This window comes from Megalobrama amblycephala, unplaced genomic scaffold (genome assembly GCF_018812025.1).
Source record: "Megalobrama amblycephala isolate DHTTF-2021 unplaced genomic scaffold, ASM1881202v1 scaffold775, whole genome shotgun sequence".
Taxonomy (NCBI): Eukaryota; Metazoa; Chordata; class Actinopteri; order Cypriniformes; family Xenocyprididae; genus Megalobrama; species Megalobrama amblycephala.
Window position 1 is genome coordinate 59,410 of NW_025953553.1, and position 72,089 is coordinate 131,498.

General features: G+C 39.4%; 1 protein-coding gene across 2 annotated transcripts; it reads left to right on the plus strand.

Moving 5' to 3' along the window:
• Nucleotides 1-13,509: 13,509 nt before the first annotated feature.
• On the plus strand, nucleotides 13,510-16,394 carry LOC125262169. 2 transcript variants are annotated; one of them, XM_048180720.1, is made up of 4 exons: nucleotides 13,510-14,091; nucleotides 14,720-14,800; nucleotides 15,023-15,103; nucleotides 15,848-16,394. In XM_048180720.1, the coding sequence occupies exons 1-4, from the start codon at nucleotides 13,973-13,975 to the stop codon at nucleotides 16,182-16,184; spliced, it is 618 nt and encodes a 205-aa protein (XP_048036677.1). In that variant the 5' UTR covers nucleotides 13,510-13,972; the 3' UTR covers nucleotides 16,185-16,394. The 2 variants fall into 2 exon arrangements, with proteins under 2 accessions (XP_048036677.1, XP_048036678.1); XM_048180721.1 differs by lacking the exon at nucleotides 15,023-15,103.
• The last annotated feature ends 55,695 nt before the right edge of the window (nucleotides 16,395-72,089 follow it).

A 72,089-nucleotide genomic window follows, 5' to 3' on the forward strand; every position in this document is an offset into this window, starting at 1 on the left:
TGTGAATCATTTGTCTTGCATTAGTGATTCGGAGTGTGTGTCAAACTGCTAAAGTCACGTGATTTCAGAAAACGAGGCTTCATGATGCGTCATAGCTGTTTCAAAGTGATCTGAAATGTCAATGGTTCATCTCTAAGTCCCATGAACCCATGTCTATACCTGATTTGTATATGAAATGTGTATAACACATTTAAATGATGCATTTGATAAAGGGAAGATACATATTGTCATGTTTGGCTGATATAGCCCAGTTTTCATAAACAAGCTCTACAGTTTACTGAAATATCATGTCTTAACAGAAGCCTCATGTTTAAGGATATTAGATGATTCGTTGATCACTTTTAATTGATTACAACTTCAATAAAACATTTGTGAATGGTTTATTAAAGATGTCTCGTCGAGTCTTCGCTACGCTTACTGTTCTGACCCGCAAGGGGTGCTTTGAGCGGTTCGAAACAGTGAATCGTTTGACTCAATTGATTCGTTTGATTCTGAGCTTCACAATGCTTTGTGTCCCCCATCAACAGTTTAACACTCTGGGGTCGGCGGTCACGCCGGCGTGATCACCGCGTTTTTATTCTAACCAGTGTGAAAGAGACTCAAAATACTTAAAACAATTAAGAGTTATACACCATTTTAATCTGTGGAATATTTTATTTTATTTGTGTACACTCAGAGTAAAAACAAAATGTTGTGCTTTTTATAAAATAAAGAAAACAAACATGATGCGTGATCTCTCGTCTCCCTCTGAATGAAGTCCAATCTGATAGTTCTCAGAAAATGAACTGTAACTTAGTGAATACTAATCACAAAAAAATTATACTTGTGTCTAAAGAAACGCTGAAATGTCAGGTTTTAAATCGTATAAGTCAAATCGAAAACAAATATTCTCTGTTTATGTAATCTGTATGAAAAGAGAGCCATGTCAGAAGTCCGAGATTCAGCTCATTATCCGCTAATGCGGCCACGCCCACGGAGGGAGCGCTATTCAGAGGCAAATTCAGTCAATACATGCATACGTTGTCTCAATCGTGTATTTATTGTCTTGAAAAGTGTTTTGAATAGCCATAGTTAGCGATCTCTGGCCTCTGTTAGTTCAGTTATTTCCTGGATTGCCTATTCTTCTTTAGCATTGGCATTTGTGGACTAAAAGTGCACAGAGCACCCTCCAGCTGTAAGTATGAATTGTAAACACAGTATCCAGCATTCACAGTGACGACAATAAATAATGAATAAATACCATAGAGGTAACATAACTGTTCAGACACTTTGTATCATAGAAATGCATTATATTTTAATAATAGGTGTAACACAGTTCATGTTCGTTTATGGGAAGGAAGAGGACAGGGACGGCGAACAACTGCTGACTGAGCTTTTATTAAAACGAATGTTCAACAGAAAGGCCGTGCAGACGCACGATAACAGCAACACAAATAATCCACAAAGGGCTTCACTCCAGGTTCGGTAAACACAATCCACAAAGGGCTTCACTCCAAGTAGTTCGTTGGGTCTCAGTCAGCAGTTCCCCTCTCTCTCACACACTCCTGCTTCTCACGGCGTCTTATCCTGTCTCCGCGCCAATCACTAGAACGAGAAACAGGTGTTCGTGATTTGCATCCAACCCACTCACTTACCAAGCTTCTCCCGCTATTCTCTCCAGTTGCAGACCTCGCTGAACCACTCCCCCCTCGCCACAATAGAATACCATTATTTTAAATAGTAATATTTCACAGTATTTCTGTTTTTTCTGTATGTTTGATTTACATTATGATGAGCTTGAGACATGATCAACAGAGGGTTTTTTCACAGCCTATCTGACTGAAAGGCCTCATTATTTATGCAGGTCATTAGAGCTCTTTTATGCGATTCTTTTGTATTCTCAGGTGAGAATCACCCATTATTCATGATTATCCACGCATACTGTGTTTCTTGACCAAAGATGTTTTAGAAAATTTAAATCTCTCTATTGTTTTATATGAAGAAGTAGGAATGATAATTTTGACATAATTTTGAAGCAAAAACTCTAGTCTACAACCTCCAATACCCAGAAGTCTTGTGAACACAGATTTAATATATATTTTTTGGCTTTATTTCAGTGACTTAAGTTTTTTGTTTTTTCAATAACCACGCATAAACGTTATTCCTTCAAAAATACAAACATGTACATACATGTTCCTTACATATTATTGTAGCCTAGTTTGTGCTGAATACAGTGTAATGACACTTTTTCCATTAATATGTTTATGAACAACTGAAAAAAGCACAAATGTCAGGGCATGTCAAAACTTCTCCAGGCCCCAAATCAGCCTCAGACCCTTAAATCAAAATCCCTCCTAAAAAGGATCCCAAAGTCTATAAAGTCTCTGGTTTGAATGTTACACTTCACGCTCACACATTTCTAGGTGCTAGCAGGGTGCTAGCAGCTTTTAGTTGAGGTGAAGGGTTTTAATTTGTAGGGTATACGTGTAGGGTTGCTATAGAGCTAGATTTGGCTACACGCGGTTTGTTGTTTGCACAACAGTCTGTGATGTGGGTGCAGCTATCAGACTTTTAGAGGTGTCTGCTCTAACACGCTCTGTTGTCATGTGTTGCCAGGAGACCAATGCCAGCCTGCAACACAATCAGAATAGAGCAGAATTCTAACCGTGCTGCAAGTCCGCATTGAGAACTCCAGTGTGGTCACGCATTACTCACAAATCACAAGAGCACATCACTTTACAGACGGTGGTGAATTGCTTGGTAGCTAAGCTAGAATTTACACTACAAATTCGTTGTGAGTGTTTCATATGTGCGGCCCAGCGCATTAATATGAATACAGTGACGTAACAAATAGTAAAAAGGCCTTAATCAGTGACTCAGGAGCATCGCCTAGAACACCATTACAAATGCTGTAGTGAGATTTCTTCGTCACACAGGTAAATTTATGCTGCTTAATCTGGGATTCCGTCATCAGAAAAAGGCTTATGCATTTACAGCTGAAAGTGAGGATTTCTTCGCCCAAGATCAGGTTAGTTTATTTGTCCGTGCTGCTAATCTGAGATTCCATCGTCAGAAAAAAAACATATGCATTTAAAGCTGAAAGTGGGGGTTTCTTCGCCCAAGTTCAGGTTAGTTTATTCTAATACCTTTTGTATGCGCTGTTCATCTGAGATTCTGTCATCAGAAAAAGTCTTACGCTCGTTTAGCAACTGAAATTATGATTTCTTCGATAATTTCAGGCTAGCTTCTTTGTACAATGTATTCTTCTTTGTAAATGATGCATTTTGTTCTCCATGTAGATGTAGCAAATTAACTCAAAGGGGAAATATTAATAATTATTCATAACTCCTTATGATTATTAATTATGATTATTTATGAATATGTAAATCAGTTAATCGAATTAACTTAATGTTGCTACATTTAGATTAATGTTACAATCAATTAACCTGTTCGTCCAATGGACACTCAGTGTTGATTGTTTATTAATTCTAAGAAATGTTCATTTCCAGGTTATGGAAAATCAACGTCCTTATTGTACAGTACTACTCAGAGCATATAGTCAGGATCTAAATCACTTTAGAGGCAATTTATTAGCAGACAGAGTCAGAACCAAACATGTATTGTGCACAATTCTTTATTAACTAACTCACAAACACATAACTAAACTAACACATAACATACACAAAGGTGACACACATACATAGGTAAGAATGAGTAATGATAGAGTTGAACTGGAAGAGGTACTGTTACTAGAGCTATGGGAAAAAGTCAAAGGAAATCTGGAAAAGAATCATCAGTTTCTTCGGTAATAAAAACACCTTTGCTGACAAAGGTAAGTTTTACACATCAATACCAAATCGCTGTTTAGTGTTCAAATGTACGATACTTGCAAGATGCCTTTAGGCTGAGGAGCATCGCTTCTGCAGGCTGAGGAGTCTTGATGATTCAGTCCGAAGTTGTTGTCAGTATCTTCTGCGTTAGATGAAGTACTATGAAATAGGGCTGGGCGATATATCGCATGCGATTCTCACGCGCATTTCGTCAGTAAAGCCGGTTCCCTGATTACCGCTAAATCGCCATCACCTGCTTTCAAATGAAGCGCCATTTAACAGACAGAGCCGTAGTTCACTGATAAGCCACGCAAATATCGCGTTCATTATCGAAGGCGATTCATCTGCGATATGAACGTGATATTGCGTGGCTTATCAGTGAACTACGGCTCTGTCTGTTAAATGGCGCTCCGTTTGAAAGCAGGTGATGGCGATTTAGCGGTAATCAGGGAACCGGCTTTACTGACGAAATGCGCGTGAGAATCGCATGCGATATATCGCCCAGCCCTACTATGAAACAACTTATAGATGAGCATGTGGCTGGGTTGTAGGCGAGGCCTACAGGCCTTGGCCTGAAAAGCCCTGCAGCAAGCAGGGGGTCTCTTCAGTCGTCCAAGAAACAAGGAAAAAAAGAGAAGGAGTGGCATTTTTCGCTGGTCAAAGTCACACCTCTTAGTTGCTGACCGGACCAATGAAGATGTTGTAATTCCGGGTGACAACACGCCTCCTGTCAGGGCTTTTACGACCAAGCAAGATTAACTGGCTGAGTTTTTTGAAGAAGAAGAACTATTAAAGATTCTTGTAATACTTATGTATTGCGCAGGTATGGACATACTGCATATACAAGCATTTAAATCTTCCCGATACGAACCCATAGACACTAAACATGGCATAATTGACGTTACCTTGAATGTCATAAAACTTAAAAATCATAAAAACGTGAATGCAATGAGTGCAATACAACAACAGTAATAATGTATACCATTTCCTGGGGATATGCATTTTCATTTATAGAACAGTCTGTCTATAAATTAATGCAGGAACGTCTGTGTTCTGTGTGGAAAATGCAGGGAAGGTGCAGATTTTGTGTGTCTCTTCTCTGCTCTCAATGTGGCAACCACATTCTTTAGCGCAATAAACTTGTAACTGAGAACTTCTCAGGGGATGGGGACAGACCCCAGAGTGAGCTTTAAACAATTATTGGTTAACTATAACAAATAACTGTGTCTGATTTGTCTTAGTCGTTACTAAATCACTTCTCATATCAATTTACTTAATGAGTTAGTGACTCTTTTCTCATATAATATGATAATATTACTTAGGATGTGACTCATCGAGGCAATAACTTCACATATACTCAAATAAGCTCATTCGCAACACTCTGATTCTCTGTTGGATTGCATCAGCTTTTACTCCACAAATCCTTGCCTCGTCGTCTTCTCACCCCGATGAAAGCTCAATGTGGTCGCATCCATTCAGAAATATGATCCTTTTACTATATTTTTTCTCTTTTCTCTCTATATCAAAGCTTTTACGGAGGGTCTCTGAATACCGCTCTGTGCAGCTGCTCCGTCTGACTCGTTCTCTCTCTCTGCCTCTCACACTGGCAGTGCAGCAGCGCCGGCGCAGCCTGTGGGCGGGACTTATAAAAGTGCTGCTAACATTGGCTCTTAGTACATATTAAATTTCTTTTTTACTTTGCGAAGGTCCTTCCTCCCAAGTTTCTCTCAGGACGTCTAAAACCCCTCGGGGCTGACGTCCATAAAGAAGCTCAAAGGGGGAAAACCCCGTGAAGGCTTGCGGGACCTCGCACACAGCAAACAAAAGGGGTTCCAACCATTTATCCCAATTTTTGGCGTCTTTGTGAACAAACTTACGAATCATGGTTTTTAAAGTGTGATTAAAACGTTTGACCAGCCTGTCAGTCTGTGGGTGATAGACGCTGGTACGAATCGATTTAATTCCCAACAATTTGTATAGCTCGCGTAACGTTCGTGACATAAATGCTGTGCCCTGATCAGTGAGGATCTTTTTCGGAATCCCCACTCGGGAGATCAAACAAAACAGCGCATCTGCAACACTCTTAGCGGATATGCTGCAGAGTGCCATTGCCTCAGGATATCGTGTTGCATAGTCCACCAGCACTAATGTAAAACGATGCCCTCTTGCTGATCATTCCAATGGCCTGATGAGGTCCATTCCAATTCTTTCAAATGGGACCTGCATTAATGGAAGAGGTTGCAACGATGCTTTTGGGGAGGCCGGTGGATTTACCAGCTGGCATTCACGACAAGACGTGCACCACCTGCGCACGTTCTCGTGAATGCCCGGCCAAAAAAATTGGGTCATGAGACGATTTAGTGTTGTTGTTTGCCCTAAATGTCCAGCCATAGGATTACAATGAGCTGCCTGAAAAATAATTTCCAGATGGCTTTTTGGTACCAACAACTGTGTTGTATCTTCCTTTGTCTGAGTGTCTTGTGTCACTTGATAGAACCAGTCTTTTATAATTGCAAAATAGGGATAGGAAAGCGCACGAGCGGGCTGGAGAGGTTGAAAATCGATATAATGGACCTGTTCAAAAGCATGTTTTAATGACTCATCCTGAGACCGTTCCAGAGGAAAATCATCGCGCTCCGAGAGGATTAGCCTCTCGATGTCACTCGCTTCCACTGGATCAGATCTCAGTGGTCCCCGTTCAGCCTCTCCCAACTGCACGAGCGCCCTCCTTTCCGGCTTCTTTGTTTCACAAGAGACATCCACACATAAGCACCCCAATAATTCATTAAAAGCAGGCCAATTAGTTCCCAGAATTAGCGGATGTCGGAAGTGCGGGTTAACTGCAACCTCTACACTATGCTTTTTCCCCTTAAATTGGATAACAGCCGACATTAGAGGATATTTCACCACGTCCCCGTGCACACACCATACCTGAACCATGTGGCTTCTATCCAATGCCCCGGGCTGAATCAGGCTTTGATGGATAGAGGTTTAGTTACATCCTGAATCCACCAGAGCATAATAGGTACCCCCCTTAATACTCACAGATATTTGGTACCGGCCAGTCTGATCGGGGGCAGCCTGTGGGACGTCCGGGACCCGGATCAATGTCCCCACCTCCATCATGGAACACCTGTCAATAAAGTGGTCCGGGTCCCCACAACGCCAACAGGCTGGCCCAGGCCTCCCCGCCACCCTAGTGGCAGGAAGTGGGTTAAACGATTGGCGTGGAGAGAGCGGGGAAGCGGACGCAGCATCGGCCCCCATCATGGTCAGCCCCGCCCCCCTGGGCAGAGCTCTGTTAGCGGCAGCATAGTCCTGACCTGAGCCACCCTGCTCTCGGGGCGGGACTCGCGGAGAACCTGGCAGACGGGACCTAGGTAAAGGGACAGGTCTAGAAGGAGAGGGAGAGGGAGAAAAAAAAAGGGGAAGAGAGAGAGACTGCTGGAAGAGTTCCGCCGACCCCAGGGCATGCCACCATCTGATCCTCCGCCAGTTGGATGGCTGAGTCCAGCAACGTCGGCCGGTGGCACTGGACCCACTCTGCCGTCTTCCTTGCCAGACGAGTTACGAACTGCTACAGCACCACACGGTCAATGATGGTGTTGACGTCGCCTCCCTCAGCCAGTAGCCATTTGCGGCATGAGTCCCGGAGCTGTTGTGCCATCAGAAAGGGTCGACCGCTCTTGCCCAGTTCCAGCGATCGGAACCGCTGCCGATCACTTGGAAGCGATGCTCCTGGTCACTCCGCAGGTCCAGCAATGCCTGGTGTTGTTCTTGGTGAAGGACCACGAGGGATGAGATAACATCCGCAAATGGCGTACTTGGTGGAGTTTGCATGACAGCGGTGGCTCTCCTGCTTCCTTCCCGGGTTTCGGCACCAGTGTAACAAAGTTCAATGTTTTAGGAAGGAAGAGGACAGGGTCAGCTTGACTGACTCATGTTTTATTTGACAATCCAAAAACAAACAGAAAATCGGGCTATACGCATTTGGCAACAATAAACAGCTTTCACAAATGTCGTGACTTCTCTCCAGTGTACACACACACATGCACGAGTCCTCAGTCTGTCCCTCTCTCTCTGCGTCTCACTTCCAGATGGCTTTTATGCGGTCTCTCCACGCCAATTACTGAAACAAGACACAGGTGTTTGTCATTTGAACTTGACCCACTTACTCACCGCTTGTTTCCCAACTTGCGGAACCATGCCCTCCTCGCCACACACCTATTTTTTTTTTAGTATAAAGTATATTTAGTATGGAAGTGATTAGCATGCGTAACAGTTACACGTAACTCTATAATTACTATATTTCTTCTGCATTCTGTTATCTAAGTTGGATGTTAGGCTATTTCACTTGCTGGTGTTTCCAGCTCAAGAACGTCACAATTAATCACTCAGATGTGTGTAACATAGCAGGTGCGATTACATGATTTATTTCCACTCAATATCATGCAAATTGTAGGCTTATTAAATTAAATCTGAATGTATGTGTCTGTGACCTATTAAAAATACCATGGTAGCCTGTTCATGGTCACATTGCACCTGCTGTGATTCTGTGAACGAAGAAAAACAGACTAAATTAAAGCTGCAAGCAGCGTTGAGAGGGCCCTCGCACCCGGGCTCACCGCCACCCATTGGCCTCAGGAAAACAGTGAACAGTGGGCGTCATGCATTTAAGTGAGTGAATACAGGAGAATTATGCCAAAGACATTTCGAAATGCTACACTTCCTGCGGCCAACAGGTGGTGCTTTTACCGTAACTGAATTTTGCCATGTTGATGTCTTCAGGCCAGGAATATCATTGAACACGTGAAGTTTGAAGCAGATCGGACATTGTATGCCTGAGTTACAACAACTTCCTGTTTCTTTCGTGGCGTTAATCGCATACATTAGCACTCAGCCAAGTGTTGCATGATTTAACATGTTTCTAGCATGTCTGGTACTTCGTGGCATGATGAAATGTGAATCTGGTAGTGAATTACAGTATAAAGCATGCCACTTCCTGTTGCCAGCAGGTGGCGCTATGACTAACAGAATATTATCATATAGACGTCTTTAGGCTAGGACTCTTATCACACATGTGAAGTTTGGAGCAGATCGGACATAGTATGCCTGAGTTACAACAGTTTCCTCTTTCATGGCGAAACATCAGACTTTGTCAGGCCGCCACGGACACGCCCTTCACTGAAAACTCAAGATCTTTGATATTTATCATCGCTAAGGTCTTAAGATTAGACTGGCAACATATGATGTTGATCTGGTTAAATCTCCATGAGGAGTTAATCACAGTGTAAAACATGTCATTTCCTGTTTTGCCTGCAGGTGGCGCTATGACTGTAACTGAATATTGTTATGAAGATGTCTTCAGGTCAGGACTCTAATAAAGCATGTGAAGTTTGGGGCAGATCCGACATTGTTTGTCTGAGTTACAACAACTTCCTGTTTCATGGTGAAAACATCAAACTTTGTCAGGCTGCCACGGACACGCCCTTCAGTGAAAACTCTAGATCTTCGCAATTTAACGTCACAAAGGCCTTTAGATTAGACTGACCAAAAATGACATTGATCTGATTAAATCTCTAGGAGGAGTTCGTTAAAGTACAATGTCTGGAAAATGCAAAAAACGGTGAATTAATTCAAAATATCTGACTTCCTGTTTGGTTTCGGATTTCGCTCCAAGAGAATTTTTTGTAGGTACTGGGCTGATAAATGTGTTTACCGAATTTCAAACCCCTAGTGTTATGTAGCGAGCGGGGCTATGGTTAGATGGCGCTATTGAGCCATTTTGCCACGCCCAATTCCGAAACCCATAACAGACGTAAATTTTCACCACTTCTGACGCGTGTGCAAAGTTTCATGAGTTTTCGAGCAAGTTTAGGCCCTCTAAAATGCGATTCACTTTGGAGAAGAAGAAGAATAATAATAAATATAGCTGCGAGCAGCGATGGCGGGCCCAAGCCCGGTGGCACCGCCACCCCGGTGGCTTCAGGGCAACTGTGCACAGCGGGCAATAGGCACTTAAAACGGTTAAACATCAAAGGACTATGTCAAATTCACTCCACATTTACTGCACTACAAGGTGCCGCTATAGAGCCCCTCCTCCCTGCCCATTTTCAAAGGATTACATGTGCCAAGTTTTAACATTATTCTGATGAATTTTGAAGCAAATCAGGTAAAAATAAGAGGGTGATCTCAATGTATGCTGAAAGTGACACATTTTCTGCTTCCAGTTGGTGGCGCTATGACTTTGAATCACAATAGTCACATCCATGTGATCAGCCTTGTACACCAAAGACTAAGCCGAAGTTTCATCAAAATCAATTAATGTATGCAGAAGTTATAACACTTTGTTTCCCTTTTCTTGCCATAAATTCGTTGCCTCGCCACGGCCAAACCGTTTGAGATATCCAAAATCCGTTTGCAATTAAACAACTTCAATGTGTTAGCAACAAGTTAAAAAAAGCTTGGTGTAAATTGGATAAACCCTGTAGGAGTAGTAGTATAAAATTCATAGCCTGTTTTTTCAAAAAATTAACATTCAAACAAAAATAGCCGACTTCCTGTTGGTCGGAGCTAATGAATGTAAATTAGAAAATTGTCCGGCTTAATGAGAACAATATGTGTACCGAGTTTGGTGACTGTAGAAAAAACTAACCCCCCCACTTTTGTCAAAAGGTGGCGCTACTGAGCCCCTCCACCACGCCCATTTCTATGGCTTTGTCCATGTCTACTGGTTGACAATATTGATGTGTGTGTCGAGTTTCATGCAATTTGAAGCATGTTAAGAGCCTCAAAAACACTCAAGAATATTATTTCAGTTTGACCTGTTGCCATGGCAACAATATTTCAAATATCAAAAATCCTGTCATAGGTCTACATCTGCTGTGTATTGACATTACACTGATGAAGTTTGAAGCAAATCAGGTTAAAATAAGAGGGTGATCTCAAAGCATTTCAAAAAGTGATACACTTCCTGCTGCCAGTTGGTGGCGCTATAACTTTGACTCACAATAGTCACATCCATGTGATCAGACTACTACAACCAACACACTCGTGAAGTTTCATAAAGATCAATATATGTATGCAGACGTTATAACACATTTCCTGTTTCATTTTCTCGCCATAAATTCGTTGCCTCGCCACGGCCAAACCGTTCGAGATATCAAAAATCCGCTGGCAATTTTTAATCATCAATGTCTTGTCTTCATGCTGACCGAGTTTGGTGGCGATCGGATTAATCGCCTAGGAGGAGTATATCAAATTCCAGAGCATGCGTTTTTCAAACAACCCTTAATAGCTGACTTCCTGTTGAGGTGGCGTTTAACTTAGAGCACGAAAGTTGTTCGGCCCGATGAGGTCTATATGTGTACCGAGTTTCATACTAATACGTGCAAGCGTGTTTAATATATGGACCAAATTTTCAGACTTTTTTCAAGGGGGCGCTGTCGAGCCCCCCTGCCACGCCCGGGTACCAGCCTCTGCGGCGTCCTAATGGCCGCAGATTCCAATGTGTGTGCAAATTTTCAGGAGTTTTTGAGCATGTTAAGGCCCCCAAAAAGCCCCAGAAGACGGAAAAAAAATAAAAAAAATAAAATAAAAAAAAATAATAAATATAGCTGCGAGCAGCGATGGCGGGCCCAAGCCCGGTGGCACCGCCACCCCGGTGGCTTCAGGGCAACTGTGCACAGCGGGCAATAGGCACTTAAAACGGTTAAACATCAAAGGACTATGTCAAATTCACTCCACATTTACTGCACTACAAGGTGCCACTATAGAGCCCCTCCTCCCTGCCCATTTTCAAAGGATTACATGTGCCAAGTTTTAACATTATTCTGATGAATTTTGAAGCAAATCAGGTAAAAATAAGAGGGTGATCTCAATGTATGCTGAAAGTGACACATTTTCTGCTTCCAGTTGGTGGCGCTATGACTTTGAATCACAATAGTCACATCCATGTGATCAGCCTTGTACAACGAAGACTAAGCCGAAGTTTCATCAAAATCAATTAATGTATGCAGGAGTTAAAACACTTTGTTTCCCTTTTCTTGCCATAAATTCGTTGCCTCGCCACGGCCAAACCGTTTGAGATATCCAAAATCCGTTTGCAATTAAACAACTTCAATGTGTTAGCAACAAGTTAAAAAAAGCTTGGTGTAAATTGGATAAACCCTGTAGGAGTAGTATTATAAAATTCATAGCCTGTTTTTTTTAAAAAATTAACATTCAAACCAAAATAGCTGACTTCCTGTTGGTCGGAGCTAATGAATGTAAATTAGAAAATTGTCCAGCTTGATGAGAACAATATGTGTACCGAGTTTGGTGACTGTAGGAAAAACTAACCCCCCCACTTTTGTCAAAAGGTGGCGCTACTGAGCCCCTCCACCACGCCCATTTCTATGGCTTTGTCCATGTCTACTGGTTGACAATATTGATGTGTGTGTCGAGTTTCATGCAATTTGAAGCATGTTAAGAGCCTCAAAAACACTCAAGAATATTATTACAGTTTGACCTGTTGCCATGGCAACAATATTTCAAATATCAAAAATCCTGTCATAGGTCTACATCTGCTGTGTATTGACATTACACTGATGAAGTTTGAAGCAAATCAGGTAAAAATAAGAGGGTGATCTCAAAACATTTCAAAAAGTGATACACTTCCTGCTGCCAGTTGGTGGCGCTATAACTTTGACTCACAATAGTCACATCCATGTGATCAGACTCCTATAACGAACACACTCGTGACGTTTCATAAAGATCAATACATGTATGCAGACGTTATAACACATTTCCTGTTTCCTTTTTCTCGCCATAAATTCGTTGCCTCGCCACGGCCAAACCGTTCGAGATATCAAAAATCCCCTGGCAATTTTTAATCATCAGTGTCTTGACTTCATGCTGACCGAGTTTGGTGGCGATCGGATTAATCGTCTAGGAGGAGTATATCAAATTCCAGAGCATGCGTTTTTCAAACAACCCTTAATAGCTGACTTCCTGTTGGCGTGGTGTTTAACTTAGAGCACGAAAGTTGTTCGGCCCGATGAGGTCTATATGTGTACTGAGTTTCATACTAATACGTGCAAGCGTGTTTAATATATGGACCAAATTTTCAGACTTTTTTCAAGGGGGCGCTGTCGAGCCCCCCTGCCACGCCCGGGTACCAGCCTCTCCAGCGTCCTAATGGCCGCGGATTCCAATGTGTGTGCCAATTTTCAAGAGTTTTTGAGCATGTTAAGGCCCCCAAAAAGCCCCGGAAGACGAAAAAAAAAAAAATAATAATAATAATAATAATAATAATAATAATCCTTAGAAGAACAAGAGGGCCCTGCGCGAATTTTCGCTTGGGCCCTAATAATAATAATAATAATAATAATAATAATAAACGGAGCAATTCCAATAGGGTCCTCACACCATCGGTGCTCGGGCCCTAATAATAATAATAATAATAAACGGAGCAATTCCAATAGGGTCCTCACACCATCGGTGCTCGGGCACTAATAATTAAAGCTGCAAGCAGCGTTGAGAGGGCCCTCGCACCCGGGCTCACCGCCACCTGTTGGCCTCAGGAAAACAGTGAACAGTGGGCGTCATGCATTTAACACTCTGAGGTCTAAAAACGCGCCGGCGCGTTTTGCAGTTTTTTTTTCACATTGCAGCAAAACAGACTTAAAATACTCCGTCAATTTTTATCATAGAGACATAAGTAATATATCAAATGAAACTATAGAATGTCTTCTTTTTTTTGTGTACACTCACAATCAAAATAAAACTTTGTGCTTTTTAAAAATAAATAAAATATACAGGGTGTGCTGTCCTGCCATCTCCGGCTCTGCAAACATCATTCTAAAACGTCACTAAAAGTAACTAAAATAGACGGCTTATACATGCTACATGGACATGAGAGATATGTCTTTGCAAAGCTTTAAGTGTCTACTTTTAAACGAAACAAATAAATTAAAAAAAAAATATTCTCCCTTTATGTAATCAGTATAAAAGTAAAGAGAGGTACTGTTTCTCCTGTCTTACCTAATTATCTTTAATGTGTGCCCGCCCACGCGCAGAGCGCTCTATTCATAAGATAATGTGCTGAGGCGATCTATGCAAACTGTAAACGCCCCTAACAGCGTCTTAAAAAGCATCACTACTCAGGTGAGCAGGCTCTTCAGATGGTCCTGGACAGTGAGGAAGAGTTCACTTTTTCCTCGGAAGAAGAACACGACTCTGACGATGAACGTCTGCATTTTGAAGAGCGACTTGATCCAGCTGAAGATACAGTTTCTGATGAGTAAGTGATTTAGTTTTACTTAAATTATTTGACGTGTTTTTTCTATATAAGCGTACATATATATTTGCCTTATATTTACATCTAGGCCTATCTATATAACTCTATATAACTTTATCTCATAAAAATGCTTATAAATAGAATGCTTTTCTGTTGATATACTTAAATTATTTGACGTGTTTTTTTTATATAAGCGTACATAGCCTATATATTTGCCTTATATTTACATCTAGGCCTATCTATATAACTCTATATAACTTTATCTCAAAAAATGCTTATAAATAGAATGCTTTTCTGTTGATATTCGACTTGTTATTAATATGCATAGATACGTTGGATACACGCGTTAGATCGATTAACTGCATGCAGTTGAATAGCATATTATGATGAATGTGCTAAAATATGCTTGGTTGTGAAATGCGCGAACGTGTTGCTATTCACTAAATGTGCTAACTGATATAGCAGACTGTAACGTTTACACATTCGCACACTTTGTCCGGTAATGGCCATTGACATACATATACAGCATGCTTGTATACCTGTTAATTTCCTGTCAGTTATGCATAGCTAATGGTATGAGAGTAGTATCTTATATGCTAATAATAACAACAGTTTTTTTGTTTTGTTTTAGAAATGTGGATCCATCACTCTCGCATTCACCTGCAATTCTCACTAAGAGGGCACGCAGCAACACAGGCGATAATGAGAAAGAGTAAGTACACGTTTACCCACTATATGTGCAAACTGATATAGCAGACTGTAACGTTTACACATTCGCACACTTTGTCCGGTAATGGCCAGTTGACAGACATATACAGCATGCTTGTATACCTGTTACTTTCCTGTCCGTTATGCATAGGTAATGGTATGAGAGTAGTATCTTATATGCTAATAATAACAGGTTTTTTTTTTTTTTACAATTTGTTTTTTTTAGGAATGTGGATCCATCACTCTCACATTCACCTGCAATTCCCACTAAGAGGGCACCCAGCAACACAGACGGAAATGAGAAAGAGTAAGTACACGTTCACCCACTATATGGTAGGCCTATGTACACTACCGTTCAATAGTTTTGAAATCGGTATGATTTTTCATGTTTTTAAAATAAGTTTCGTCTGCTCACCAAGGCTACATTTATTCAATTAAAAATACAGTAAAAACAGTAATATTGTGAAATATTATTCCAATTTAAAATAACTGTGTACTATTTAGTCTACAGTGTCACATGATCCTTCAGAAATCATTCTAATATGAGGATTTGCTACTCAAGAGACATTTATTGTTTACAATTGTTCAGAAATGTTTCTTGAGCTGCAAATCATCATATTAGAATGATTTCTGAAGGATCATGTGACACTGAAGACTGGAGTAATGATGGTGAATATTCAGCTTTGACATCACAAGAATAAATGACTTTGTGAAATATATTTAAATAGTACACAGTTATTTTAAATTGGAATAATATTTCACAATATTCCTGTTTTTACTGTATTTTTAATTAAATAAATGTAGCCTTGGTGAGCAGACAAAACGTATTTTAAAAACATTAAAAATCTTAGTGATCCCAAACTTTTGAACAGTAGTGTATGTATATATGTGTCTGTATGGCTTTCTTTCTTATGCGTGCACAATATATTAGCATTAGTGCTTGGTAATGTTAATATATACAATAATAAACATTATATTAGTATTAGTTATTGATGATGCAAATAGTATAGCTCCTTGTGTAATAACCATCTCACTGTTTTTTTTTCTCCAGCTATAGCCCTAATGAGAGTGCTCCAAAACCCCTTGCAAAAAAGGCCAAGAAAAACATTCAGACAAGCAACAGGCATTCAGCTCTGTCATGGAAAACAGATAATGACACTGACATGGTTCCACAGACTCTGAGATTCCTACCTGCACGGGAACCTGGACCACAGCTGCGTCCTGCTGATGAACACACTCCTAAGAGTCTCTTCAAAATGTTCAAAATGCAAGGAATAATGCCACCGCTGGTCGTCGGAACTGCATGCTTTGCAAAGTACAGCTTGGTAAAAGGCAAGACACACCTTGGAAATGCCAGGCATGTGACATTTACTTGTGTCTTCAGTTGAAAAGGAACTGTTTTCAAAAATGGCACACAGATGTGTGACTGTTCAGATTCTCTGTTCACCACCTCTCACTGACCATTGGGCTGCAAAGATTATCTATATGTGATCAAGCAGGTTATGTATAGGGTGTAAAAGTGGGCTTTTTTTAATAAACCTTACCTTTATTTGCCTGTATACACAAAATGTGCCTTTGACCCTAGTTTATATGTGGATTATATTGTTAACTTTATTTTAAATAAAAAAGAAAAAAAACAATGATATGTCTTGTCTTTGCATTTTCTTAGTTGACTCAGTCACATTCCTGACTGAATGGCTCATTATGCGGCTCATTAGGGGCAGGGTCTTAATCTCCCCAGGTGTAAATCACTTCATTATTCATGAAGAGTCACACCTCTTCGCATATGGCCTAGCTAAACAAAAAGTGTCTTAGAAATTTAAAATCAATACAATGTTTTATGTGTCAGAGTAGGGAGGATCATTTCCACATCATTTTGAAGCAAAAACTCTACACTAAAATATACAATTCTCAAAAGTCTTGTGAAAAAACATTTAGTATGCATTTTGAGGTATTGTTTCAGTTACTTTTTTTTTTTGTTTTTTCAATAACCACGCATAAACATTATTCCTTTAAAAACACAAACATGTACATACATGTTCCTCACATATTATGGTAGCCTAGTTTGTGCTGAATACAGTGTAATGACACTTTTGTCATTAATATGTTTATAATCAACTGATAAAAGCACAAATGTCAGAGCATGTCAAAACTTCTCCAGGGCCCAAAATCAGCCTCAGACTCCAGAGGGTTAAGTGAGTGAATACAGGAGAATTATGCCAAAGTCATTTCGAAATGCTACACTTCCTGCGGCCAGGTGGCGCTTTTACCGTAAATGAATTTTGCCATGTTGATGTCTTCAGGCCAGGACTATCATTGAACACGTGAAGTTTGAAGCAGATCGGACATTGTATGCCTGAGTTAACTTCCTGTTTCTTTCGTGGCGTTAATCGCATACATTAGCACTCAGCCAAGTGTTGCATGATTTAACGTGTTTCTAGCATGTCTGGTACTTCGTGGCATGATGAAATGTGAATCTGGTAGTGAATTACAGTGTAAAGCATGCCACTTCCTGTTGCCAGCAGGTGGCGCTATGACTAACTGAATATTATCATATAGATGTCTTTAGGCCAGGACTCTTATCACACTATTATGCTCCAGTTTGGAGCAGATCGGACATAGTATGCCTGAGTTACAACAGTTTCCTCTTTCATGGCGAAACATCAGACTTTGTCAGGCCACCACGGACACGCCCTTCACCGAAAACTCAAGATCTTTGATATTTCTCATCGCTAAGGTCTTAAGATTAGACTGACAACATATGATGTTGATCTGGTTAAATCTCCATGAGGAGTTAATCACAGTGTAAACCATGTCATTTCCTGTTGCCTGCAGGTGGCGCTATGACTGTAACTGAATATTGTTATGAAGATGTCTTCAGGTCAGGACTCTAATAAAACATGTGAAGTTAGGGGCAGATCCGACATTGTTTGTCTGAGTTACAACAACTTCCTTTTTCATGGCGAAAAACATCAAACTTTGTCAGGCTGCCACGGACACGCCCTTCAGTGAAAACTCTAGATCTTCGCAATTTAACGTCACAAAGGCCTTTAGATTAGACTGACAAAAATGACATTGATCTGATTAAAGGCTGCCACGGACACGCCCTTCAGTGAAAACTCTAGATCTTCGCAATTTAACGTCACAAAGGCCTTTAGATTAGACTGACCAAAAATGACATTGATCTGATTAAATCTCTAGGAGGAGTTCGTTAAAGTACAACGTCTGGAAAATGCAAAAAACAGTGAATTAATTCAAAATATCTGACTTCCTGTTTGGTTTCGGATTTCGCTCCAAGAGACTTTTTTGTAGGTACTGGGCTGATAAATGTGTGTACCGAATTTCAAAATTCAATGTGAAATGTAGCGAGAGGGGCACTACGTTAGGTGGCGCTATTGAGCCATTTTGTCCCACCCAATTCTGAAACCCATAACATACGTAAATTTTCACCACTTCTGACGCGTGTGCAAAGTTTAGTGAGTTTTCGAGCATGTTTAGGCCCTCTAAAATGCGATTTACTTTGGAGAATAATAATAATAATAATAATAATAAACGGAGCAATTCCAATAGGGTCCTCACACCATCGGTGCTCGGGCCCTAATTAAAGCTGCAAGCAGCGATGAAAGGGCCCTCGCACCCGGGCTCACCGCCACCCGTTGGCCTTAGGGAAACAGTGAACAGTGGGCATCATGCATGTAAGCGAGTGAATACAGGAGAATTATGCCAAAGTCATTTCGAAATGACACACTTCCTGCTATCAACAGATGGTGCTTTGACCGTAACAGAATATTGCTATGTTGATGTCTTCAGGCCAGAACTTTTATCGAACATGTGAAGTTTGGAGCAGATTGGACATTGTATGCCTGAGTTACAACAACTTCCTGTTTCTTTAGTGGCGTTAATCGCATAAATTATCACTCCGCCAAGTGTTGCATGATTTAACATGTTTCTAGCATGTTTGGTACTTCGTGGCATAATGAAATGTGAATCTGGTAGTGAATTACAGTGTAAAGCATGCCATTTCCTATTGCCAGCAGGTGGTGCTATGGCTAACTGAATATTGTCATATAGACATCTTTAGGCCAGGACTCTTATCACACATGTGAAGTTTGGAGCAGATCAGACATAGTATGCCTCAGCTGCAACAGCTTCATCGTTCATGGCGAAACATCAGACTTTGTCAGGCCGCCACAGACACGCCCTTCAGCAAAAACTCAAGATCTTTGATATTTATCATTGCTAAGGTCTTAAGATTAGACTGATAACATTTGATGTTGATCTGGTTAAATCTCTATGAGGAGTTAATCACAGTATAAAACATGACATTTCCTGTTGACTGCAGGTGGCGCTATGATTGTAACTGAAGATTGTTATGAAGATGTCCTCAGGCCAGGACTCTAATAAAACATGTGAAGTTTGGGGCAGATCGGACATTGTTTGTCTGAGTTACAACAACTTCCTTTTTCATGGCGAAACAACAGACTTTGTCATGCCGCCACGGACACGCCCTTCAGTGAAAACTCTAGATCTTCGCAATTTAACGTCACAAAGGCCTTTAGATTAGACTGACCAAAAATAACATTGATCTGATTAAATCTCTAGGAGGAGTTAATCACAGTGTAAAACATGTCATTTCCTGTTGCCCCCAGGTGGCGCTATGACTGTAACTGAATATTGTCATATAGATGTCTTCAGGTCAGGACTCTAATAAAACATGTGAAGTTTGGGGCAGATCAGACATTGTATGCCCGAGTTACAACAACTTAATGTTTCATGGCGAAACATCGAAATTTGACAGGCCGCCACGGACACGCCTTTCAGCGAAAACTCTAGATCTTTGCAATTTAACATCTCAAAGGACTTTAGATTAGACTGACCAAATATGATGTTGATCTGATTAAAGCTCTAGGAGGAGTTCATTAAAGTACAACATCTGGAAATGGCAAAAACTGCACAAATTTTGCAAAGAAAATTCAAAATATCTGACTTCCTGTTGGTTTTCAGATTTCACTCCAAGAGACTTTTTTGTAGGTATTGGGCTGTTAGATGTGTGTACCAAATTTCATACCTGTACGTGAAATGTAGTGTCAGGGGCACTTTGTTGAATTTTTTTAGGTGGCGCTATCGAGCCATTTTGCCACACTTAATTCTGAAACCCATATCAGACGTAAATTTTCACTACTTCTGATGCATCTGCAAAGTTTCATGAGTTTTCGAGTATGTTTCGGCCCTCAAAAAAGTGATTCACCTTACATGGCGAAACATCAGACTTTGTCGGTCACCACGGACACGCCCTTCAACGAAAACTCAAGATCTTTGTAATTTAACATCTCAAAGGCCTTAAGATTAGACTGGCCATATATGATGTTGATCTGGTTTAATCTCTATGAGGAGTTTATCACAGTGTAAAACATGTCATTTCCTGTTGCCCCCAGGTGGCGCTATGACTGTAACTGAATATTGTCATATAGATGTCTTCAGGTGAGGACTCTAATAAAACATGTGAAGTTTGGGGCAGATCGGACATTGTTTGTCTGAGTTACAACAAGTTCCTGTTTCATGGCGAAACATTGAACTTTGCCAGGCCGCCACGGACACGGCCTTCAGCAAAAACTCTAGATCTTCGCAATTTAACGTCTCAAAGGCCTTTAGATTAGACTGACCAAATATGATGTTGATCTGATTAAAGCTCTAGGAGGAGTTCGTTAAAGTACAACATGTGGAAATGGCAAAAACTGCCAAAATTTTGTAGAGAAAATTCAAAATATCTCACTTCCTGTTGGGTTTACAAACTTTGCACCCCCGGGCTTTTTTGTAGGTATTGGGCTGTTACATCTGTCTACCGAATTTCATAACTGTACGTGAAACGTAGCACGAAGGGTGCTTAATTGAAATTTTGTAGGTGGCGCTATCGAGCCATTTTGCCACACCTAATTCTGAAACCCATATCAGATGTAAATTTTCACCACTTCTGATGCGTGTGCAAAGTTTCATGAGTTTTTGAGAACGTTTAGTCCCTCAAAAATGCGATTCATTTTGGAGAAGAATAATAATTGGCTGAGCAATTCCAATAGGGTCCTCACACCATCGGTGCTCGGGCCCTAATAATAATAATAATAATAATAATAATAATAATAATAATAATAATAATAAACGGAGCAATTCCAATAGGGTCCTCACACCATCGGTGCTCGGGCCCTAATAATAATAAACGGAGCAATTCCAATAGGGTCCTCACACCATCGCTGCTCGGGCCCTAATTAAAGCTGCAAGCAGCGATGAAAGGGCCCTCGCACCCGGGCTCACCGCCACCCGTTGGCCTGAGGAAAACAGAGAACAGTGGGCGACATGCATGTGAGCGAGTAAATACAGGAGAATTATGGCAAAATCATGTAAAAGTGCCACACTTCCTGCTGCCAACAGGTGGCGCTATAGCTAACTGAATATTGTCATATAGATCAGGTCAGGACTCTAATAAAACATGTGAAGTTTGGGGCAGATCAGACATTGTATGCCCGAGTTACAACAACTTCCTGTTTCATGGTGAAACATCGAATTTTGCCAGGCCGCCACGGACACGCCCTTCAGCAAAAACTCTAGATCTTCGCAATTTAACGTCTCAAAGGCCTTTAGATTAGACTGACCAAATATGATGTTGATCTGGTTAAAGCTCTAGGAGGAGTTCGTTAAAGTACAACATCTGGAAATGGCAAAAGCTGCACAAATTTTGCAAAGAAAATTCGAAACATCTGACTTCCTGTATGTTTTCAGATTTCACTCCAAGAGACTTTTTTGTAGGTATTGGGCTGTTAGATGTGTTTTCCAAATTTCATACCTGTACGTGAAACGTAGTTTAAAGCCTATACATCTAGACATCTTGATAACAATGAAGTCATCTCTGTCTTAAAAGCTACTGTGTATTAAGCTGTGTCAGTTTCATCATGCCACAGAGATTACACAATACCTATCGCTTGTTAGTTCCAACAGTTATAACCAAAAAACAGAAGTCACTTCTTGGTGCACAACGTTGCATAGTTCAATCTGGTTTTCAGTCAATCTTGTCAGGTTAATCTTGAACTTGCATTGCTCTCCAGGTGATGCCAGCAAACTTATCTGTATGTTTTGTCCTGTATGTTTTGCAGATTCGCCCTACTGTTACAAGCACTGCTGCCCAAGAGTCTATTAAAGACCGTTTCCAAGACCAAACCATGTCATCCACAGTCTCTATTAAAGGTCAGTGACTGTTTGACTTAATGTTTTACATTAGTTATGGTGGGAATATAAACGCATTGTGTCTATAAAGGATGTGAACCAGTGATGGTGTGGTGGCTTCTAGAGTGATGCATAACCCCACCCTCCCTGGCCTTCCTCATATTCTTTCCTGGTTCTACAGAGACCAGAGAGAGACCAGAAGTCCAGTCCTGCAATATAACATCAGGCAGTTCTGCTTGTGAGGTGAGGTTGAATACTGCTGTCTGTTAAAGCAATAAGTCCTGTTGTTTTACAACAATGGGACTTTAGTCAGTTCAACTGTACAATATAACACAGTTGTGTTGATTGATGTCCAAGTTCACATGTGCATTTTTCTGTTTAACTTGTTTAGACACAGCAAAATAGTGCAAGCATCCCTTCTGGCCAACACTCCGTTGCAGAGCTTGGTGACCACGCCCATGACTTGGAACCCAAGGTTTCCTCTACAGACTTATTCAGAGGTGAGTCCCTGCTTGAATAAGCAATGCCTGGTAAATACTGGGGTCTTGCAAAGCACTGTGCCTTCATGCCCTGTGTTCTCTTCAACAGACAGCGAATTGAGAGCAGAGTGTCAGTCATCCAGTCCCACACCAGACAGCCCTGAGCATGAGGTTAGTTTGAATTCAGCTGTTTATTACGGGATGTATGAATGTTTAGTTTCGTAAGAGACATATTTATCAGTTAATTACAATTAAACTGCAGGTACAGTCTGACAATCTTTGTCGGTACAGATAGTGATCATTTCACATTGTGTTCACCTGTCTGCATCATTCTGAGTGTCATAAACTTAAAGGTTTGAGTGAGGGTGTCCCTCTTAGGTGAAATGGACACTGTACCAGTTGATGCCTGTTCATCTTTGCATATTGCAGTTATTTTTTTAGGTGCATTGTGTCAGAGGTCAATGTGGCACTTCTTCTGCGAAAGAGGGGATTGGAGAAGTTGGTGTCCAGCACCAGGAGGTGTCACCCCCTGTGTTCTCAACAGACCTTACCAGTGGTCAGTTAAAGTTTTGAGTAAATGTTGTTAACTTCTGGCAATGCATGGCATGCCTGAGTGTTTGCACCATGAAAAGCATGTGGCAATATCAGGCCATTTTTAGATGATTATTTTGTGTCTTGATGGATGTTTTGAGTAGAATTTTGTCTGTCAGGTATGTGAGTTGAGTATGCCTATATGTGTTTTATGACTTGAGGAAAGCCAAGCACTGAATCTCCCTGTGTTCCCTTGTACAGAGACCAAATCGAGATCAGCGTGCCAATCATCCAGAACCGCGCCAAATGACTCTGCTTGTGAGGTGAGTCTGAATTTACCTTTGTTTTGAAATTTACCAATGGTAGAAGTACTGTGATGTTCCATGGAACACAATTTTCAGTGTTTTAGTAAACATAGTGCAGCTGTGGTGGAATTGTCCTCGATTCAGTATGGATGGTCTTCTCTAACCATGGTGTCCCCCTTACTCTGGTGTTTTTTCTGAGTGTGCCACACACTGGGACTTCAACAGTGGAAGACTCAGGGTTTGATCATGGATGTCATTACAGGTCCGAAGGACAGTGTCCTTGCATACCTTGAGTCTGTCTGTGTCACACACACATACACAGATCTTTACCTTTTTTTCACAAAATGACTTTAGTTTCTTAGAATTTTTTTAAAATTTGATTTACTTACATAGATTAGGGTTAATCAACCCACATAGCAAACAGACTTGGCCCAAATGTGGCCTCATAATGGCAATGCTGGAGTGTTGCCGGCACTGGCATGCATCATGTCAGCCAACCGTGGGCCATGTGTGGCAATGATGGCACTGCATGCATGACAGCAGACAACATTTGGGCCGATTGTGGATGTGAGGTGTGTGGCCCAGATCAGTGTAACGATTATGTGCCATACTCTGTGTACTGGACAATTGTAAGTATTTAGGCCTGCTATATTCAAGGCAAGATTTATTAATTAATTAATAATTATTAATTATTATTAATAATAATATTAATTGACTTATATATATATGAGTCATTTGAAAAAAAATGTCCAGATTTAAAAATGATACAAACAAAATATGATAACAAAAAAATATATTTTCCTAACAAGATAGTTATTTTATATATATATATACACACACACACACATATACATATACATATATATATATTTCCCCTACATAACAGTTTATTTAAAAATATATGTAAAGTTATAGTTACAACTGGGCGGTCAACTATTGTTTATTTTGGCGCGATCTCCACGGTAACACCAGCTTTTCTGGTTGGTGGATGAGGTTCACGTGATGCGTCGGTTAAAATTTCTCCCACTGAAGGGTGAACACGTCTGTCGGACAACCGCTGTTCTAGGTAAGTGAAGTTATGTTGTGTACGACCTAACATTAGATGTTATGTTATGTTAGATGTTTTGAATCAATACTTGGCCTTTTGGAAAGAATTGAACTTAAAAAAATGTACAAAAAAGCCGTCAAATGCGGTTAAAACTCGCAGATTATTTTGGTTATTATGATTAATGAATTCCATCACTCGTAACAGCTATCTTTAAAAATAGAATAACAACCCATTTTTGGCGCTTTTTGAAATACATGAAACTCGGATGCCACTTAGTTCTTTATTGAAGTGAATTTTGCCTATAAGGTACGTTAGCTGATTCACTGCCCCTTGAACTTGAGAACCCAGATATGAGGATTGACGCGACCGGGGTGAGATAGACCGGCCTGCGGGATGTCCGAGGCGCGGTGCTTCCTGTCCAGTGTGCGGAACAATGTAGCCCACTGTTGTTAAAAAAATCACAGCAAAATCAGCAACAGTAATTGACTTTTTTAACTGAAAGTGATTCAAAGGTTGTACAATAAGATTTAATTATATCTAAATCTAATCTCTGACTTTGATAATCAGGATAGGTCTATGTCTGATATTTTTGTTTTAGCTAGTAGACATTCTTAAAACAATAAGAAAGCAATTTGTTATTTCGTAAGCATTTTGCATCAGTCATAGAATCAAATCTGGAATAATCATTGTGTCACATAAACAAAGACATGTTTTTGGTATTTGTAGGAGGTCATTGTTAGTTTACATTAACCTATGCAATAAGTAACTGTTTAAGACAGACCAGTACATTTTGAAATTAAATGCACTTTTTTTGAGGTGGAAATAAGATGTTATGCTTTGAATGCGTTACATTATCAGTACTTCAACAGTGCATTGGTTACTCTGTTTACACCACAGTTTCCATATCTCAACATTTTTAAGGTTTTTGTTTGCTAAAATGGTCTTATTTGTCATAATACTGTTGTCAAACTCTGACAAGCCAGTTAGTCATTCAATAGTGCCATATTATTGGCAATCATTTCCTGTAAAAAACACCAAAGCAACCTTATTTTTCATTTGTTACCTACATTTATTTACAGTAGATGGATGAATGTTTGTATATGTATTTATTAATTTTGTATTATTATTTTGTCTTTTAGCTGCTGTGAGGAAAAAATTGTCTGACACCACCCCAGACAGCAACATAGTGTGGCCCAGATCCGGCCCACATCTGGTACATGTGGTTTACACGCGGACCAGATGTGGGCCGGATCTGGCCCGACACTATGTTGCTGTCAGGGACAAGACTAATAGTCTGCTGGAATAAGGAGAGAGCACTTGTGGAGAAATGAGGGGCTGCAGAGCTGTACTTCACTTCCTGAGTACAGTCCTAAATAGGATCACGTTCTCCCTCACACATACAAACATTCTGATGTGTAAATTTGTTTTAAGTATTTTTTATTTTTTTTATTTGCTCTATATTTGTTGAGAGTAAAATTACATTATAATATCTTTACATTTCAGTGCTAGATTCATTCATATATTCATGAGGTGGTAATAAGATATGCTTTGATTGTACTAAATAAAATAGCCTTCACACAGTTACACAATTCTGAATGTGGTTATTATTATTATTATTATTATTATTATTATTATTGGCTTGTGCAATATTGTTAAATAAACTAATTTTGAGAATTGAATTTTCTTGTGACTCATTTGTTCACATGGTTTGGGTAAGATTAGGCTGGGTTATGGCTCATTTTTGGGGTTTCTGGTTAAAGGGTGGTGGTGATATGGTTAACATATGGCTGAGAATTGGTACCAATAATAAAACCTGTATTGGCCCACTTCAGGGCCAGTTAAGGGTGATTAACTGGCTGAGATTCTGGCCGGTTATGGCCCATGTGTGACCCCTGTCTTTAATCCAGTTCTGGGCCACTTCAGGGCCGTCATTCTTTGCGGTACTTGGGCCGAGGGAAACGTGATCGTGTGGCCCGGAGCTGGGCCAGAAAACATTTGCTATGTGGGAACCTATTTCCTTGCAGTTAGAGGTTATGTAGTGCTATGGCTAGGAAGAAGAGAATAATCAGTTTCCTTGCCCCTATCAGTTAGTTACCCGCTGTTTCACTAGTGGTCTATATTGTAGAAAATTGTCTCATTCTTCTTCCTACCTACAGCACTCCCTGTTTTTAAACAACAGGCTATAGGTTGATTTACCCTTGACCTGGAGTTTAACTTTTATTGTTAAGCAAAGCCTTTGATTGGTAGAGATCCCTTTTCTTTTTTTCTTTTTTTACAGATTATAGAAGTTAAGCAGGGTAGATTTGGCTTTGGACACAGTTACAGAAACTAGATGTGTTGTGTTGTGTTGTGTTTTGTTTGTGTGTTGTTGTTTTGTTTTGTTTTTTTGTTTTTTTTTAAATGCCAGATGAAGGTTTACTTCATTATTTAGAGGAATTGTCTTCTTTGCCATCATCACAAGAGTTCCAAGTAGAAGCATATCTTTCTCTTGTGTGTGATGAGTGATGCCCGAACAGTTAGCCAAGCTTAACATAAGTCACAGGAATTGTATAGATATTCTTTGCTATTGTATCTCAAAAGTATCTTCTTCCCCCTTTTCATCTCTCCTGAAGGATTTGTAGAAAAACTTGTGTGAAAGTAAAACAGACAAATGTTTTTTTGTTGTTGTTTTTTTAATTCATGATATAATTTGTGTGTGTAAAGATATTTTATTTATTTCATGTTTTGAATTTTTTTTCAGTGTACAATCCATAAGCTGGTTTTTGAATCTGTGAGAATTGACAAATGCTGGATATGCCATTCACCTTTGACATCTATCAGATGGCACTGTGTAAGATGCAAACGTAAGTGTTATTCATCTTCTTTTAATTAATGCATTTCTCAGTATACCATAAGTAGTTTAATTTCATGCCATGTGTCAGTTCCAGACTCACACCTATAAAGCATAAAAACATGTTGCTTGAATGCTTTATCAGTTCAAATCATTGCGGTGGAAAACACTGTAGTGGCAGATACTATGACATACCACAAAAGTGAGCTTGCAAGCTGAGGCATACGGCAGAGAACAGAGAGCATACTGCAAACTAGTCGCCTTTTGGCAAAATTTACCATTTTGGAATCAAAATAGGCCATTGACGTGAAGCGAAGGAGTTTTTTTATTTTGGGGTGGGAAGGGGGAGTCGGCGAGTCGGAGAAGCTGCATCACAAATCTATCACGCAGGGTTTCCCTATCCCTGGAGACTTTCGCCTTTGGATGTTGAACAAGTCCTTAATTCCTTTGCTATTATCATTTATATTAGTAGGCTATCTATATTGTCCTATTGCTCTTTGTTGATTAGACTTAGCCCTAAGTTAGGCTACAACCTTAAATCCTTGCAAATGTTTCGCTCTTTCATTCGGTTTGCTGCAGCTCACCACTGTTTGAATTGTTGTATAGACGAATTTGAATTTGCGACGTTATCAATGCAAAAACCGCAGTTGAACATAGGGCAATGTTTGTGCTGCTTTGTCAGCATTTTTAAAGATTAGCTTGGCTGAAAAACATAATACACAGGTCATTGCTGTAGTCATTCTGTTATTACGCGTATGCTCAAACTTTGAAGATGTTAAACCCTTCGAGCAAACATTGTATCAAACTTGCAAATTTCTTAGAATGTCTATGTACTCAAAGTATCTGTCAAATAAGTGTCTGCCCAATAAGCATTTCCAAGTGTTGTCTAACGTTTTCTAACTTTGTGCCTTCCAATAAGTCATTGGGCCTATCTTTACACGTCAAAGTTGATAATAGATCAAGTGGATTTCGAATTTAGTTTGGCTTATTGAGATGATAAATATACTGTATATAAAAGGTCATGATAAACAAAAACTTTAGGCCTAATGAATCCAGACCTAATTCAATAGATCCACCAAGCAATTGGCAATTTAAATGCTTGTAGGTGTCTCCACACCTTTCCAATTACTTTTTGGAAGAATTCCTTTTATTCTCACAAGCCTTGTTAATTAGTGTAGGATAAACATTTCAGCATTTCTGTTCCACATTAGACCATTCTGCCAGAAGTCTTTTTGCATTCTGAAAACACAGCCTATATGGCCTCACACCTTGCAAATATACATATTTAAAAAAAAAAAAAAAAAAAAAAAAAAAAAAAAAAAAAAAAAGTAGTCTGACCTTTGGTCAGGTCAGACTACTAATGTCTGTTTTTACAATAACAATGTTTTATAATCTTTTAAGTTTAAATCTGTTTGTATCTGTCTGGAAATCCCATCAGAATGCACCATTTGTGTTCAGATGGTGCATTCTGATCATTTCAAATCTGATCATTTTTCAAAAAATATTCTGCTTTTCATTCTGAACTCACTTTATGCTTATGTTTACTGGCATTGGTGAATTTAATGTGTAATGTGTGGGATCACTACATACTACTTTAACTTTGACTTTGAATGGGTAATGTAAATGCTCTGCATGTATCCCTTCCATGCCCATGGTGTTTGATTGGTAGGCAGACAGGCTCTTTAAGCCCATACATTTACATACATACTATGCAATATGTTTTAGATGACCAGGGGAACGCTGCCTGTGTAACTTCTGGTTTACCTCATCTCCCTCACTCCGTTACTCAAGGTATTATTTAAATGCAGTGCCATGTCCACCACTAGGCACACTTGCTAATGTGCAGTCAACACTTCTTCCAAACCAAACACATTATGTTTGGTTAAACATATAAAGCATATAAAGAAGCTGGATGTATTTTGTTTTTAACAAGCAGTGTAATGAAATGTCATGTTAATGAAAACAATCAAACTTGATTTAGCAGATCTAAAGTCAATTTATTATCACACACATTTTGTCTACACAAGTTCCAGCTTGTTTGGCAATTTTGAACAGCAACATCCCTACCTGCAAGAACAAACCCGATTCCAAAAAAGTTGGGACACTGTACAAATTGTGAATAAAAACAGAATGCAATGATATGGAAGTTTCAAATTTCAATATTTTATTCAGAATACAACATAGATGACATATCAAATGTTTAAACTGAGAAAATGTATCATTTTAAGGGAAAAATAAGTTGATTTTAAATTTCATGGCATCAACACATCTCAAAAAAGTTGGGACAAGGCCATGTTTACCACTGTGTGGCATCCCCTCTTCTTTTTATAACAGTCTGCAAACGTCTGAGGACTGAGGAGACAAGTTGCTCAAGTTTAGGAGTAGGAATGTTGTCCATTCTTTTCTAATACAGGCTTCTAGTTGCTGAACTGTCTTAGGTCTTCTTTGTCGCATCTTCCTCTTTATGATGCGCCAAATGTTTTCTATGGGTGAAAGATCTGGACTGCAGGCTGGCCATTTCAGTACCCGGATCCTTCTTCTACGCAGCCATGATGTTGTAATTGATGCAGTATGTGGTCTGGCATTGTCATGTTGGAAAATGCAAGGTCTTCCCTGAAAGAGACGACATCTGGATGGGAGCATATGTTGTTCTAGAACTTGGATATACCTTTCAGCATTGATGGTGCCTTTCCAGATGTGTAAGCTGCCCATGCCACACGCACTCATGCAACCCCATACCATCAGAGATGCAGGCTTCTAAACTGAGCGCTGATAACAACTTGGGTTGTCCTTGTCCTCTTTAGTCAGGATGACATGGTGTCCCTGTTTTCCAAAAAGAACTTCAAATTTTGATTCGTCTGACCACAGAACAGTTTTCCACTTTGCCACAGTCCATTTTAAATGAGCCTTGGCCCAGAGAAAACGCCTGCACTTCTGGATCATTTTTAGATATGGCTTCTTTTTTGACCTATAGAGTTTTAGCCGGCAACGGCGAATGGCACGGTGGATTGTGTTCACAGACAATGTTTTCTGGAAGTATTCCTGAGCCCATGTTGTGATTTCCATTACAGTAGCATTCCTGTATGTGATGCAGTGCCGTCTAAGGGCCCGAAGATCACGGGCATCCAGTATGATTTTCCGGCCTTGACCCTTACGCACAGAGATTGTTCCAGATTCTCTGAATCTTTGGATGATATTATGCACTCTAGATGATGATAACTTCAAACTCTTTGCAATTTTTCTCTGAGAAACTCCTTTCTGATATTGCTCCACTGTTTTTCGCTGCAGCATTGGGGGAATTGGTGATCCTCTGCCCATCTTGACTTCTGAGAGACACTGCCACTCTGAGAGGCTCTTTTATACCCAATCATGTTGCCAATTGACCTAATAAGTTGCAAATTGGTCCTCCAGCTGTTCCTTATATGTACATTTAACTTTTCCGGCCTCTTATTGCTACCTGTCCCAACTTTTTTGGAATGTGTAGCTCTCATGAAATCCAAAATGAGCCAATATTTGGCATGACATTTCAAAATGTCTCACTTTCAACATTTGATGTGTTATCTATATTCTATTGTGAATAAAATATAAGTTTATGAGATTTGTAAATTATTGCATTCCATTTTTATTCACAATTTGTACAGTGTCTCAACTGTTTTGGAATCGGGTTTGTACATCTCGCAGGGTTTTTTTTTTATTTTTTAATCTTCTAATCTTTTTTTTAATTGTTCAGGTTTCCATGATTCATCGAGGCGGTGTGTGAAGAGACCATGGTCCGAGGAGGAGATACAAGTTGTGATGAAACATATGAGGCCTTTTATTGAAAACGGTGTGACTGTCACCAGTGAGCAGTGCCTGAAGTGCAAGGAAAAGGAACAACCGATCTTGGAGACAAGATCCATTCAAAACATTAGAGATTTTGTATGCAACAGAGCCTTTAAAATGCATTCAAATGCTAAACACTAAATGCACTTTTGGACAGCCTGAGCCTTTACCTTTCTAGGCATGTATTAAGTTGGTGTAACTTAATTAAAACTAATATTTATTTTGCTCACATGCAGTGTTTTGTTTTGCTATGTGGTTAGCCTGGGCCTTTTAATGTCAGGATTCACTTTTATTTTCCTTTATTAATTTTTACAATGCTGTCCTTTAAGGAATTGATTCTTGAGGTGACTAAATCAAATATAGTTTATTGATTCAACAAATGTTGTGTTGTGTGTTAATAATGACAAACCTAAATTATTTTTTTCAACAATTTTAGCCTAAATGCAGATGAGTTAAATTTAGTAGTCAAACATAATGAAATAAACTAATGAGCTAAATATATTTGGTGAGACCTCAGCAAGTTGCGATCCTATTCGCAATCTCTACAAAACAACAAAAGAGCAAGCATAAATCAAGCGTATAGCGTCAATTCTAGCAGGAAACGTTAGTCAAGTTTGCATCAGCTGACTGTCAGCTGATCATGTCTACCTATAGGAATATGACGTCTATCACAGCATACATATATAATATAGCTCCTCAGTATTATCAGCTGCTATCGCTTTCTCCAGAGCTCATTTACCCTCCTCCATCCCCAGCTCCTCCACTTGTCCAGTCAGGATTTGGTATTCTAATTCCCCTTGAATCAGACTAAATTCCTGAATTAATTTGTACATTTAATACCAACATTAATGATACGTGCAATACATTATGTTGGTTCTGTTCTGTTTACTCTTAGGGGGTTTATTGCTGCTCTCCCTTCTCTTATCCATGCCTATGTTGCATGGATGCACAGGGAGTTCTTGCCCAGAGCAGAACCATACTGCAAATCCAAACTATATGCTAATAGTCAATCAATCAATCATCGTTGATGATAGTGGTCCTGACAGAATTGTAATAATGTGATTAGGTTGTCTGAGAGAATCGAGGTTGTTTCACTGTATTGAGACTATAAACCTACGCTCTACAAAAACAGGACTAGTTGAAGGGGAGTGGATCAGTGCATTTTCTTTGTCAAAGTTTTAAATGTCAATCAAGACATTAAAGCATGGAGGCCTTCAAGTTACTTATTAGGCTATTTAGGCTTTGTTCTCCTTTTATATGTTGCTGCTTTTTATGGTCTTGTTGCATTCTATAAACCCTTATTATTAAAATAACTAGTAAAGCCGATGAACTCTGATAGAGATCTTTTTTAAATAGATTTTAACATATACCCTCACTTTGTGTAATTTGTGACGATATACCAAAGTAGATAAACATGTTTTTGAAGAGTGGGTTGGTAAGTGTAGTTAGTTATATTTGGAGAAATTAGATTCTGCATGTTGTTGATGTCCAGGTCACTTCTAAAGGTAGATTTTATGGACTATGGACATGGAAAAACTCCATAATACATGTACTGGTGGGGTTGAGTTCGTCCCAGTGGATGCAAGCACTGTTTTTGTGTTATGCTCCTGGTTGTTTTAATGACACTTGGCCCACCTGTTAGTAGATCCCATCAGATAAGAGCCATGGTGTTAGAAGTGTAGAATGGAGTGATTGTCCTCCTTATGTACATTATCTGCAAAGTATGTCCCGATGTGATGAGTTATTTACAACTTATGTGCCAAATTGTAACGCACAACAGAGAAAACAAAAATGACCTCTTAATATATTCCATATTATTATAATGGTGTGCCTCAGTCACTTTGGTCTTATAATCCATGTGTCCATTCAAAGCAGGTTATACTAAGTGTGTGTGTGTGTATGGTGATCTGGCCTTATACACCATGTGTCCTTGCAAAGCAGGTTATACTCGGTGTGTGTGTATGGTGACCTGGCCTTACACACCATGTGTCCTTGCAAAGCAGGTTATACTCGGTGTGTGTGTATGGTGACCTGGCCTTACACACCATGTGTCCTTGCAAAGCAGGTTATACTCGGTGTGTGGGTGTGGGTGTGTGTGTGTGTGTGTATGGTGATCTGGCCTTATACTCCATGTGTCCTTGCAAAGCAGGTTATACTCGGTGTGTGTGTATGGTGACCTGGCCTTACACACCATGTGTCCTTGCAAAGCAGGTTATACTCGGTGTGTGTGTATGGTGACCTGGCCTTACACACCATGTGTCCTTGCAAAGCAGGTTATACTCGGTGTGTGGGTGTGGGTGGGTGTGTGTGAGTGTGTGTGAGTGTGTGTGAGTGTGTGTGAGTGTGTGTGAGTGTGTGTGAGTGTGTGTGAGTGTGTGTGAGTGTGTGTGAGTGTGTGTGAGTGTGTGTGAGTGTGTGTGAGTGTGTGTGAGTGTGTGTGAGTGTGAGTGTGTGTGAGTGTGTGTGAGAGAGAGAGAGAGAGAGAGAGAGAGAGAGAGAGAGAGAGAGAGAGAGAGAGTGAGTGAGTGAGTGAGTGAGTGAGTGAGTGAGTGAGAGAGAGACTTTTGAACAACTTTAATTACAAAAATGTAAAAACAATCTTCAAACAATTATTTAGCCATCACAAAAATAATTACAAACACCCATAAACTTTTTTTTTTTTTTTAGAACGTTATCATCATATATAAGTATACATAAATTTGTAAGTTACCATCACAATCAACATTGCAAATACAGTTATTTATAGCCCATTTAAACTTGAATTCTTCAATACTCTCATTCAGTCGATAATATTCAAATTCTATTCTTAACCGTGACTTCATCAAACCCTCATAAATCAGTACCACATCAGTTTGCCCCACACCACCTATTTTGCTTTTACGGGACAACCAGACAGCTAACTTTGCTTGTCCGAAGATAAAACTTAGTAGGTGATAAGTCTCTCTCTTGCTGCGTTTATATTTAGGTCCGTAGATATACAATTCAGGTGTGAAACCTTCACCTAAAGTCTGACACCACCCACCAAGAATTTCAAAAAGAGGCAATAATCTACTACAATTAGCAAACAAATGAAAAACTGTCTCCTGTTGTTCACAGAAAGGACAACCTATCCCTGCTAGTGGATCAAAATGTGCTCTGTATCTGTTTGTAGCTATGATACCATGCACAACACGCCATTGCAGGTCTCCGGACCTTTTTTCAATGGGGGGCTTGTACAAGGACCTCCAGCTACCTTTCGGGGAAGAATCAGGTCCAAAAAAACTCTGCCCATTTAGACTCCTTTACAGTTTCAAGAGCATGAAAATGAATAACTTTTACACACAGTATATAAGTTGCTTTTTTCCCAATGTCTCTGAAATACCCCAGTTGAGGTGTCTTAAAGGAAAGAATACCACCTTCAGTTTCTTGCCACAAGCCAGTTGCAGCTGCAATATCCAGTTCTGGAAAAGAAGAAACAGCATTTCCTTTTTTGTGTTAAAATAAAGAGTTTCTATAATCCAACGGTATACACTCATATATATGGTTCAACAGTCTCTGCACAACTCGTACTGTACAACTAGTTGTTTTTGAATGTCCATTATCAATTCTTCTGGAGGTTCTAAAATCATCATCTTATGCCATAAAGCTGCAGCAATAAGATTGTTACAGACCAAAACTCTACCCCTATCCACAAGTTTCCTACGCCCCATGAGGCCTTGAGTCAAACGTGGGAGCGTCTTCTGGTTCGAAGTAAACAAGCTGGACGTGACACTCATTCATTCAACGATCCAAACTTGCGAACGTTTGTTTTTTACTTAAAGATTTAAGATTCCGGCATCAATATTTGAACAATGTTTTACAATAAAAAAATGTTACAGTAATAGTAATGTATTAATTTATGTCAGGAGTCCACATCAATCATGCTAAATCTAACTGATATTTATATTGACATAAAAAGAAAACACAGACCTATTCAGTTGCGCCTGCTTCCATTTATTTGCGATCACAAGAACGCAAAAAAACTACTCCACTAAGGCTTTTAAATCGAAAGGCTTACACATTTAGAAATATATTGATAACATACCCTATGTTTACGTCACTTTTCTGAGCATTTCTATTTATTTTCCTCTAAATTATGCGACGATTGCTATCCGAGGATGTTTGCGCGATCTCTCCGTCTATCTATCCTGATCCTTTCAGCCAAAGCAACAGAGGGAGCTCATGAGAAGACAACAGGAATTATGAGTTATACGAGTTAACCGGAGTGTGTGAATCTGTGAAAGATATGCATTTGTCAGGAATCAACAGGCTCAGGGAAGAGACAGATAAAACATTAAACCAAATAAATACACGATTATAATCACATAAGAATTGTCTTCGTTCCTCAAGCAGTCTCTGATATTTTCCATAAACGTGTGTATTTATTATCGCAATGGTTAACATAAGTAGCCTTTAGCATCACATATATGACAGTGGAAACGCGACTGGCTCTGGCACGCACGATACGTTAGGAGTAAAATATCACATCATGAGGCTTTGGTGCTAGCATCAGTGACAGGTGAAGTACAGACAGCGGGTTGTTCATGTATTGCAGGGTCAGGATGCTCTAGTCATGCAGCAGCACTTTTGTGGAAGGTCAGTAAAGTAAAGAGCAATTAAGGGCACGAAAACTGTTTATTGTATTGTGATATTATTAACTAATAATGTAGTAAACTGAGATGTTGTCCCTGGGCACCGTAACGACATCTCTCAAATAGATTTGCAACTTTACAAAGTAAACAATGATCCAAAAAACACTTAGCCTCTTCGCTAATTAGCACACAAAATACCATTGGTATGCTGCTTCCGCCGCCTCACCGGAAGTTGTACCCACGTTCTCTTTTACAGTAGCGCCCCGAGGAAACAGGTAGATAGGATAGCTGGAAAAGCAACCACTTCCATCGAGACAACTGAGCACGTTTTCTCCACTAGTCCCTCCCAATTCTGTTTCCTATATTCTTCAGATCCTAAAAACAGCCCTAAATATTTAAAACCTTCTCTTCCCCATTTCAACTCTCCAGGAAGGATAGGACCATTATTGTCATGCCCACACCATACAGCCACACTTTTGCCCCAATTAACTTTTGCAGAGGATGCTTTTTCGTAAGTTTCTAAACGTTTTTTTGCAACATTAACATCTTGATTGCCTCTTATTAAAACCGTAAGATCATCCGCATATGCAGACAATTTAATTGAATGGGAAAAATCTTCTCTGATTTGCAGTCTCATTAATTCTCTTCTTAATTTACAGAGCAAAGGCTCAAGAGCAATGCTATAAAGCTGCCCTGAAATAGGGCAACCTTGCCTAATACCCCTCTGAACCTTTATGGGGACACTGAGACTGCCACCTATTTTGATCAAACAAGTTGCCTCATTATAAAGCATTTTTATACATGAAATTAAGTTATCACCAAAACCGAAAGCCTTAAGAGTCTCAAAAAGAAAATTATGGTCGACTCTGTCAAAGGCCTTCTCTTGGTCCATTGACAAAAACCCCACATCAACATTGTTATAAAAAACATAGTCATAAAGATCCCGCATCAGATGTAAATTATCTGCAATAGATCTGCCCTTTACACAATATGATTGATCTGTATGAATAATTGCATGCAATACATCATTCAACCTTTTAGCAAGACACTTGGAGAGAATTTTATATTCTGAACATAATATTGTTATAGGTCTCCAATTTTTTAGTAATGTCAGATCCCCCTTCTTTGGAAGCAATGTTAAAGTAGCACGCTGACAACTTCTTGGTAGGCATCCTTCACTTATACATTTTTGAGCAACTTCTAAAAAAGTCATGACCAATAATAGTCCAAAAACATTTATAAAATTCAGCAGGAAGTCCATCAATCCCTGGTGCTCGACCTCATGAGAGTTTCATTACAGCTGAGGTCAGTTCATTAAAAGTAAGTTGCGCTTCCAAAAGTTGTTTTTTTTCCTGTGGATAACACAGGAAGATCTTGTAAAAGTTCATATCTGCATTGATCATTTAAAGAATCAGCAGAATATAATTCAGTGTAAAAATCCACTGCAAGTTTGCGCATCCTTTCTGGATCTGAAACAAGATGTCCATTCTCATCTTTTAAAAATAACATCTTTTGTCCATGTTTAGTTTTCCGTTCTAAATTAAAAAAAGAAGGACGTAGGAGCATCAATGTCTCTTTTTCTTAGAAAGCGATTCTTTTTTTATTTTTTTATTTATTTAACCTTTATTTTTCCAGGAAGGTCCCACTGAGATAAAAATAAATCTCTTCTTCCAGGGAGTCCTGGCCAAGATGGCCGTATTAAATTTTCACATAAATACAAAACACATATAACAAATTCTAAACAGACAAGGTAAATACAATAACATTAATCATATATCACCAAATTAATTAAAACAGCCACACTTCATTCATTTTAGATCGCAATATATTTTTAAACACATTCAAAGAAGGAATTCTTTCTAATTGAGCATTAATTTGAAATTCATTCCACAGCCAAGGAGCAAAGTAGGAGAAAGCTGATTTTCCGTGTTCTGAGTGTATCCTAGGTACTTCTAATTTAATGTCAATCGATGATCTAGTGCTATAGTTCTTTTTATACAGGCATAAAAGCCTAGTAATGTAATTTGGCAGCATACCCAACAATGCCTTTACTGTAAATACTAATATATGTGATTTCCTTCTTTGATGTAAAGAGGTCCAGCCTACACGGTTATATAACAAACAATGATGTGTACATGAACAAGCATTTGTTATAAAACGCAACGCAGCATGATAAATGCAATCTAATCTTTTTAATAAATATATAGAAGCATGCATATAAATAATATCGCCATAATCTAAAATAGGTAAAAAAAGTACTGTGAATAATTTTCTTTCTAGTTCCAAAGGAAAAACATTTTTTTTGCCGAAAGAGAAAGCCCAATCTTGGTTGTAATCTTTTTACTAAGTAATCAATATGAACATCAAATGCCAACTTCTCATCTATCCATATTCCCAGATATTTGTAGGTTGTTACTCTCTCTATATGCACGTCATCAGCAGTAAGAATAGACGGAGCAGTGATCATGGAACGACTACGTGAAAAAACAATGTACTTAGTTTTATTCACATTTAAAATTAATTTTAATTGGAGTAAATTATGCTGAAAAGTATTACAGTTTTTCTCAATGGTTTACACACAAATATTGGTACTTGAGACACAATGACCACAACATGTAACTCATGCACCAACCCCCTGAACCAATTCTGCTAAACTACAAGCACAATTCCTGCTTTACACTCACATTGCAGTTCTAAAACACTTTTTTCAAAACTCTACACACAATTCTCTGCATTTGGCACAGTTTTCGGGCAGAAAAATCTCTTGTTTTCACAAGGAACACACTGCCATTCAAATGTGCACACTGACTCATCACATGGGCAAACACCTGTCACACATTTTTACAATTAGCAAACAGAGCTTTAGCATAAAAGGGCAACAGGTGAGCTCTTCTGTTTTGGAGCAATGGATGCCAACCATAGTCAGAGGCAGAGCAGCATATTTTTTAATATATTATATATATATATATATATACTGTAAACAGTAAAATGAATTACTGTATACAGTAAATTCTTCTGTTGTTTTGTATGTATGTGCAACTTTGCGTTGGTTTGGATGTGCACTGTACATTGTTTTTGTTGGAAAAATAAAATATATTTGTTACCGTGTATCTGTGTGTTCGGTCTATAAAAACTATTATATATATATATTATTTTTTTTACACTTACATACATAAGTGTGCTGTAAAATATTTGTAGTGTGTATATATATATATATATATATATATATATATATATATATATATATACTACAAATATTTTACAACACACTTATGTATGTACTGTCTGTAGTAAGTGTAACATTGAACCAAATAAAGACCAAAGTCATTATGATGAATGGAGAAGTGTTTTCCATTCATCATTGTGTTTTACATAGAGCACATCAGTGTTCAACTGGTTCTTATAAATGTCTATTCATATGATGGTTTGTGTGTGTCATTTGAAAACAAAATACCATTTTGAGAAGAAAGAACATTGTTTTGAATGTAAAGTTTCATTTTGCAGGAGAACTGAGGAGTTTTGCCCATTGTGTGTGTGTTTTTTGATTTGTGTGTAGAGTTCTGAGAGTATGAGGCATGCTTTCAGAAAATGTGTGTAAGCAATCAAGAAAAACTGTAAAAGAATCCTGTAACATTTCAATAGCTTGTGAAAGAGAGGCTGCAGCTGAATAAATTATTGTATCGTCAGCATAAAAGTGTAACTTTGCGGATTTTATTCCCTGCCCTAATTCATTTATAAAAATAGAAAAAAGAAGTGGTGCCAGTAAAGAACCTTGCGGGACACCCTTCTCAACTGTTAACACGGATGAAACATAATTATCTATAGCAACACATTGCGTTCGATCAAATAAATAATTTTGAAACCAACTCAAGGCCGAGTTACAGAGGCCTATACTTTTAAGCCTCTGCAACAGTAAGCCATGAGCCACTAAGTCAAACACTTTTGTCAAATCAACAAACAAGGCCGCACAATGCTGTCTCTCATCGAGAGCGGTGATTAAATCATTAGTAACAAGTGTAGTAGCTGTTATCGTACTATGGCCCGCTCTAAATCCTGACTGAAATGCGTTTATAATATTTCGACTAGCAAGGTATTCTTTCATTTAATCATTTACTATAGATTCAAAAACTTTTGCTAAAACCGATAATTTAGAAATAGGGCGATAATTATTCAAATCAGAGGGATCTCCTCCTTTTAATAATGGCATAACCATAGCTGATTTCCAAGATGTTGGAATTACATTTGTGGATAGACTCAAATTAAAAATTGATGCAATAGGTTCAGCAATAATATCTGCAGTCAATTTTATCAAATCCACCTGATTTCTTACAGTCTAAATTTGAAAGTAACTTATAAACTTCGGTGGACAATATAGGGGTAAAAGAAAATAAATCTGATTTATTATAATTTGTCGTCTCATTAATTTCCTGTTCATCAGTGATCAATGAATTATTGGTACCTGTTATCAAACTAGCTGAAACAAAATGATTATTAAAAATATTAACAATATCAGCCTTGTCTGTAATTAATCTCCGGTCCACTTTTAAAACTTTTGGAAAATCAGTAGATTTATTTGTCCCTACAAGAGATTTTTGTTAATTTCCAAAATTTAGAAGGATCATTCATGTTATTATTAATTAGATTAAGATAATATTGACTTTTAGAACTTTTTATCAATTTTGTGCACTTATTTCGTAGAAATCTATAATTGGACCAGTCCTCATCACTATTTGTTTTTTTTTTGTTTTTGCTTTGGACCAGGCTAAATTTCTTTGTTTAATAAGATTAGAAACAGATTCACTGAACCAAGGATTATTTTTTCCACTCACTCGATATCTACGTAAAGGAGCATGTTTATCACAAATTTTAAGAAAGGTATAAGCTCTCCTTTGACTTTTTCATTAAGGATTGAATTCAAACAGTTTTTCTTTTCAGTCCACATAACCTTCAAGTTAGTAGAAGCATTTACAAGCTCCAAGCTCTCCAGTGTTTTTTTTAAACAAGTTAGAATGAGAAGAATATTGTTGGCAATACTCCTTAATAAACACCTTCCCAATCTCCCACCACTGAATAATATCATCATATCTTCCTTTCTCATTCTTCCAAACGTCCCAAAAATTATTAAAAGTATTACAAAAATGTTTGTCTTCTTTGCCACCCCTGCACTTAGATTACTCCCATGACTTAGAAAGTGCTCTCCCTTCCACCATAGCCCCCAATCACCTTCATTATCTAGATTACTATGAGTTTCTTGTAAGAAAATAACATTTAACTCTTTCAAATTAATAATCTCAGAAAGAGATGCACGTTTTTGCATGTCCCTCATCCCATTCACGTTTAGTGATCCTACTTGTAAGATCTCCATCAGAAAGAGGAAAAAAAGAGGGGGAAAAAATAAAGAAAAACTGAAGCCCATCATAAGTCCTTAACTTTCTCCCTCGTTAGCTGCTCTTTTCCAGAAGTTTTCATTTTTTGTCTAACAGATGTGATGTGTTTCTTAAGCCGAAACCTTTTCTGTTGGGAGAGCTCAGTATAATTACTCATTTTTCGGGCCCAAGTTACTGAAGAAAAAATTTCTCGAGATCAGGAAAGAAATCACCAATTTCTACTTTTGCTTTCCCTTTCGTTTTATCAAGAAAACTATTAATTTGTTCAACAATGTACAAATCGTTTTCTCTTACTCGTTCCATCTCAGACCACTGCTCATCTCTCACACTATCTTCTGTACTCTGAGATAAACCATCCATTTCATCTCCTAAGTCCTCCTCTCAACATCTAGCCTGGGTCACTAAAGAAGATTGCAACACATCCTCTACACTGCATTCATTCACCATCTTATCCGTAGTACCACAAGTACTAGCATTTTTTTCAACAGCATAACTACATCCAGGCTGATCTTCACTCACGTTTTTAGAAACATATCCACTCACCTCATCTTGTTCCTTCACCTCCTCCGTTACTCTGTCAATCTGCGCGGTGTCTTATTCCTTTCGGTCGCCTGAAGTTTTCCATTTGGTTCCTCAGCAGATACGAGCATTGGCGGCTGAGGTTCCTCGCGCACTTTATGCGGACATGAGAAGCGCTTATGCCCGACATCGCCACAATCAAAACATTTCAGAGTCTCTGTGCTCGCGTATACCATATGTGAGTAGATGGAATAGATTCACTCAGAGATCAGGTGGATGGTCACTCGGGGTTTCTTTACTGTATCTGTGACAAGACAAAACTGGAAAAACAGCACCAAAGGGCTTATCAGCAAACAGCATATAGCACATCGATGTCGCATTTAACGTCAGCAGGACGAGCTATGAGACTCTGATTATATACATTTTCTCAAATTGAGCGTGAACATATAGTGGAAAAATTCTTAAAGCATACATCCATTAAAATAAATTATAAAACACTAATACAGACAATTAACATCAATACAGTGAAAATATAAACTCAAGTAACCATCATTTTACATATTTTACATAAATGAAATGAAGATAGAAGAACGCAGCCCTTAGATGGCGCAGTTACACAGCAAAGAGCACGTGCGAGACGATATAGCACATGTGCTAAAAGCTAACATTCAGCTGGGGCTAATATTTTAACACAGAACATGACAAAAACTGAACAAAACACATACCTGGAAAAACAGCACCAAAAGGCTTATCAGCAAACAGCATATAGCACATCGATGTCGCATTTAACGTCTTGAAATAAACAGAAGTTTGGAGATTACAATCAGGCCAATTAACACACTCTTCATAGTATAGTCACAAATAGCACATATTTGACTCAAATAACACAACTAGGACTTGACAGACAAAATGAGTAACCTTTTGTGTGGTTTATAATTCAAACTTGGGCTTGAAAATGATCCAAATGTAATTATTAAGACAGAGCAAACATTTATGCAACTTACCAGCAGGACGAGCTATGAGATTCTGATTATAGAGCTCCGCCCCGCAATATCATGTGCACTAACGCGAGTGACGTCACAGCCAATGGTGAGTTTCCCAATTTATGCTGAATTTAACATACATTATTTTTAAACACCGTTACATACACCCCCCTTAAATTCTGCTAAATTGGGCTAGAACCAGCATATGTAACAAATAGAATACACCGTAAAGATTGCAGAAAAAAACCCAGATGTGAATATAAGAGCTTTACAATACAGTATGTCAGAAAATCATTCTCTTCCTAGGAAGTGCGTAAGAATGGAATGGTACCAGGTCCCACACTTAACACAGACTATAGGAGGTGCAGTCTACACACTCCAAGAGGCTACAATTGTATCTCTGCTCTTCAATTTTCAGTGCAACAATGCAAGAAACTCTTTTCAAAGTTAAACACTTAACATTATAATTGACTCTTAGATATGAATCATCATTCACACTCTGACATATTAAACAAAAATGTTCCTTAACAACTCAACAAAGCTAGTTCCTTGAAAAATAACTTGAGCATCACTGCGTGAATCATTTCTGACAATTTGTTGATTATCAATTTCACAAATAAGTCTGTTAGGGGGCCTAACTGATCTCCCTAACCGTGTAGTGATGTGACTTGTTAGTGTGCTTGTGGGCTGTTCGCAAATAACAGGAACATCTCTGTTATCAGGTTCTTGCACACAACTGGAGGACTCATTGGACTTAGATGCAGGTAAAGTCTCTGTACTCTGAATAGGTTCAGGAACATGCTCAGTTTCTGGACTGTGCTGATCATTATCAGAACATTCTGAAGGAGTCATCTCATCAGGGATGTCTAAAGCTTCATCACAAGTGGCATCCTGCATAACATCACTGTTGTGTGTTCCATCCATCTGCATTAACCATTCAGATGTCTTTGAAACAGGATCAGTATCATCCATGAGAGCAGAATCAAGAGCACTGCCACGGGTAGCATCGGTGGAAGCTGATCGAACCGACTGCTCCTCATCATCATCCCAGGATAAGAAATTCACTGGAAGTAACAGGTTTCTGTGCACCACTCTTTCTTTGCCAGTCTGGACATCCTTAATCCTGTACACATTAATCTCTGGTCTCACTGATTGTACTTCATACAGAACAGAGTCCCACTTGTCTGCAACTTTCCTCATGCCTTTCTCTCCACGGTTAGCCAGCAAAACTCGATCTCCCACTGCTAAGGGTGAACCTCTGACCTTCCGATTATAAAGAATGGCATGGCGGTTCTGCTCTTTGAGACTGTGTTTGCGGGCAATTTCTGCAGCTGTGCTCAGATCTCTTCTCAGCGCAGAGACAAACTCATGGTGGCTGACATGATGTCGATAGGTAGCCTTGGGATACGCCCGAACATGAGATAAAATGGAGCGAACCTGGTCGTTTCATGAACAGTGCAGTTGTAACTAAAGGTTAATGTCCGTAGAAGCTGTGGCCACCTCGCCTTGGATTTAACTGGGAGAGCTCTTATCATGTTCCCCAGAGTCCTGTTAAAGCATTCAGCTAAACCATTACCCATTAGGGGTGTAACGATACGCTCAGGTCACGATAAATTACGTATCTTGATACGGAGTTCACGATACGATACGTATCACGATATTTTTAACAAAATGAAACTGAAATTCAAACAAGATTTATTAAAAAAACATGAACAAATTTCAATAATTTTCCTTGTTGTACATAGCTACAAGATCACATTTCAAGGTTTAATAAAAACCTTCTGTATTCAAATTAACAGTTGAATAGGGCTGTCTGTCACTGAAAAAATTTTTAAATTTAACATGAACTTAGAATTATGAATAGGGGCTGTTCACATATCGCGTCTAAAAATGCGTGGAAGGCGCGGCCGCACCGCTTCTCCTTCTTTCCAAAGCGCTTGCGCTCCCGTGGCATCGGTCGTTTCTATGCAACCATGAACTGAGCTCTCCAAGAGGATCAGGATGTTTCTGCAAAGGATAAATGATTTCTAGCCCTTGCATTAGTTTTACTACGAGATATATTGATGGAGATAAGATATAAAAACCACCATGTACAGCTATGATCAGCTGTTCGGCTGAGCTTTTGATGTTGTAACGGAAAGGCCATAGCTGATCGGTTGATTCTTGTCACAACACCTGCGGTGCGCTTGTGGCATTCTGAAAAGTTGAGAATTGCATGCGCGTCGCGACCGCGTTGATCCCATTATGAGCGCGCCTGCCGCTTGTTTAGCAGACTACATTTGAAAAAAATAACTGACTTGCACGCGGAAAAGACGCAATATGTGAACGGCCCCACAAAACTTCTTAAAGCAAAGCATCGCAAGCGTCTTTTGCTTTTCTGTGAGCACAGCTGTTGCGACTTTTCTCACGCGACCATGCAAGAGACTGACATGAGAAACGTTTAAACCTGCTTGCAAGATTCAATGTGTGCCCGAAACACTTACTGAACTAGAGAGCTGATTGAGACACATTTATATGCGGTGACAACCGGCTTCTCTCACTGCCACCTTGCAGAGTAGGTCACGTCGGCAGCTCAACCAATAAGATTAAACTGCCGTCATATCATAAAAGTATCGCCATCACTCTACGATTCATATCGTAACATGTTTGCATCGCGAAATATCGTACTACGATAAATCGTTACACCCCTATTACCCATAGGGTGGTACAGTGTGGTGTGTGATTTTTGAACACCAGCCAACTCTATCAGGTTCTTAATGATCTTGCTTTCAAAGTTTGCACCCTGGTCTGAATGTATTCTCTTTGGAAACCCATAAATGCAGAAGAAGTCATTCCAAAGGCGACGAGCAACTTGTTTAGCAGACTGGTTTTGACAAGGGAAGGCATGTGCCATCTTAGAGAAATGATCCGTCACTACTAGGACATCAACGACTTTTCCTGAAATCTGTTCAGCACTCTAAAAATCTATACATATGAGCTCCATGCGGGTCCGAATGTGCTCAAGGGGCGCACGAGCATCTGGCTCCGGAGTTTTCCCGACAACACATCTCTGGCAGTTCTTTACGTAAAGCTTCACATCCTTGCTCATCCCTGGCCAAAATAATCTTTCAGCTGCGAGGGAGGAAGTTCTTGCACTCCCCTGGTGTCCGGCGGCATCATGAACACCACGGAGAACATCATGCTTTAGAGAATCAGGCACAACATACTGAAAGAGTTTCCTATTCATCAGCCGATCCTTCTTCACTCTGTACAGCACATGATTACGAATCTTTAGCTTTTTCCAGTGCTTCAGAAGGTTTGTTACAGAGCTATCTTCGCTCTCTCACTCCTTAAAGGACGTTTATGTCTGAGAACATAGTTGATGACTCTACCGACTATGTTGTCCTGCTCTTGAAGACTGGCAAGTCTGGAAAACGGGATTGCAACAGATGGATCTTCAACGGGGAGCTGGAGTGACGTTGGACTAGCTACAGGCAAAGGACTAACTCCACCATTGCAGTGAGCATCCAGGGCAGCAGAAACTTCAGCAGCATCAAAGGATCTGGGACATGAGTCATTTATGTCATCCTGCAGCTCATTCTCAGTTTCACCTCCACTGGCAGCCTGCACATTCTGACAGTTGTTAGTGACACGAAAGGCATCTTGCACAGTACCGGTAACAACACCATTGACTTCATCCAAGAGAGAAACGTATGGTTCTTTCAACAGACGATGGCTGACACAAGACTTAACAAAGGGCTCTCTGATCAAAGCATCTGCAACAACGTTCTTTGTGCCTGGCACATACTTCAGGTCAAAGTCGTATGCAGCGAGCTTCGCCACCCATCGCTGTTCACACGCGTCCAATCTGGGTTTGGTTAGAATATAGGTCAAAGGGTTATTATCAGACCATGCTGTGAAATGTCTCCCTTTTAGCCAGTGGCTAAACTTGTCACAAATAGCCCACTTTAAAGCCAGAAATTCGAGTCTGTGTGCTGGGTAGTTCATCTGAGACTTCGAGAGTGTTTTGCTTGCAAAAGCAACTGGGCGTGCAATTTTCTCATCAGGGGGTACCTGAGATAACACAGCTCCTATGCCATCAAATGACGCATCAACAGAGAGAATGAAGGAATGGCTGAAATCTGGGTAAGCGAGAGTCACACTGTGCAGAAGTTCTTGCTTTAAGATTTCGAAAGCGTTTTGGCACTCACTAGTCCAATCATCAGGTGAAAGCTTCACAACACTGAGTTGCTTCCTCATATGACCACACTTCCTCTGAACTTTATTCTGTGACCGATCTGATAGGAGACTGAACAGAGGTTTCGCCTTAGAAGAACAGTCCTGAATGAAGTGCTGGTAGTATAAAATCATACCCAGAAAAGATCTGATCTTCTTTTGAGAAGAGGTTATACCATCAGCTTCCATGAGATCGACGGTCTGGATGTCATTGATGACCTTAACTTTTTCTGGGTCAGTCTGAACACCATGCTCAGTGACAACGTGTCCCAAGAACTTAACAGATCTCCTGAGGAACATGCACTTCTTTGGAGCCAACTTTAACTTTAAGAAAACCAGCTCTAGTTGGTCAAGAGCTACCTGCTCGCTTGGAGCAAAAACCATCAGATCGTCCAAGTAGCAAAGAAGGCTAGTGAAATTTTCATCACCGAAGATGGACATAATCATCCTCATAAAGGTTGCTGGACTGTTGGTCAAGCCCTGTGGTAGACGATTGTACTCGTGAAGGCCGAAAGGAGAGGAAAAAGCGGTGTACTTCTTATGCTCTTCAAGCAAGGGAACATTATAAAAGCCAGAAGTTAAGTCCATGGTTGAAAAGAAAACATTGCCTCCTAGGGCTGCAAGTGCATCTGCTTGGTGTGGGAGTGGGTGGGCGTCTTTTACGGTCTTCGCATTCAGCCATCTAAAATCTGTACAAATAGGAAGGTCACCATTCTTTTTCCACACCAAAACTAACGGAGATGCATATTCACTCTGGGATTTCCTTATAATGCCCTTCACTTTCATCTCATTCAAGACAGTGCGCAGCTTTTCATAGTGGCAGGGGGCTACATGTCGATAAGGGAGTCGAAATGGCTTCTCGTCCACCAAATGAATTTTGTGGACAAAGTCGGTGACTTCCCCACAGTCCATCTTTCCACGTGAGAAAGTCGACTCATACTTCTCAATGAGATTCAGAAGTCTATCCTTCCACTCATCTGAGACTTCACAAGCATCCAAATCCAGATCCTGCAGTCCTAACTTATCCAGCACGTTTGTTGTCTCATCACTGGACCGCACATGACTCGCTGGACTCACAGCACACTGAACATTACTTTTGAGGGACTCAGGAGTAGACAACTCTTCAACAGCTATACAAGTGAAAACATCCACAATCTTTGTGTTTTTCTTTAGAATGATTACTTTGTCTGTAGGGTTCACTATTTTGAACGGCACCCATCTACTGCCCCACATAGGTGTGATGACTCTCCCTATGATCACATTTCTTGGACGGCATTTACACAGGGTTGGTTCAACAATGACTGTGCTCCCCACAGAAACAGCTGTTGACTCAGGAAGCTGAGCCCAAGCAAGATGCTCATGGTGTGGTTCTAGAGTTATTCTCTCCTTTAACTTAGCTGTGCCCACCTTGTCAGGCATGTCCTCTCCCTTCCATCGTTCCACATTTGAAAGAAGAGACAGGAATTGGTGACATTCAATATCATCAGAGTTAGCTGGGCTAGAGACAAGTCTCCAGTATCCATCAGTTTCCTTCATTTTTTGAATCAGCCACTTGATAGCGTTGCTACCGAGGATCAAATCGTCAGTCTGACCTGGAACGACTAAAACTGGAACAACCATCTTGCAGGCATAAACTGAGAGTTCAAGTTCATACATCACTTTTGGAGTAATGCGCTGTCCACCACAGCCAATTATGACAACATCGTTGGCAGGGAGCTTTTGTAAATCAGGCTTGTGCTGCAATAAGCGACGTTCAGCAGCTTCACTTAATGTGCATGCCATGGAGCCGCTGTCAACCATAGCTTTCAGTTGAAGATCGCTCCATACTGTCGCAGGTGTGTAAAACAGACTATCAATTCTCTGTACTCTGTGCATGTTCTGAAAGATGACAGTTTTTCCTGCAGGCTCAACAGAATTAGAAAGACTATAAACTGAGGTAGGATCATTCATACAACACTGGTTTGGAGGAATATTCTCATGATCTACACTGTCCTCCCTTGAGTGTAGATCTTCTAGTTTCCCAGCTCTTGAGAAGACAGAGACTTCACTCTCTCAGGACAAACAAAGCGTGAGTGGTCAGGAGAGTGACACTGGAAGCACAACTTTTTGTCACGACAATGTGTGAGGCCAGAATGATTTGGGCTCGAACAGACAGTGCATGGCAGGTCATTAAGTCCTTTTATTCGAGGCAGACTTACGTTGGGCCTTGAGCGTCGACTTGGCTCTTTGCTGGTGGACTCCTTTAACAGGACTTTTTCCAAAAGGCTCATGACTCGCTCTAATGCAGAAGCTTCCAAAGATTTTGACTGCTGGACATCAGAAGTAGATGGAAGTGCTGCTGTTGACAGTTCCACTTCAGCTCTGTTCACAGGAATTTTTGTGGGCGCAGCATGACTCACTGCAGATACAAGACTGGTTTCGGAGTGATATTCATTCAAAATATCTTGAACTTCTTGCACAGACCATGCATCCATTATTTTAGATCGAAAAGTGATGGCAAGCTCTTTACATGGGCAGTGTCTAATGAACATGCGGGTTATCTCTGTACCTGGACAAACTTTACCCTGTTCTTTCAAACGTTCTGCGGCGATGTCAACTGCACGGTTTAACCTGAGCCAGTACTCATAGGCATCCTCATCTGGTCTGGGTAAGGTGGTATAGAAGTCAGCCAGCGGGAGAGGAGAGCAGGGAGCTGCCTCAAAATGTTTCCTGAGAATACTAAAGATAGCATCAGGGTTATGCACAATGTCAATGTCACTGTTTCTTATGCCAAACTTGACCACATCTCTTGCTTTGCCTCTCAGATGGATCAAAATTTCCTCTGCTTGTTGTTCTTTTTTCAAATTATTACGTTTTATGTAATCTCTCATGACATCAATCCATTCACTTAAGTCAACAGTATCAGAAACTTCACCTCTGAAGCTAGGTGGTTCTTTCACATTTCTGGAAATGGACAACTGGCTTTGTAGTAAGTCGAGCATTTGTTTCTGTTTCTTCTTAACTTCAGTCTGTTTCATCTGTTGTCACATGTTTGGAGGAACTACATGCTGAATTTGTGTCAACTGTATGTGTGGGGCTCAGTCTGGTGACTATACTGTCAACAATTTGCTGACCGACTTGGCTGATCATGTCAGCCATTGCAGTGATTACATCAGGAGACTGTGCAATGGGGAATGGGGTAGAAGAAAACACACCTTGATGCACTACTGAAGCATCTGATTCATGACTAGTGGATGGGCCCTCACAAACTAATGGATCTGAATTGGAAGCATGATTGTCTATGAGCACATGCGCTTTACTCTGGATATCGGGCACATTGAACTGTAATGACTGTGGTACTTTCAATAAACCCCATCCTCTACCTTTACTTCCACAGATTGGAGTATTATAGTCATCAAAACCACTCATAATGAATATCAGTACACAAACAATGAATAGAAGAAAAAAAAAAATACTAGAAAGTGCTGTTGAAAAACTGTCCTTCATAAATGTCTCTGAGTCTCAAATTTGTCAAAGTCTCTCAGTGAATAAAAAAAAGAAAAGTTCCTCTTGTCTAAAAAAAATTATCAGAGTTTCTGCACAAGATTGTGTCCACCTGACTCCAGCGAAAACTTTAAGATGAACCCTCGGCCGCTTCAGATATCTTGATTGAAGAAACAACGGGTCACGGCACCAATGTGACTGTGTGTGTGTGTGTAGATGGAATAGATTCACTCAGAGATCAGGTGGATGGTCACTCGGGGTTTCTTTACTGTATCTGCGACAAGACAAAACTGGAAAAACAGCACCAAAAGGCTTATCAGCAAACAGCATATAGCACATCGATGTCGCATTTAACGTCAGCAGGACGAGCTATGAGACTCTGATTATATACATTTTCTCAAATTGAGCGTGAACATATAGTGGAAAAATTCTTAAAGCATACATCCATTAAAATAAATTATAAAACACTAATACAGACAATTAACATCAATACAGTGAAAATATAAACTCAAGTAACCATCATTTTACATATTTTACATAAATGAAATGAAGATAGAAGAACGCAGCCCTTAGATGGCGCAGTTACACAGCAAAGAGCACGTGCGAGATGATATAGCACATGTGCTAAAAGCTAACATTCAGCTGGGGCTAATATTTTAACACAGAACATGACAAAAACTGAACAAAACACATACCTGGAAAAACAGCACCAAAAGGCTTATCAGCAAACAGCATATAGCACATCGATGTCGCATTTAACGTCTTAAATGAAATAAACAGAAGTTTGGAGATTACAATCAGGCCAATTAACACACTCTTCATCGTATAGTCACAAATAGCACATATTTGACTCAAATAACACAACTAGGACTTGACAGACAAAATGAGTAACCTTTTGTGTGGTTTATAATTCAAACTTGGGCTTGAAAATGATCCAAATGTAATTATTAAGACAGAGCAAACATTTATGCGACTTACCAGCAGGACGAGCTATGAGATTCTGATTATAGAGCTCCGCCCCGCAATATCATGTGCACTAACGCGAGTGACGTCACAGCCAATGGTGAGTTTCCCAATTTATGCTGAATTTAACATACATTATTTTTAAACACCGTTACACATATACGAATTTTCTTCATGATTGACGCGAAAAGAGACTTCTAAGATCCGATCTTGAGAGCTTAGGAACATAAAAACTTGACGTCGAAATGACAATACATGCTTTAGCACCGTATTTTTGCAAACTAATGGTATCATTCTCATGGGACTTGCAATTTTCCCAAATCTTAGAAGTTCTTTTATGATTGCATCATTGGAAACAAACGGCGGAACATTTGAAATAGTGATTTTAGTAGCTGGGGCAGACAATGGGGAAACCGGAACAAATGCTTCTTTCACCCACAATCCGTCCACAGTCAATTGATTCACTAACGCTTCAGCTTTCAAAAATACTACGATCGCTTTGTTCATTCGCGAGCCAGAGATTATGTTATCGAACCCAACCCAACCCAACCCAACCCTACCGTCACCAACAAATCTTCAACTGTTACACCCGCCTCTGGCACACACCTGCACCCATTACGAAGGTATAGGGAGGCCGTTCCTAGCGCCGGAACGGCTGCCATGCCGGCACCCAGAACCCGCATTGCCTATTAACCAAATTGTTTTTTAATTTTTTTTTTAAGTGTGTTCTTGATCCGCCCCTTTTATCGAGGATGCATCGAGAGGTGACTTGTGCAGACTTGAGACAGCCAGGTATCCCAGAATGCATCTCGTACTAACCAGCAAGCGTCAATAGTAAAGGAGAAACCCCCCATAATTTAAACCTATGATTTAAACATATTACTGTTATGTCATGATATGTAGTTTTAAGAGTTTTTCACTCGAAAATGTGCTGGTTTAAAGCTCAAATTTGTGGTTTATTGATAAAGATTGCGCCTTTCTGACAATTTGATCTGACGTTGTCGGAGTTGTGAGATCCAGGCGATCACCGGACGCTCAGCGCTCATGTACCCAGCCGAGAGCAGCCTTACCTCGGCTAGTCCTTCTGACGTTTGCCGCTGGCTCCGTTTTGGATGAGGGCAACGTGACGTTTCATAACTTTATATATGGCTATTTAACTTTTGTATCATACTAAAGCGCTGATTTTGTACGCTTGACTGAATTGTTTGCTTTATTTCTTATTGTATATTCTTACCTTTTATAATGGCTATTATTGATCATTAAAACTGACATAAAACAAATAGAGACATGGTTTTGTTTTATGTTATACTCTAATTCATTTTATTACAGTGAAGTTAATGAGAGTATGCACAAATAGTATTACATTTAATATTTTTGAAATATATACGAAAAGAGGCAGGGTTGTTTAATATTTTGTTTTGTTATATATGAGTGATTCTTCAATTGTGGGCTATTTTGCCATCTTACATTTTGATGAATGAAATTTGGTTGAATTTTGTTAGAATTATGTCATGACAATGTTTACATGCTTTGATATAAAGATATAATAATGGCCACGACTGAGCTTAAATATAATTTTAGTATTTTATATCTATTTGCCAACTGGCACTGCAAAACGTCATTACCATGACAACATCAAAAAGTATCATAATGCAAAGAATGTATCAAGGAGATCATTTAAACTCATTTATCTTGTAAACATTGTTAACCTTCAACAATACGTATAAAAAACAAAATGTTTCCATTCAGCGAATTACATATATTTTCTTGTTCTTGCCATCAAAATGTGTTTTTCTGTGTTCATCAAAGCACACTTTTGTTTAATTTCTGGAAAATTAATTTTAGATGTTTTTTCTTTGAATAGGTGGATGAGTATTTCATTAGGCTTTTCATGTAGCACCTCAAGATTGAACATAAAACAGTTTTAAAGGTATGTTTTCTGTAAATTAAGCAATGTGGCGGTAATGACATACTGTTCTGGTAATGACATAGTGTTTTGGTAATGACATAAATGAAAAGTGCACTGATTTCACTTTTCCGGTTGCCACAACGTAACTAGTTACGTCACCACGACGAAAGTTTGGTCACCAAATTATGTTGCAGTTACGTAACAGTCACGTATTTTGGTTAGCTGGGTTACCAGTAAAAAATACGATAGCATCACAATATAAAATTGTAATATGTAACAAAGTTTACAATGGCTTCATAAATTTATTAAAAAAAAACATGAAAAAGCAACATACAACTAATGCACATTCTTTGCTCTACATTTCTTAGAAGCAGAAGTGTTGTTATTTTGTGTAATTAATTTAGAGAAGGCACACTGCCATCATACTCTGACGAAAGTGACTTGAACGCACCTACAGTCGTACATACGACTTCCCACCTCATAAATACGAACTTCCCAGGAGGACTTGAACGCACCATTAATCCTTTTGGAGAGGAATTGTCTGTGTATCAGACGCGATTAAATGTGCACAATGGCGAGCTACCCACGTACCTGGTTCCACTTTGAACTGCTTTGAAATCATTAACTGATTAACTGGTAGGAGAATTTAAATTTTTCTTGTTTTTTGGACCCCATAACAGTATATATCATGAGTAATAATTACACACATTTTTTTATGAATAAGCATTTATTAATAAAAAGTGAAAAAGAAAAAAAAATATTTATAAAACTTTTCCTTCTATCACTTTGAATGTGAATGTGGTTTGAATGAAGTCTGTGTTTTACAGTGATAGTCCCCAAGACAGTTCTTTTCATTTGAGAAGCACAGGCGAACATGCACTTGATACAGTGTATTTGTGTATCCACTATTGCAGTGTCTGCAGCATCCTCTCTTCATCTTTACTGGTAAATGTGCAATCATGTCTTTGTGTACATCCAGTGGGGGTGGTCCGATGACATCTTGGCATTCTGAAATGGAAAAAGTTTAAAAAAAAATAAAAATAAATGAATAATACATATGGATCTTATATTGTAGTAGATAAACTGAAAGAATAGACTGTGTTGAGGGTACAGATGTAAGAATTATCCATCAAAGTATTATAATTTCAATGCAAATGCTAATCAAAATTCTAATCAAAATACTGTCTGGATCACCTATTATAATTTATACATATACTAAAAGTAACACATGCATACCCACAGAGTACTTACAGGTTCATATTCAAGATCATTCACAGACATTCAGAGCCTGTTTTTTATATCCTAATGCTATAAACTGCTACTTGGGCAAAACTCATAAAAAAAAAAAAAAAATCTCAGGAACATTTAGAAGTTAACAAACAAATAAACTACAAGGATACAGGGAGTTTCAGATACTGCTCTGGATGATGGAGTTTCAAATTCCTGTGTTTAAAGGTGCTCTAAGCGATTCTGAGCGGAGTAACTTCCTGTTGACGTTCGAAGTGTTGTCAAACAAAACAGAGGCTAGCTAGACCCTCCCTCCTACTCCTCCTGGCCCTCCCCTCCGTGCTTCCTGAAACAGTCATGAACGCGCATTTAAAATGTAAGTAGCTTGCGTATTGACGCTGCTTGTCGGTTATTGGCTGGAGCATGTTTATTATGTTAAGTGGTCCAGGCTGCACCAGTTTGTTTTTATTGCAGTTTTCGGAGCTTGTGGCGACTACAGAGACCGCGTTTTTTTACAGTGTGTTCAGGGGACAGGCAGCTAGCGCATAGTGAGGAGATGTTTGCGGTATGTGACAAAAAAAAAAACATTGGGCCTAAAAACGCGTCAAATCGCTTAGAGCGCCTTTAATTATTGTCTAAACTAAACTAAGTACAAATTTAACAGAAAAGCACATTTAGAACTTAGTAACAATGAATCATCTAACAGTTTAAATTTCAATTTGTGACCATGTGAGAAGTGCAGTGTCCTTATGTGATGTGTAGGAGCACAGGCTATTTTGACTACCACTCTAGCCCAACGTTGTAGAATTACAAAATGGACTTAATCTCTAAATCAAATTTGATTAATGTTTTCCAAAATAACTAAATATATCTGTGTTCTAGACATTGTAATAAATACAAAAAAAATGTAAGGAATTTTACTTACTTGAATCTTGACAAATCCAGTCATGTAAAAAAAAAAAAAAAAAAGGAGATGAGCTTGATGTGAAGTTTGCAGGTAGAGTTCATGGTCAGATGACCGGACCTATAAACACTTATTCTATCCAATAGCATTGTGAGGACAAACAGTAGAACCCATTAACTATGTTAATGTGCTCTTGAGAGAGAGAAAAAAAAAAAAAAAACATTTGCAAGCCTTTTTTTTTTTTTTAAATTGTTGAAAGTGGTGTAATAGTGGGCTTTACCTTTTAACCCTTTTATTGCAGACTCACTGTGCTTCAGAGTTTATTGCCAACTCTAATCAAACACACCTGAAGCAGCTAATCAGGCCAGTTTATTTGTAGGCCACTGACAACATAGTATTACATTATTAGTTTGATAATTAGGTTAATTCAAATTTAAAAACACACTGCAAAAGATAACTTCACACATTTGAATTTGAACTATGACACTATATCACTATTGTTACAGGACTAGTTTTCTAAATGTTCAAGTTACAATTATTATTTTTACAATTATTTTTTAAAATAAATTATTGATATAATTCAAATTATATTAAAATTATAATAAAATCTTTAAATACATTTCACAAGATTATAAAAGTGTCTGTTTAAAATAAACTTGAATAAGTGAGCAGAAAAATCTAGACATGTACCTTATTACCTGAGACTGACATTAAAATTGTCTTTGCAGGTTCTGTGATTTGGCTCTATTTATTAATTTTTAGGGCCCAAGCCAATGAAATGGCGAAGGGCCCTCTTGTTCTTCTAAGGATTATTATTATTTTTATTTTTTTTCCATCTTCCGGGGCTTTTTGAGTCAAGTCAAGTCAAGTCACCTTTGTTTATATAGCGCTTTTTACAATGCAGATTGTATCAAAGCAGCTTTATATTGATAACTGGTACATAGTTTTTGCTGCACAGCAGCTCTTCAAGAATAGTGTCAATGCAGGCAGATCAAAGCACGGTTGAATAAATGTCAAGAATACTGTTGAATATCAAATGTCAAGTCAAATGTCAAGTGTCCCCAACTAAGCAAGCCAAAGGCGACAGCGGCAAGGAACCCAAACTCCAACAGGTGACATCAGGTGGCCAACAAGTGGCAAATAGGTGTTAAAATGGAGAAAAAAAAAACCTTGGGAGAAACCAGGCTTAGTCGGGGGGGCAGTTCTCCTCTGGCGAACAGTGCTTTGTTGCGATTCAGGTTGCTATCATAAATCTGATAGGATTGCAACATTCAAAGTATTTATTTCAGTTCCATCCAGTTGAGGATCGTATTCATCACGCCGGTATGGACGGTTTGTTGAGGAACTGTGCTACTGGCTGTCATGTCGATGAGGCCTTCACAGTGGATGATCTAGACGACTCGATCTCTGCTGATACTTCAGGGCTGCGTTGTGGTCGTGTCCAATTGAGGATCGTATTCATCACGCCGGTATGGTCGGTTTGTTGAGGAATTGTGGCACTGGCTGTCGTGTTGATGTCTTCACAATGGATGATCTAGTTGACTCGATCTCTGCTGATACTTCAGGGCTGCGTTGTGGTCGTGTCAAGGCGCAGGTGCTTGGTCTCAGCTGGATACAGTAAACCTCGGGATAAACAGAAAGACTAATATTAGCGTAGATGCCATTCTTTTTCTGATGTAACGAGTACATCTGGTGTTATTGGAAGTGTCGGCTGACCTAATTTATGCAGCCTAATAATCCTTTAACGGATTTGAAAATATAAATTGATAATGTGTTATGTGTATGCCAGGTTAAAGAGATGTGTTTTTAGTCTAGATTTAAACTGACAGAGTGTGTCTGCATCCCGAACAATGCTAGGAAGATTGTTCCAGAGTTTGGGTGCCAAATAGGAGAAGGATCTACCGCCTGCGGTAGATTTTGATATTCTAGGTATTATCAGCTGGCCTGAATTCTGAGATCGCAATAAACGTGAAGGACTATAATGCATTAAGAGCTCGCTCAGGTACTGGGGAGCTAAACCATTTAGTGCTTTGTAAGTAATTAGCAAGATTTTAAAATCTATATGATGTTTAACAGGAAGCCAATGCAGTGATGACAGAACTGGGCTAATATGGTCATACTTCCTAGTTCTAGTAAGAACTCTAGCTGCTGCATTTTGTACAAGCTGTAGTTTATTTATCAAGCGGGAGGAACCACCCAGTAGAGCGTTACAGTAATCTAGCCTTGAGGTCATGAACGCATGAACTAACTGTTCTGCATTTTTCATTGAGAGCATATGTCGTAGTTTAGATATATTTTTAAGATGGAAGAATGCGGTTTTGCAGATGCTAGTAACATGGCCTTCAAATGAAAGATTGGTATCAAAGAGCACACCCAGGTTCCTAACTGACGACGAAGACTTAACAGAGCAGCCATCAAGTGTTAGACAGTATTCTAGGTTACTGCGTGAAGTAGTTTTTGGTCCAAAAATTAGAATGTCTGTTTTTTCTGAATTTAGTAATAGGAAATTACTGGTCATCCAGTTTTTTATATCAGCTATACATTCTGTTAATTTAGCGAATTGGTAAGTTTCGTCAGGGCGTGAAGAAATATAGAGCTGAGTATCATCAGCGTAACAATGAAAACTAACGCCATGCTTCCTAATGATATCTCCCAAGGGTAGCATGTACAGAATGAAAAGCAACGGTCCTAGTACTGAGCCTTGCGGTACTCCATATTTAACTTGTGATTGATATGACATCTCATCGTTTACTACTACAAACTGATAACGGTCAGATAAGTATGATTTGAACCATGCCAATGCAATTCCACTAATGCCAACATAGTTTTCGAGTCTATTTAGAAGAATATTGTGATCAATAGTGTCAAATGCAGCACTAAGATCCAGTAGCACTAATAGAGAGATACAACCACAATCTGATGATAAGAGCAAATCATTAGTAACTCTAATGAGAGCAGTCTCAGTACTATGGTACGGTCTAAATCCTGACTGGAAATCCTCACAGATACTATTTCTTGCTAAAAAGGAACATAGTTGTGATGAAACTGCCTTTTCTAGTATTTTTGATAGAAAAGTGAGATTTGAAATCGGCCTGTAATTGACTATTTCTCTAGGATCAAGTTGTGTTTTTTTAATAAGAGGTTTAATAACAGCCAGCTTAAAAGTTTTTTGGTACGTATCCTAGTGATAAAGATGAATTAACAATATTAAGAAGAGCATCTATGACCTCCGGAAGCATCTCTTTCAATAGCTTAGTCGATATAGGGTCTAACATACATGTTGTTGATTTTGATGACTTAACAAGTTTAGACAATTCAGAAAATGAATTGAATTTTTCTTCAGGGACACTACAATGCACTGTCTGACACAATACTGTAGTAGACGGTTGCATGGTTATAATTTTCTCTCTAATATTATCAATCTTGCAAGAAAAGAAGTTCATAAAGTCATTACTGCTATGCTCTTTGGAAACATCAGAAGTTGAAGCTTTATTTCTTGTTAATTTAGCCACTGTATCAAATAAATACCTAGGGTTGTGTTTATTTTCTTCTAAAAGTTTTGAAAAATAGGCAGATCTAGCAGTTTTTAAGGCCTTTTTGTACTCAATCATTTTCTCTCTCCACGAAATGCGAAATACTTCTAGTTTTGTTTTCTTCCAGCTGCGCTCCATTTTTCATTTTTCAGGGCCTTAACATGCTCAAAAACTCTTGAAAATTGGCACACACATTGGAATCCGCGGCCATCAGGGCCGGGCAGCAGCTGGTACCCGGGCGTAGCAGGGGGGCTCGACAGCGCACCCTTGCAAAAAGTCAGAAAACTCGGTCCATATATTAAACACGCTTGCACGTATTAGTATGAAACTCATTACACGTATAGACCTCATCGGGCCGAACAACTTTCATGCTCTAAGTTAAACGCCACCCCAACAGGAAGTCAGCTATTATGGGTTGTTTGAAAAACGCATGCTCTGGAATTTGATATACTCCTCCTAGGCGATTATTCCGATCACCACCAAACTCAGTCAGCATAAGGTCAAGACATTGATGATGAAAAATTGACAGCGGATTTTTGATATCTCGAACGGTTTGGCCATGGCGGGGCAACAAATTTATGGCGAGAAAAGGGAAACAGGAAATGTGTTATAATGTCTGCATACATTGATTGATGTTTATGAAATTTAAGCAGTGTGTTCGTTATAGGAGTCTGATCAAATGGATGTGACTATTGTGAGTCAAAGTTATAGCGTCACCAACTGGCAGCAAGAAGTGTGTCACTTTCAAAATGCATTGAGTTCACTCTGTTATTTTTTATCTGATTTGCTTCAAACTTCATCAGTGTAATGTCAATACACAGCAGATGTAGACCTGTGACAGGATTTTTGATGTTTTAAATATTGTTGCCATGGCAACACGTCAAACTTTAATAATATTCTTGAGTGATTTTGAGGCTCTTAACATGCTTCAAATTGCATGAAACTCGACACGCACATCAATATTGTCAACCAGTATACATGGACAAAGCCATAGAAATGGGCTTGGTGGAGGGGCTCAGTAGCGCCACCTTTTGACCAAAGTGGTGGGGTTAGTTTTTCCTACAGTCACCAAACTTGGTACACATATTGTTCTCATCAAGCCGGACAATTTTGTAATTTACATTCCTTAGCACCGACCAACAGGATGTCAGCTATTTTGGTTTGAATGTTAAAGTTTTGAAAAAACAGGATATGAATTTTATACTACTACTCCTACAGGGTTTATACAATTTGCACCAAACTTTTTTAACTTGGTGCTAACACATTGAAGTTGTTTAATTCCAAACGGATTTTGGATATGTCAAACGGTTTGGCCGTGGCGAGGCAACAAATTTATAGCAAGAAAAGGGAAACAAAATGTTATAACTTCTGCATACATGAATTGATTTTGATGAGTCTTCTGCTGTGTGTTCATTGTACAAGGCTGATTACATAGATGTGACTATTGTGAGTCAAAGTTATAGCGCCACCATCTGGCAACAGGAAATGCTACTGTCAGCATGCTTTGAGATCACCATCTTATTTTTACCCGATTTGCTTCAAACTTCATTTGAATAATGTCTAAACATGGCAGATGTAGACCTTTGAAAAGAATCGTGATATCTCAAACACAGTTGCCTTGTCAACGCATCAAACTTTAATATTAGTTTTGGATGCTTTTGAGACTCTTAGCATGCTTCAAATTGTTTGAAACTCCACACACACATCAGGATTGTTAGCCAGTAGACGTCTATGGGCAAAGCCTTAGAAATGGGCAGGGAGGAGGGGCTCAATAGCGCCACCCTATAGTGCAGTAAATGTAGAGTGAATTTGACATAGTCCTTTGATGTTTAACCGTTTTATTGCCTATTGCCCGCTGTGCACAGATGCCCTGAAGCCACTGGGGTGGCGGTGCCACCGGGCTTGGGCCTGCCATCGCTGCTCGCAGCTATATTTATTTTATTTTTTTTCGACTATTCGGGCACTTTTGGGGCCCTTACCATGCTCAAACTCATGAATCTTTGCACATACATCAGAACCTGCGGCCATCAGGGCCGGGCAGAAGCTGGGACCTGGGCGTGGCATGGGGGCTCGACAGCGCCCCCTTGAATGGGCTCTGAAAACATGGTCCATATTTCAAACACTCTTGCAGGTTTTAGTTTGAAACTCGGTACACATATAGAACTCATTGGGCCGTACATCTTTCGTACTCTAAGTTATACGTCACCTCAACAGGAAGTCAGCTATTATGGGTTGTTTGAAAAACACATGCTCTGGAATTTGATATACTCCTCCTAGGCAATTAATCCGATCACCACCAAACTCGGTCAGCATGAAGTCAAGACATTGATGGTGAAAAATTGCCACGGATTTTTGATATCTTGACGGTTTGGCCGTGGTGAGGCAACGAATTTATGGCGAGAAAAGGGAAACAGGAAATGTGTTATAACTTCTGCATACATTGATTGATCTTTATGAACCTTCACGAGTGGGTTGGTTGTAGTAGTCCGATCACATGGATGTGACTATTGTGAGTCAAAGTTATAGCGCCACAACCTGGCAGCCGGAAGTGTGTCACTTTCAAAATACTTTGAGATCACCCTCTTATTTTCACCCGATTTGCTTCAAACTTTTTTATATTAAATTATGTTAAATTTATGTTAACTGTGAAAATATATACATTCATATTTCTACATTTATTCTGTATTTAAGTCTGAATTTAAAGTACAGTACTTTAGGATTTTATTCAGCTGCACTCCATCTCAGAGACAAATACTGTATTTATGAAAACCAGATATTACAGTTTGATTTATATATTGGTGAACACGGGGCATTGCTTACATTTATGTGAATTCACACAGAACTCCTGTTGTCACTGGCGCGCAATGAACTGTGGGATAGTGTAGACCGCGAAGTGTCTTGAAATCGGCGCTTCATTCCACTGCGAAACGGAGAGGGTGCACTTGAAGTCGCTCTCGAATTACGTCATCCCTCCTCGCGCCGCGGTGAATCGCACTTCAAAGTCCGCTTTCCCCCCATTTTTCTCAAGAACAGAATACAGTGCATAAAATGTGTCGATATAAATATTATTTAAATGTCACTTTGTCAATGAAACAGCCTAATTTCTGTACAGCTTATTTTTGTGATGTAAGTTAAAAATTAAATGCATAAGTTATACATTATGTTTGTAAAGTAATTTATTTGTAAATGAGCCAGAGTAATTTCTAATTACTATAATTTCTGTTCGATCATTTTTTTTTACGCATGTTCACTTCTGTAAATAAAAGAATTGTTCTGTTCATTGTTTATTTCTTTTATGCAACTTATAATTTTACATGAAACATTTTACATATACAACATATACAATCATTTTTTCATCATGTAAATTAAATATTTTTACATTAAAATAGGCTACATCGTTCTATACATTACATAAAGTACCTTTACAACTGTTCACAACAGAACTTAGGTTGAACATCATAAACAACGACTGAGATGGAGTGCAGTTGAATAAAATCCTAAAGTACTGTACTTTAAATTCAGAGTAAATGTATAAATATGAATGTATATATTTTCACAGTTAACATAAATTTAACATAATTTAACATAAAAAGCAAACAAGGTTAACTAGTTGCGAATGATATAAAATTAACATTACATAGTTTAACCATACATATTTTGGTCCAGTGTCCCGTTGTCGCGGGCAGTGAAGCATGTCAAAACCCAATGAAAGTCATAAACTTTAAAATGCACACATAAACGTCAACTGTCAGCTGTCTGTCACACAGCCGATAGCCATGTAACGACGCTCGGCTCATTGTTGCCAAGTCTGGGATTGGGATACTTTTACACTTGTGCTGTGATTACACTACTTTTGGGATGGTTTTGTTGCGCAGACCTGGCAACCCTCCACTCCAAAACCCCACCCCTTTCATGCACTTCAAAGTGCGCGGACCCTGAATTGGGACACAGCTGTAGGCTCTCTCTCTCTGTGCAACCCACATTCCCCTCTCCTCTCCCAATGACTGCTCACACCAGTATGTGTGTGTGTGAGTGAGAGAGAGAGAGTTTTACACTCTTGATCAGTTCTTTTACCCTTTTATTGCAGACTCATTTTATTCTCAGACTCAAACACACCTGAAGCAGCTAATCAAGCCAATGTATTTGTAGGCCACTGACAACATAGTATTACATTATTATTTTGATAATAAGGTTAATTAAAATATAAGAACGCACTGCAAATGATAACTTCACACTCATTTGAAATTGAACTATGACACTATATCACTATTGGTACAGTAATAGTTTTCTAAATAATTTTCTAAAACTATTTTTTGATTATTTTTTGATATAATTCAAATTTGTTAAAATAAAATTTCACATGATTACAAAAGTGGCTGTTTAAAATAAACTTGCATAAGTGAGCAGAAAAATCTAGACATGTACCTTACTATTTCCTGAGACTGACATTAAAATTGTCTTTGCAGGTTCTGTGATTTGGCTCCTTTTTTTTTTTTTTCCATTGTATACCACATATATTGAAATTAAATGAAAGCATGCTTTTGGTGCATAAGATTGGTGCACAAATAACAGCTCAGGGAGGTCAAAAACACATGAAGAGAACTGTTAGGATTATACAACATCAGCACTGCAGACATTCGCATTAAAGGATTAGTCCACTTTTAAATAAACTTTTCTTGATAATTTACTCACCCCCATGTCATCCAAGATGTTCATGTGGAACACGAGGAATAAGGGACTTATCTAGTGAAACGATCTGTCATTTTCGAAAAAAAACAAACAAACTGTATATGCTTTATAAAGACAAAATATCGCCTAGAATATACTTCCGCATTCTTCAAAACGCTTACGCTGTATGTCCTACGCCTTTCCTATTCTACTTACGTAGCACCAGTTTAGTTTTTTTTTCTGTAAGTAGAATAGGGAAGCTGTAGGACATACAGCGTAAGTGTTTTGAAGAATGTGGAATGCGGAAGTACGTTCAAGGCAATATTTTGTGTTTATAAAGCAAAATTCAGTTGTATTTTTTTTTTTTTTTTTTTTGAAAATGACAGATCGTTTCGCTAGATAAGTCCCTTATTCCTCATCTGGTATTGTTTAAAGCCCTTTGAAGCTGCACTGAAACTGTAATTTTGACCTTCAACCGTTTGGAGGCCCTTGAAGTGTACAATAAGGAGAACAATCATGGAATGTTTCATCAAAAATCTTAATTTCTTTTTGACTGATGAAAGAAAGACAAGAACATCTTGGATGACATGGGGGTGGTAAATTATCAGGAAATTATTATATAAAGTGGACTAATCCTTTAAGGCTGGATTAGATTTCTCAGAGCACAGTGGATTTTGCACAAATAATAATATATAATTTGCTCTAGAATTTTTTTAGAGGTTGTCTGAGAAAAAAACACAGACATGGCAGATTAGGATGATATTCTGCACTCATTTGAAATTGGCTTATGACATTGTATGACATGAAAGTCATCTAACTTTAAACAATCTCATGGATGTGGCTGTTGTGGTTTGTGATCATAGAAGCATCATCTGCTGCAGTAAATGTGGTGTGAATTTGACATAGTCCTTTTATGTTTGACTGTTTTAAATGCTCATTGTCCACCGTGCACAGTTGACCTGAAGCCACCGGGCTGGCGATGCCACCGGGCTTTGGCCCGTCATCGCTGCTCGCAGCTATATTTATTTTTTTATTTTTTTATTTTTTCCCATCTTCCGGGGCTTTTTGGGGGCCTTAACATGCTCAAAAACTCTTGAAATTTGGCACACACATTGGAATCCGCGACCATCAGGGCCGGGCAAAAGCTGGTACCCGGCCGTGGCAGGGAGGTTCGATAGCGCCCCCTTGAACAAAGTCTGAAAACTTGGTCCATATATTAAACACACTTGCATGTATCAGTATGAAACTCGGTACATATATAGACCTCATCGGGCCTAAGAACTTTCATGCTCTAAGTTATTTGATATATTTGGAATTTGATATACTCCTCCTAGGCGATTAATCCGATCACCACCAAACTCGGTCAGCATGAAGACAAGACATTGATGATGCTAAGTTGGCAGCGGATTTTTGATATCTTGAACAGTCTGGCCGTGGCGAGGCAACAAATTTATGTAGAGAAAAGGGAAACAGGAAATGTGTTATAATGTCTGCATACATTGATTGATGTTTATGAAACTTCAGCGATGTGTTCGCTATAGGAATCTGATCACATGGATGTGACTATTGTGAGTCAAAGTTATAGCGCCACCAACTGGCAGCAAAAACTGTGTCACTTTCAAAATGCGTTGAGTTCACTCTGTTATTTTTACCTGATTTGCTTCAAACTTCATCAGTGTAATGTCAATACACAGCAGATGTAGACCTGTGACAGGATTTTTGATACTTTACATATTGTTGCCATGGCAACACGTCAAACTTTAATGAAAGCTCTAGCATAAGTTCTGCCAGGAAGACTCAATGTTACATCACCAATTAGTTTAGAGCTAACCAATCATTATCTTGCACTTGGAGTATATAAGATTGCTGACACATGTTTGAGTTCACAGATGCTGACGCTAACCTTCGTTTCCGGCGCGGGCTATAGCTCATTTAAAAATCCAGTCTGACTTTATCGTTATCTATTAAATTACTGATGTGGTTTTATCTAAAACCTTAAGCTCCAGTGAACCGCAATGTTCCTATCATGATGTATGCACATGCTATTTTGTGAATATCTAAATAATCACAGAAAATGTTAGTCGATGTACTACTTTTAATGAAACAAATGTTCATTTTAGACGGGATATGTCAAATGCCACGTGTCATTTATGTCAGCCTATCAACTTTAAGCACTCATCGAGCTGTCACGACAAGGAGAGAGAAATCCCGTTCAATTCAGAAGCATGCAGGTCCTTGCTTCACGGATTTTATTTGTTTTCCTATTTATTTCAGTGTGTCATCAAAGATACGGCTGCAATGTTCACCATTCTCGCATCAGTACAAATCAGCATTTCATCTCAGTGGTAAGTATTTTCATCGTTTTTGCACTTTGATGTCGATGTTCGATGTTGATTAAGTGTAAAATCATAGGCTACTCTTTTGCTCTGTTTACACAAGCAGTATTATGCAATCGCACGTTGTTAGAGACAGAGTTGTTCAACGTGAGCGCTCGTCATGCTCGTTTGCATTGTAACTTCTAGCATGTTAATGATCCACATGACACAGGTAGCTTATACCATTAATTTAAGAAAGTATAAAACAAAGAATGGCATACAAGAATTGGCTCTATCATTGTAAGGCTCGGGGAAACCCCAATCATAGTTTAAACCTTAAAGCAACACACACACACACACAGATCATCGCAGGAATCAAATTGTGATGCAACGCAAAGCTGTTTTTCTTGGTCTAATGTCATACTATCATTTTAAATGGTTTTGAGCGTTCAAAGTTGTAATGCCATTCTATGTTTTAGTCTGTTGACTGTAGCTAGATTTTATTATAATATCATACTGATGATATTCTTACTTTGTGTTGAGCTTCATAACATTAATTCACTTTGTGTACTTTTGCTTCTTTTCTATTAAAGTGAAAGAGTGACATCTGTCAAATCAAAGTTAGTCGCAAAGGTCTGGCCTGCCGCTACACATCATACAGCTTTTAATGTCTGTTTTCATGGCACTGAACACAATGCTTCCATCATTATCCTTTTGCAAAGTTTTGCTAGCTTTTGCAGAATTTCTATAGCTAGCTAAGGTTAGATGGTAGAGCATTATCAAGTGAAGCGTTTCCCTTCTGCAATTTCCCAGTCTTTATTTGTCTGTTTTTAGTATTCTTGTACTTATCTGTCATGCTGTCTGGTTAACTTTCTTTTGGGGGTTCTCTTGGCAGGTCTGATTGCTAGATGGAGTCTTGTCGCCCAAGTTCTATCAAGCCATTAGTGGGTGTTAAACCCAAGCATAACGGATGTTATGCCGGCTTGCCGTTCAAGCCTATCATGTATGTGTGGCCTAACGTGGCCGTTGTTGCCGTTCAAGCCTATCATGTATGTGTGGCCTAGGTTTGCCGTTGTCGCCATTCAAGCCTATCATGTATGTGTGGCCTAACGTGGCCGTTGTTGCTGTTCAAGCCTATCATGTATGTGTGGCCTAGGTTTGCCGTTGTCGCCATTCAAGCCTATCGTGTATGTCTGGCCTTATGTGGCCGTTGTTGCCATTCAAGCCTATCGTGTACGTGTGGCCTTACGTGGCTGTTGTTGCCGTTCAAGCCTATCGTGTATGTGTGGCCTAACGTGGCCGTTGTTGCCACTCAAGCCTATTGTGTATGTGTGGCCTAACGTGGCCGTTGTTGCCGTTCAAGCCTATCGTGTATGTGTGGCCTAGGTTTGACGTTGTCGCCGCTCAAGCCTATCATGTATGTGTGGCCTTACGTGGCCGTTGTTGCCGCTCAAGGCTATCGTGACTGTGTGTCGCCGCTCAAGGCTATCGTGTCTGTGTGTCACCGCTCAAGGCTATCTTGTATGTGTGGCCTAACATGGCCATTGTCGCCACTCCAGGCTATCGTGTCTGTGTGGCCTAATGTGGCTGTCATCTCTATGTAGTCTTACCCACTTGGTCTTTTTCTTGTCTTCCTCTCATCTAGTCTATGTTGTGCTCTTACTGCTTTCGCCATTTTCTCACACCATGGCGAAGTCGCTTGCACTGACAAGCATTAGTCTTTTCATGCTTAATTAAGTTTTATCTCTGTTTCAGGAACTGCAAGACCCACCACTGATGGGTATATATTTCCTCTCACAGTTTTTGGGGGTTGGGGCTAGGCTCCGTCCGGTGGGATAATTCTCCACCATTTCTGGGTGTCGGCTATGCCCCTGCCTTCATCTTCAGGCAGGAAATGCAGAGTCCGCAACCCTTTAGGATCTGAGCTACAGACGGAGCCTATGCCAAAGAATTTTCTTACAACATTTTGCTTGCTGATTGTTAATAAATATGGTTGTCACGTTATCTTACTTCCCCGAGTCTTTCTGGTAGAAATAATATTCTTGAGTGGATCAACATTGATGCCTCCAATGTAAAATCAGTCCAAAATATGACAACGACCACAGCAACTATAATTCCATCTCCAATGAAAGACAACAACATTATGGAACAGCTCCACACCAAAGATGAACTCATCAACAACCTGAAAGAAAATCTCAGTTCTGTTTCAGCACCTAAAGAGTCTTCTGCTAAACCATTGATACATTCAGAGATGCTCAGGGAAAATGCTCAACCTGAACAACTATCAGTGGAGGAAGAACCCACTGCTTGACTGATCCAGCAGCCCAGATCCAAAGCTCCAATGCAGAGGAACCAAGAGAAACAGAGGCTCTTATCCTGACTGATTCAAATAGAAAATATATCAATGAGAAACTTCTATTCCCAAATGTGAAGGCCAACAGAATCTGGTGCCCAAACACAAGAAGTGCTTTTTAGATCCTTTCAAAGAGAAACATGAATGAAAACTATAAACACATCATTATCCAGAGAGGGACCAATGATTTAAGGGCCATGAAGGGCTGTGTGGCTCCTGTAATCAGAAAGGTGATAAGAGAGGTGGCCATCAGAACCACATGTTTGCCAGAGGCAAAAATAACTCTCCAGAAGTTGTGCACTTATTCCTAATGTTCATCTCACCCATCAGAAAGATATACACCCACATCATATGTATGACCATCTACATCTAAACAATCAAGGAGTGAAAGTCTTTACCAGAGTTCTGAAAAGCACAGACATTGGAAACATACCAAGAAACAGCAGAAACTCCAATAACAAGATAAGCTCTCAGAACCAGACTGGCCACAGGACCTCCATCACAACACAAGAGCTATGAAGCGACAGTTCAACAACCACAAAACCCTGAGCTGCTGTACTCAACCGGATAAAACATCTACTTATCATCTACTCCAGACTGATGATATAACCTGCATAACTTACATTTATATACAGGAGTGGTGTGCGGTCCAAATAAGCTGCGAATGCTCTGCACAAATGCTATTTGTGGATTCGGCAATTAATATTAACACTATAAATTACTATTAAATCCCTTTATTGATGTGTACCATAAAGCCTACATGATAAAAATTTTGGTAATGTGTATGTAATTGTCCGTAACTTATTTATTTGCCAAACAACGATAATTTTCTTTAAATCTGCCAGTTACAGAGACTTTTGGGTAAGCTGATCTAGAGCAGCTTTTGCGCCTTCGCTCTTTTGTTATGGAACCTCATCATTGTCCCACGTTCTCATTGGTTTGCTGGCCTATGGGGGATTTCATGGGCAGGATAAGCTGTGAGCGAATCGCTTGCCCAAGAGGAAAAATTAGCTGTTGCTGCTAAATCTCGATCACCAAAAATCACACTGTATTTGATACAAAACTAACTAGACTAAATCAAATGGAGAAAAAATCATGACTATCATGATTCATTTTCTCCATAGTGAAACGTATTTTTCATGAAAACGTATAAATTGTTTAAGACAGTCCTACTGTAACTATCAGAGGATGCTAATCGATAGTCTATGCATTTGTTAAAATCATCAGTTTGCATAATTTTAACTTATTTTTTAAAGAATACTAATATTTTTATTTATTATAGCCTATATATGCGTTACGTGCTGGTGCAGTAGAGATGAGTCGGTAACAGATATCCACAAAGTAGGGCGTTTATTCACAATAGCAGAGAGGATACACGCATCAACACATCAAACTAACATTCAGGACAGACAAGGAGTGAAGGGAGTGAGTCCATATAAATAGGGAGTGCTAACAAGGAAGTCCAGGTGATGATGATGAGTGAAGATGGGGAGATGATGAGGGAAGTGAGTGCAGGTGTGGAGAACAGGAGGATCATGGGAATTGGAGTTCTGGAGACAAGGGATCTGTGACAGTACCTCCCCCTCCCAGTAGGCGTGACCTCACGCCGTAGATGGAACACCGGGGAGGGGGGGTGGGCGGCTCGGCGGCTGAGACTGGAGCGGAGGGCTCGGCGCCTGAGACTGGAGACACTGGGAGAGAGGTCCAGTCCATTCCCTCAAAGACGATTAAAATCCCCACAGGCACTAGGGCTGGCTCTGTGGATACTGGAGCGGCTTGTTCGGTGGCGGCGGCTGGAGCGGCAGGCTCGGCGGCGGCGGCTGGAGCAGAGAGCTCGGCGGCGGCTGGCGGCCAGGAGTGGACAGGACCGTTGAAGCGGTATGTGCAAGGTTTTGGGGTAAGGTGAGCTGGCGATGCCTGATACGTTGCTGATGGGGCTGGACAGGGACTCAGGTTCCCTTGAATTTTATCAACTTCAAAGTTAGAACCATTTAAGGAGAGAATTAAATTTAGAGAATCGACTAAGGAGAAATTACAGGCTGGTTTGTTATAGCGAATTACGTCCCGGTCCAGTCCCATCAGAAACACAACGTTAATACAGGCATCAGTCCAGCTCACCAAATTGGAAACCTCCAAAAACTCCTCCACATACCTCTCCAGCGGCCTGCTACCCTGCCGCAAACGGCAAAGTCTTTCGTCCGCCTTGAGAGGCTTTGGAGGTACAGGGGTAAGGAAAATACCCATAACCAATTGTGGATATCCAGTCGTTATAAGGTCTGTCCTTCTGTTACGTGCTGGTGCGGTAGAGATGAGTCGGTAACAGATATCCACAAAGTAGGGCGTTTATTCACAATAGCAGAGAGGATACACGCATCAACACATCAAACTAACATTCAGGACAGACAAGGAGTGAAGGGAGTGAGTCCATATAAATAGGGAGTGCTAACAAGGAAGTCCAGGTGATGATGATGAGTGAAGATGGGGAGATGATGAGGGAAGTGAGTGCAGGTGTGGAGAACAGGAGGATCATGGCAATTGGAGTTCTGGAGACAAGGGATCTGTGACAATATGTGTATATATTTATATTTATTATAATTACATTTAATTTTTTTATTTATAATAGACTGCTAAAACTAATTATATCATACTTATTTTTAATTATTAATTAATGAATTATTTTTTAATTATTAATTTAAAAAGTATTTCTGGCATACATTTAAAGCTGGGTGCGCACTGTGCGATTTATAATAGTCCTTTACGATTGTTGCTTGTCAGACTGTACGAACATGACCCTTATGTCACACTGTGGGATCTCAGCTGTCCTATATGTCAGACTGTACGACAGTCAAGACACATATAAAATGGACGCGCTTGAACACTTGTCCGGAGTTTTACATCATCAACCGACACACATTCGGTGACAGTGAGCTGCATTATAGTACAGCCAAATCAATCTCTTTCCTTCTTCCTTCCAGGTTCAGATCTCCTCTGCTCAACCCGCTTTTCATTGATGAGAACAACCTTCCAGTCACTAGGCATTGGTTCCATAAAAAGCTTAAACACATCCTCACCCACTCTGCTATCCAAGCTCAATTGTATTCATCTCACTCCTTCCACATTGGAGCAGCCACCACCGCAGGCCAAAAAGGTCTGCCAGACCATCAAATTAAACTACTGGATTGGTGGTCCTCAGATGCCTTTCAGTCTTACATTCGTTCTGACATCAGCCTCATCAAAGAAGCCCATCTAACTCTCGCTTCTTTAAAATAGCTGCCCCATAAAACTCAATCCAACCTATGCCTACCAAACCTTGCTTAATTTGATGCTGCTGCCGCAGTGCTCTGCTTTACTTAATACTGCCGTTGCAGTGCTTCGCTTTACTTGATACTGCCGCTGCAGTGCTTCACTTTAGGCCGGGTTCACACTGCACGCGTCAGCAGAGCGTAAGCAGCGCATATTTTTTTTGCCGCCCATGTTAACAGATGAGAGCATTCACACCGCACGCATAGGCTGCGCGGCAGCGCGTTGCAGGAGCAGAGCAGAAGCAGCAGTGCCGCGATCGTTTCGGCGCTGGGTCTATTTTTGCTGCGCTGTTAACGCTCAGTTAAAGTGAAAGTACACCTTTGATGGACAAAATAAATATGATTTCACACAAAAAAGTGCTAAAAATGCACAGAATAAGCATATCTAGTGTTTTTTTAACAAGAATTGAAGTATGTCAGGAAAGAAAATTTATATTAAAAAAATATTTATAGAAGATTTACTCATTTAAACTTGTTTTTAATTATTCAGTTTGGGTTAAAGTATGGTATATTATAAAAAAACTAAATTAAACTAGCTAGAAAATATGATGTATAAACATTATTTTAGTTATTACACAGATATATATAGGCTCTTGCATACCCAAATTAAACCTGAGTTTGCTGTCTTTTTTCGCTGAGTTTGCTGTGTTGTAAACATGTTCATGCGTCAGATGATGTAAAACACAAAGCTTAAC

Excerpts from the sequence above, each read along its gene's own strand:
- LOC125262169 (XM_048180720.1), top strand. The coding sequence starts at position 13,973 with ATGGTCCTGGACAGTGAGGAAGAGTTCACTTTTTCCTCGGAAGAAGAA. Across the intron at positions 14,092-14,719 it reads GAAGATACAGTTTCTGATGA|AAATGTGGATCCATCACTCT; the intron begins GTAAGTGATTTA and ends GTTTTGTTTTAG. Across the intron at positions 15,104-15,847 it reads ACAGACGGAAATGAGAAAGA|CTATAGCCCTAATGAGAGTG; the intron begins GTAAGTACACGT and ends TTTTTTCTCCAG.